At 39.4% G+C, this 56253-nt stretch overlaps 2 protein-coding genes across 2 annotated transcripts; one reads left to right on the forward strand and one right to left on the reverse strand.

The window, feature by feature from the left end:
* Window positions 1-3419: 3419 nt before the first annotated feature.
* Window positions 3420-40066, reverse strand: LOC124102269 (zinc finger ZZ-type and EF-hand domain-containing protein 1). Its single transcript, XM_046458497.2, has 11 exons — window positions 39557-40066; window positions 24786-24930; window positions 20383-20577; window positions 18545-18716; window positions 17056-17255; window positions 15483-15693; window positions 12554-12670; window positions 10987-11165; window positions 9047-9145; window positions 4674-4765; window positions 3420-3911 (listed from the first exon to the last, which is right to left on the reverse strand). The coding sequence occupies exons 1-11, from the start codon at window positions 39908-39910 to the stop codon at window positions 3759-3761; spliced, it is 1917 nt and encodes a 638-aa protein (XP_046314453.1). The 5' UTR covers window positions 39911-40066; the 3' UTR covers window positions 3420-3758.
* Window positions 40015-41712, forward strand: LOC124102270 (neuferricin-like). The gene has a single exon (XM_046458498.2). The coding sequence runs from the start codon at window positions 40474-40476 to the stop codon at window positions 40876-40878; it is 405 nt and encodes a 134-aa protein (XP_046314454.1). The 5' UTR covers window positions 40015-40473; the 3' UTR covers window positions 40879-41712.
* Window positions 41713-56253: the final 14541 nt, after the last annotated feature.

The following is a 56253-nucleotide window of genomic DNA, read 5'->3' on the forward strand; positions in this document are numbered from 1 at the left end:
GAGACCAGCCTGGGTAACACAGTGAGACCCCATCTCAAAAACAAATAAATAAATAAATATTTAAAAAATGCATATCTATTAAAAAACTGCATTTAAAAATATTTTTAATTACAGGTGGACCGAACTTTATTTATTTATTTGTTTGTTTGTTTTTATGTGGTGTTGAGGATCCAACTCAGGGCCTCACATGTGCAAGGCAAGCGCTCTACCACTGAGTCACAACCCCAGCCCTTAAAAAACTGCATTCTTTAATGATACTCCCTTTTCAGGAATTAAACAATTAAGAAGAAGAAGGTGGCTGTCTTTTCAAATAACATTCCTAAAACATTACACTATTCTGGCTGTGATACAGTTACCAAGCTAGGAACACATGACAGATATGTTCAGAATAGTTCAGGCTGCATGGATACCAGCAACAAACTCTGGGAACTATGACAAGAAGAAGAAAGACAATCCAGAGTAGATTCTGGAATAGAGGGGAAAAAAATGTTCTAGTAACATAAGCGGTTCTTGGCACAAACCTTTTGTGATACAATTAACCCTTAAAGAAACAGGTAGAATTCTCTTAGACCAAAACCACATCAATGAATTTCATCCACAGCATACATATGAAGATTTTACAATTTACTTTGGGTACTATCAAAGAAATGTCTGTGATATACAGAATATGCAGAGTGTCAGAGAAGAGAGAAGCAACCATAGTCACTAAACCATACTGCATAGTAGGCAAGAAGGGGAAACAAGAATTGAATGCTATTGTGCTTAAGCAAGCATAGCAGCCAAACAGCTGACCCTGGAGCACGGTGCCTTACCAATGCTCAAACAAAGAAAAGAAAATGTTCAAGAAGATAGATGTGGGCACATTAACATTTTAATTTCCACACTGTAAAGAAACTGTTAATATATAGGCCAACTAATCAGGATTTAAGAGTAGTTCAGGCTGGAACCAGGAACTAAAATCATTTAGGGAATAGTGAATAAGCCTGTATTTAGGTTAAAAAAAAAGGGGGGGGGGCTGGAGTTGTGGCTCAGCGGTAGTGCACTTGCCTGGCATGTGTGAGGCCCTGAGTTCAATCCTCAGTACCACATAATAAACAAGTAAATAAATAAATAATATCCATTGACAACTAAGAATATATTTAAAAAAGATATGAAAGACCTTGTTTGACAGCAGTTTTATTTAGGGGAAATAACTATTTTAATATGTCCCAAGAGTGGGATATAGAAGCTTCAAATTAGGTGTCATTTTTGGTTATTATTAAAAAACAAAGCATTTTTTAAAAAGGCATGTGTGGAGCCAGATGTGGAGGTGCACACCTGTAATCCCAGTGACTTGGGAGGCTGAGGCAAAAGGATACCAAGTTTGAGGTCAGCCTTAGCAACCTAGTGAGGCCTTAAGCAACTTAGTAAGATCTTGTCTAAAACTTAAAAAGGACTGAGGATACAGCTCTATGGTTAAGCACCCCTGGGTTCAATCCCTGGTACCAAAAAATAAGGTGTGTGGGGGTTGAGATGTGACTCAGTGATACAGTGCTTACTTAGTAAGTAGAATGCCCTGGGTTCAATTCCCAGTACTCCCCCCACCCCCAGCAACAACAACAACAACAAAAATATGTGTGCATAGCAAAGGGAGATTTCAGGAATGAGACACAATTGTTCCAATTCACTTAGAAGGCTGAAATTAAGACCACCTAATAGAAATTACAAAAGTGAACTTCAGACAATGGGTATAGTTCAGTAGTAGAGCACTAGGTGAGGTCCTGGATTGGATCCCCTAGTAATGAAGAAAAAAAGAAAAAGAAAGCTTCATATTCTAATCAATGAAGTTCCTTGATTTCCATCACTGAATACTCTGTGGAGGCAGAATGATCATTTTTCAGGGAGGCAACAAAGGAATTTCAGTGAAGAGAAGGATTTATTCTAGATCTTTGCTACTCAAAGTGTGGTATATGGATGGCTAGCATCAAGGTCACATGGGAGCTTGTTAGAAAAGAGTCTCAAGCTCTATCCAAAACTAATGAATCAGAACCTGCATTATCACAACATCTCTCAGTGGCTTGAATGCATATTAAAGTGTAAGCAGCACTGCACTTGATAATTAAAGACTTGTATTAACTCCATTCTATTTCCTGTTAAATACAAGTACACAAATGGAAACTACAGTTCTGCTCTATGAGTTCTAACTTACTCACAGCAATAAGGGAGGCAACATTGCCCAAGGGTTGCCAATGACTTCTGTGACTACATCAATAGATCTGCTTTTAGTATTTATCTTATTAATTGCTGGGTAACAGTGGACACCTCAGTCCTGCTTTCCTGCTACTTCTCTGCAGGAATTTTTCTATGTTGCCCCTTATATTCTGGTGCCACTTGTCTTGCTTATTATGATGTTCTACCTTCTCTTCTTTTCCAAGTCCACACACCCTGGAATTCCAAAGTGATCTCTTCTAGTCCCACATTTTAAACTATCGTTTCAATGACTTCCTTTTGTATCCCTTCAGCCTAAGTTTCTTTTCTGTGCTCTTAATTTGTTTGTTCAACTGGCTGCTGGACATTTCAAAGGTTTCCTAGAATGTCAAATTCTGCAGAGCCAACACTGAACTCATCATCTTATATTAACCTGTTTCTCCCTGGGCTATTTTCTATCCCAGATAAAGATGCTAACAAGATCCCCAGCTACCCAAGCCCCAATGCCCCTGCCCCCAGACCTAATGCCACTTAAGTCATCTTCTCTCTCTTGCTCCTCCATTGGTCTGTTCCCAGGAACTGCTATTTTGAAATTCCAGGAGTCTCTTTATCAGTTCACCTCACTCCATTGCTACAGGTGCTGTGGCTGCCACTCTGGTCAAGGTCACCCCAGCTCTGACTTCCTGGGCAACAGTGCCAGTCTCCTTCTATCCCACCTGCCTTTGTGATTGCTTTCCTCCATCCATGCTGCACATAACACAAGCCAAAGTAGTTCTTCTAAAACATACTATCTAATTTTTCTTCTTTGAAACTCCTCCATTACATGCTTCACTCTCCTCCCTGCTCTACTCCCCATCACCCTCTCCATAAGGGTAAATTTCCCAGTGTCCAGGTACTTTCCCCTAATTCAGGAATGTATTATTCTCCAGACATTCTGAAGATGTGTGACCCTGCTCATAAAAAGAACAGAGTAGGAAGCAGCAAACAAATTAACACACATTTCTACATATGCAGTCAATGTTATCCACTGTGGTGGGTTAGTGGTACTTTTTCTTTTTTTTTCCCCTCTACTGGTTATAAAAAAACACTTGACAGCTTTATTAATAATGCTTCAAATTATATGTAATCCAAATTTAAATGAACAGGAAGACTGATAAACAAATGGTGGTATATTCACATAATCGAATATAACCTAACAATAAAAAAGATGAATGATGACATAGATGAAAATTAAAATCACATTGAGTAAAAGAAGGCAGACATGAAAGGATATACACTCAATGATTCCATTTATATAACAGTCTAGAATAGGCAAAATAAATCTACAGTGATAGGAATCACAATGATGATTGCCTTAGATGTGGAGGGTACTTGATTGGGAAGTGACAGTGAACTTTTGGGGGATGATTGAAATGTGCTATGTCTTAACTGGATAGTGAATAAATGTATGTATAAAATTGTCAAAACCCATGAAATAGTAGTGGTACTTTTCTATAAAAACAAGAAAGCATATTTCACCAATTAGAGAATAAGTACATTTTTATCAAGTATACAGATTTTTGATCTGCTCCTTACCTGCTTTTTACAAATTGCCTGAGCTCCTGAAGCTTCCATTTGTCATATTTTTCAAACCGCTTAAAGTGTTCCTCTGCATGAAATTTATCAGAAGGTGAGTTATAGGCAAAAACCAGGCCACACTGGGCACCAATGCCGCCACGTCGAACCTGAAAACAGAGATCAGAATGGAGAACATCAAAGTGGTAAAAGTTCTACAGCTAGCTGGGTGCAGCGACACACACATGTAATCTCTTCAACCCAGGAAACTGAGGTAGGAGGATCTCAAGTTCAAGGCCAATCTCAGCAATTTAGCTCTAAGGTAACAATAAAAAATAAATAAAATAAAATGTTTATAGAAATTGTGATTTTTAATTTGAAGAGAGAAAATATCACACAACTGACCATCTTTCTGAGTCATACCTAAAACCTTGACTGATGTTTGATCAAGTCAAGCAGGTTTAGAGGCTGAGAAAGGGATTAGTTTCTAGAACACTGTGAGGAAAGACTGTAAAAGACACTGAAATGGACAAAAAGAAGCTCAGTGGTAGAATGCTCCTGGGTTCAATACACAGTACAAAAAAAAAAAAAAATTCTATGGCCGTTTCGTTTCCAATTAATATGGTTAAATTCAAACCTCTAACACAAAATCAAACCAATGAAATGATACTCAGACTTATTAAGCCATAGAAAAGTGAGAAAGCGGCATCTCAAGAAGTGTTCTTTTTCAATCCTTAAAGTCATACCATTCACAGATTTCACTAATCTATCCATCTTTGTGTCCTTACTCTCTGCTATAGGCCTGACAAAGGTCAATAATCACTATATACCCAATGAAACAGTAACAATATGGCCTTCTAAAATGTAATCCTATTACTTAAAAAAAAAAAATAAGTAGTAACATTGCTTAAAGAAGTTAGTAGGACAATTACCATGATTCTGATTTGTGTAACTTGGAAGGCAGACTCAGTTCCTGCAGAAAAAATAGTACTTGCTCTGGTTTTTCCAGTCTCTGTAAGAAAACCTGAAAGAAAAAAAAAATGTACAGTTAGGATGACTGCGCATTTTTATAACCCTAAGAACTAAGATCACAAAAACAAGGAGGTAACTAGTCTATCTGGTACCATCATAAAAATGAGTAAAGGTTTCACCTTTGGACAGATGCAACTTCCCTGACAAAGCCCTAAGTAAGCAGAGCACCAGCCAGGTACTACTCTTCCTCAGAGCACAACTCTTCAACCTTACATGTAGGCAGCTCTACTCTGAAGTAACGATTAAAAAAAAAAAAAAAAAAGGTTTATAGAGATAGTGAGTTTAATTCAGAGGCAAAAGACTGCACACTCAATCATCTTCCTAAATCATACCTAAAACCATAACTGATGTTTGACTGGGCTGATCAATGCAAGTAGGCTTAGAGGTTGAGAGAGGGATTAATTTCAGAAGACTGTGGGGGAAAGATTGTAAAAGACACTGAAATGGACAAAAAAGAATCACTGGGTGTCCTGTCTAACACGTTCTTTGGTTAAATCCATCTTTTATTGTCTCTAAGCTATTCTATAATTCTTTGGGTTGTAGGATATTGATGGCAATGCAAATGATTCCTGTTGGAAATAAAAATTGTGTTCTGTGGAAATGAAACTGATTATTCCTTATGGAACTAAGCAATTTTGAATCTAACTGTAAATTAATTTCAGTATTCTTACTGGTCTGTGTGTATTTTATGAATTCTCCATTAATAAAAAATATGTCATGTTTGTTTCCATTTGCACAGCAGTCATGATTTACCTTTGTCGCTAATTATCCTTTAACAACTCACAAAAAGGTCTTCTGCTAGACTCACAGTTACCTTTCCCTTTCAAACATCTTTATACATAAGGCAAGCATATGGTCACATCAGCATTAAATGACCATTCTTCCTGGAACCCTGACTTGTCCTCAACCATTTTCCCTGTCAAGATGAAAAGACTGAAACCAATTTCATGCTTCTTATTTCATTATACTCAATTCAGTAAAATAAAAATTTATGAGCCTGAATCTCCATAGAACAATGTGCAAAATTTGTCACCAAATTTAATGAAAATGAAATCTGAAGGAACCTGTACTAATTCATAGACAGATGCTATGATTTAGTTCTACCAAACAGTAGTTCTGTAGACAATTTTAAGAAGGCATAGTGGCAGAAATTTTTTGCATAAACTCTCCTAACAGCAATACCAAAAATTATCCTAATTATTGAATTAAAATCTTTCCCAGAGGTCTGGATGACTCTATTTGAAAGTATTTATTGCAAAAGAAAATAAATAGATAATTTTTAAAAAGGAGTCTACTGTGAAGACTAAAATACTACCTAGAAGTTAAGTGCTTAATCAGCCATTTAAGTTAGTCTCAAAGTTGTAGAAGCAATAATAATTTAAAGCAACAGAATTGGAAAGACAATATTTTTTATATAACACTGTCACCAGGTACACATTTAAACTTTGGTTTGGGTTGTTTTTTTTTTTTTTTGTCTTTTTGGCGATGCTGGGGATTGAATTCTTGACCTCATGCATATTAGGCAAGTGCTCTACCACTGAACTACACTCCAGCTCACATTTAAGTTATTTTTAAAGTGGGAGACACACCTTAAAAAATGAAACCTTGTGTTTCCTTTTCTGGGTAAAAAAACCAGCTTGGAAGTTTAGTTGTGATATTTTATATCTATGATCATTTGACACCCTACCCCTACTTGTCAAATTTACTCTCTCAAATGACAGGGAAAAAAATTAATCAACCATGGATTTAAAGGACTTAAGCTGGGCAGAGTGCATGCCTATAATCTCAGCAACTCGGGAGGCAGAAGTAGGAGGATTGTAAGTTCAGTCAGTCTCAGCAACTTAGCAAGGCTCTAAACAACTTAGCAAGACCCTGTCTCAAAATAAAGAATATAAAAAGGGCTGGGGTGTGGTCAGTATTTGAGAGCCCCTGTGTTCAATCCCCAGTACCAAATAAATAAATAAATAAAGGATTAATATCTTCCACTTCAGTTCCTACTAGCCAGTTTTCCTTTCATTTCTAAATAAACCTTTATGTTTACATTTTAAAGTTTTTATTTATTTTTTGAGGTAGGGGCCTCACTAAGTTGCTGAGGCTGCCCTGGAACTTTGGATTCTTCTGCCTCAGGCTCCCAAGAAGCTTGGTTAAATCCTGGTGTAACTGGTGTGTGTCATCATATTAGGCTCTAGTTTTTCTTTAAAATACCAGACCAAGTGGCAGTGGCTTTCAGGAGTGTTAACTTTCTGGAATGTTGGCATTCGTTCTCCGGCCTTCTTGGGTACTACAGTGGCACTTGTCCACAAATGGCACATCCCTGAAGTGGTAGAACCTGAGGTAGACCAGTGAACAGAACTTTCATCCTGTAAGGGGGAAAAAAAATCTGTTCTTCCAAACCCAGCAGTTCTGTTTGTAAGGACTTTGCTCTTGTCTCTAGAATCCTTTTCTTATAGCAGAGCAAGAGACCCACAGGTAACCTGAGTTACAACATAGGGAGTTGTAATGAGAAGCCCAGGAGGAACTGAGGGCTTCTCCCTCACCCATCCACACAGAATCACAACAAAAGTAACAAAGCTATCAGCTACAGCAAGATTTTAAAATTCACTCATCCAAGCGGGTAGAAGATAGGAAGGAGAGATAGGTCCATGTCAGACACAGAGAAAAATAACAAAGTATTAAAATCAGACACCACCAAGAGCTAGCAAATGCAACTTTCAGGTGTAGGAAAAACTAGTGTAGGTTTTTCCAACTTAAAAGTGTTAAAAATCTACACTCTGGGCTGGGAATGGTAGCATGTGCCTGTAATCAATCCTAGCTGCTTAGTAGGCAGGAGGATCCCAAGTTGGAGGCCAGCCTAGGTAACTTAGTGAGACCATATCTCAAAATATAAAAGGAAAAATACATAAATAAATGAATATAAGAGGGCTGGGAGTGTAGCTCAGTGGTAAAGTACCCCTGGGATCAATCCCCAGTAAACAACAACATCAAATCCTCAATCTGGTGTCAGATAATTTGGTTCCACATGCTCCAGAGGCAAAAATTCCAATTTTTCAGAATGAAGGAAAATGCAAAGGGTCTTTGGCAAAGAAGTCTTACATTTCCTGTGTAAGGTAGTAGAAAAGTGCAAAGAGCTGTCTCTACCTCCTCCCAACCTCATTGGCTTTAGATGGCAGGTGACTCAACAGACCTAGAAAGTGGCTGGACATGGATGCAATGAAGGAAATTTTCCTGCAGAGGTTGAACTGCTAAGGGAAAACTAGGGAAACCATCTTGTGCAAGTATAATGCTTAAGAGGAGGTACTGAGAAGAGGAGGTATAACAGGGAAGGCATGTTTTCCCAGGGGTCTGTACTTCATTGGTGCTAAGAATGAACACAGGAAACAGGAAAGAGAAGAGGCAACACTGAGAATGTATGAATGAAGACAGCAGTGCCGTGAGGAAAGCCAAAGGGAAACCAATTCAAGGCAACAAGCCATGCCTTCCTATGTTCTATACCCTTCTTTTAAAAATCAGCGAGATTCAAAAAGGTACCGTAAGTAGAAAAGTGACACATATATGGCACTGAGCTGGTGGCCACCAAGATGGATGAGGAACAGACTCACAAACACCCCCTGGATATGCAAAAGAACCACCAGCAAAATGAAATGCCCATTAGGAATCATTAAGTTGATACTAGGGATGAGTGACGCTTCCTCCTAGGTAATCAAATGCCAAATCAGCTGCATTGGGGGAAATACCCCTTTTAGCTGTGTTTTCAGCAGTGTGGTGCTACTGATCTACTGAATTTCTTAACACTGTTATAATACAACAGAAGGACAATCCAAACTAAAAAACAGAGAAAAGCAATAACTTTCTGTTGTAAGAGGAGAATTTGCTTTTCAAAACTTGAGTTTTGGGCTGGGGATGTGGCTCAAGTGGTAGCACGCTTGCCTGGCATGCGTGCAGCCTGGGTTCGATCCTCAGCACCACATACAAACAAAGATGTTCTGTCCACTGAAAACTAAAAAATAAATATTAAAAATTCTCTCTCTCTCTCTCAAAAAAAAAAAGCTATTTAAAAAAAAAAAGTTGAGTTTCGAAGAGCTCTCAGACTTTCAAATACTTGTAAATTCTTATAGGTTATTAATACCGATATAGATTACTAACACAAATAGTTCAGCAACTATTGCCAACAGGCTGAGGTAAAGACTGCATGCCTGAAAATGTCAAAGACCAGAGTATGACTTCACACAGCTGCCTTCTGAGCACAATAGCAATTGTCCCACCCACTGCTCACCATCCCTTGTCCACGGTTCCACAAGTAGGTTTTCAGGTCCTGACTTGTCTTCTTTTCCTTTGACATCACAAGCCTGAAGAGTCAACTGGAGAGGTTTACCTGCCAAACAAAAGAGAAGGCAAGCCTTAAGTTAGGTCTATGAAAAAATGTAAACTAGTGGGCATTGTGAGTGGAAATGCAGGCCTATAGTTACCCACACCATTAATAAGTTATTTATTTATTTATTTTTGCACCAGGGATTGAACCCAGGGGCACTTAACCTCTAAGCCACATCCCCAACTCTTTTTAAAATATTTTTAGTTACAGTTGGACACATTACTTTTATTTTATTTTTATGTGTGTTGAAGATGAAACCCAGTGCCCCACACATGCTAGGCAAGCACTCTATCGCTGAGCCACAACCCCAGCCCCCCAACCCTTTTTTATATTTTATTTAGAGACCAGGCCTCGCTAAGTTGCCAAGGCTGGCTTTGAACTCTCCTCCTGCCTCAGCCTCTGGAACCGCTGGAATTATAGGCATGCGCCACCACATTCAGCAAAGTTACTGATTGTAAAGCATGATATTAGGCAAAAGTGGACATTATTCCTCTGTGCTTTTCTAAAAGAAAAAAGTAGAGCTATGTCCCTGAGTGATTCTGAAGAGAGGTCTCTAAAAATAATCACTGTTTCAGAAACAAAGCATATTATAACATAGATTAATACTACAGATTCAACATACTTTGTAGGAGGTGGAGTCCTAAAATATCATTTTGAAGCTAATAATCAGTTTTACTGGTATTGTATTTTAAATATATAAACAATGTTTTAGGTTTTATTTCTTCAAAACATCTCTAGGAGATGTCTCAAAAATAAATAAACAAACAAATACAAAGGATTAGGAATGTAATTCAGTGGTGAAGTGCCCCTCTATTCATTCCCCAGTACACCCCCCAAAATATCCAGGTCAATTTTAATAAAAATCAATTTTTGTTACGGTGATCTGACTTCTTTTAGTAATATAATAAATACTTGTTAACCTCTAACACAACCCATAACTGGCTAATTATCTGCTGTTCCCCTCTCAGAACAACTAATTTGAATCATCAGCTTTCCTGAAGAACACTTCAGCTTCTAGAAACTACCTCTACCTCCTACCTAGCCATGCCTGAATCAGGACCCTACCTCTCCAAATGTAGAAGGAAATTGGATTTAAAAGACATCAATTGTATGACTTTAGAAGTTAAACATAAAATTAAATCATGAAATCATATTAAAACAGAGGTACAAATATCACAGCAATGCCTCTATTACTAAAGAGGATGGGATCTAATATCCAAAGTTTGTGAACAAAAACTTATTACTAGAGGTCAGGATGGCAAGCAAGTTGTTCCTCACATGACAGGTGCAGTCATTGGGGAACAGCTGTATGGGGTCCTATGTTAGGATGGACTGCAAATGGGCCCAGGAAGGGAAAGTTGTGGCAACTATGTACAAATATAATTCTAAGAAGCTGTGTGGGAATAAGAAGGATGCACTCTAAGCCAAGGATCCCTTTGCACCAGGTCTTGACTAGCTTCCTCCCTCCAGATGAGAAGTACTCTAACTTTTCAAATCTCTTAACCTATCCAATAAGATATTCCTGTACTTCACTAAAGATGGCTGTGTTCAAATGCCACCAGACATAGGGACTATTCTAATAAATCTTGGGAGTATAGCCCAGGATACACTTAAATGTCCTCTTCTGCCGACCCTACCATAAATAAAACAACATTCCCCCTCTCCCTACCAGCTATAGTAGAAGTCTTGTACTGGAAGGATATGCACAAGGAATCATGGTTCAACTACAAAAGACAGTCCACAAACTACCCCCAAAAGACAGGAAGATGCCAGGAGGGCCCAGATTGAGAATGCTTTTAGGATTTGTCCACTGCTGGCATTTCTATCATGCCTAGGTCATTTACCGTATTTGAGGAGCAGGTTCTGTCTGACTGATGCCATGGATGAGATGAGGGACGAGGCATCATACCCTGTGTCCAGGTGGTCAGTGATGGTACACAGAGAGCTCATCACTTTGGCAACACTTCCTCTTGCTAGTGCAAAAGCCAGAAGAGTCAGTTCCACCTCTGGGGTAGAACAGCAGCTATAAAGAACAGAAAAAACAACAACAACAAAAACAAAAAAGACCTCTTCACTTCCAAAGAATATAAAGAAACCCAGATAGCTCAAAACCATGTAATTGATCAATGAGTGAAATTAATCTGCCATATGCTTTCTTTCTTATCTCTCACTGTTTTTTTTTTTGTTTGTTTTTTTAGTACTTAGGGATTGAACCCAGGGCCATTTAATCATTGAGCCACATCGCTGACTCTTTTTTAAAACATTTTATTTTGAGACAGGGTCTGGCTAAGTTGCTTAAGACCTCACTAAGTTGCTGAAGCAGGCTTTGAACTCGAGTTCCTCCTGCCTCAGCCTCCTGAGTCACTGAGATGACAGGAATGTGCTACCATGACTGGCTGCCATATGCTTTCTATATATTCATCAGAAATACTTTATTAATATCCTTAAGATAACTTAGGGAAAAACTAAATCAACCCAGGGGAACCAGGGAATTAAATTCCCATTTCTGAAATCATACTCTATAAATACTAAATGATAATCATAAACCAAAAATAAATGAGCTGCTGCAATAAGCCTTTACTATTCAGAAACCTGTGGTAATGAGTTGGCTTGGCTAAAGAGTATGTTTCTTGAGAAGCATGAAATAATTATATTTACTCCCTTCACATTTCACTGCCCTTTTAAATACATCACACTGAAACATTTAAAACTATTTAGATATCAGGGTCTAGTTTGTCTTCTAATACAGTAATGTCCCCAGAGCTCACTGAGGCAGAGCTGAGTGTCCCTACACTAAGTGTTCCCTCAAACAACCAAGAAGCCCCTTCCCGTTCTATGTAGAATCAGGCCTAAGCCCTGTGCAAAGGTAAGCAGGCTCTGAGTGAGGGCAGTGGCCTGGGGATAACAGTGAACTGAGAGGTTTCACATTTTGAACTTTGAGACATCTCTTCCAGATGAATCTAAGGACTTTTCCTCCTGCCTGAATAATTCTAGAGGACAGGTGATACCAATAGGACTAAGGATGAACTATTATTTCACTTTCTCTTCAGCCACAAGATAGAGATCATTTTCAGTAGTAATTTTTAAAAGATTTCCTTTTTAAATTTTGAAAGACTTAGTCGAGTGTGGTGCACACACCTGTAATCCCAGCAGCTTAAAGACAGCCTTAGCAACTTAAGGAGGCTGTAAGCAACTTAGCGAGGCTATAAGCAACTTAGCGAGACCCTGTCTCAAAATAAAAGATAAACAATAAAAAGGGCTGGGGATGTGGCTCAATGGTTAAGTACCCTTGAGTTAAATCACTGGTACCAAAAAAATTTTTTTTAATAAAATAAAAAATTTGAAAGACTTAACATGCATACATGCCCTCCACCCCCCACAAAGAGTTTACCTCATCAACCTTGATTTTACCTAGTTATTCTTATGAGGAAGCTGTCCACTTCTTCCAGGACATTGGGAGACAGGAAAGTGGAGAAATCTGTAGATCCTGGTGAGAGGGAAAGTGGAGGCATGTGCTGTAGTGCCTTCCTAGAAAAGTAATAAGCCAAACATGCATTAGACAAAAACATTGTTGTTCTGATTCATCCCTTATAAAACAGTCAGTATGCCTACAGAGAACCTAAGACACAATATAAACCAGCCTTATCCCTAGGAGTCATAGTAGATTAGATTTAGCTAAGTAGTGTAATAGGGTTTCTTTCTTTTTCAAAGTATCATTTCCCTCTGGAAAAGTTTATGGGGTACTCTAGAAGCCAGCATTTATTTTAAGTAGTGTAAGCGAAAGACAAACTACAGAAAATTCAGGGGTTCTTAGGGAATCTGACCTCAGAGGCAAGTGCAGAGTGTAGTTCAATAGGAAGCCTGTTTTATACATAGGCTCTTAAGATCTATGGCATCTAAAAAGGTGTCATGAATTTTATTGTGTTCTAAACAGATCAACACCATCACGTTCTCTATTCCTGTGTGTGTGTCTTGGCCTTTCCACCTTCATGTCTCTTTTAATGTTTCTCTTTCCTCATCACCTCTGAATGTTTAGCTTTATCTTTCTGAATCCCCCAAGGACTTGTCTTCTCTGGACTATTAGCCAACTTTTCTTTTTTTTTAATTTGGGATTGAACCCAGGGGCACTCTACCACTGAGCTACATTCCCAACCCTTTTTATTTTTTATTTTGAAATGGGGCCTCACTAAGTTGCTGAGGCTAGCCTTGATCTTGTGATCCTACTGCTTTAGCCTTCTAAGTCTCTGGGACTACAGATGTGCATCAACACATCCAGCTCATCTAACAAACATATATAACAAATGATTAATGAGTCCTACCACATGTTAGAAGCTATGCTAGGTGAATATACCATGAAAAGCTTGAAGGTATACCACAAGTGGATCAAAAAACCCTCAAAATTCTAGAATTGTCATTTTATGACAATAATAATAATGAGTCCCTGAAACATTTTTATTTTTGCATTTCAAGATACAGCAAAGCTAACACTATGTCAATTTCCCCTCTGCTCTGATTTCCTTCTTGTCCACCTGATAAGCTGTGTTTGGGCTGTATGGCAGCTACACTCAGGTACAGCTCATCAATGAGATCTAAGGCATACAAGTAGCATGTGATCATTTGCTGAGTTTATTTCCACTGATAAAAGTAAACACTTATGTTCCAAATATACTTTTTCTTATTTATTTTTCCTCATTGATCTTTTTCACAATATATTTTCAATTTTAGGAAAGTTTTAGATAACTGATTTTTAAAACTGAAGGGGTGCATAAAAATGTCATTGACGATGCACTAGTAAAACTGAGCAGGATAATTCCATTCTTCAATAACCTGGCACATCTTCAAAATAATAATAATGTAGAAAGCTCTTTCTTTCCCCCTTCCTAAAAATCTAGTCTATTTGGTAGAGCTGAACAAGCTGTACAAGTGTGCCAGAGGTGGGGAGAGCCATGGTGGCCTACAGTCGGGTATCTACACAAAGGAACAGACCAATTGGAATGCAGGTACCAATGATGGCAAGAAGGGTGGCCTAATACAGGGAAGAGGGGACACACAGACTCTACAGAGGACAAGAAAGGCATCTGTGCAAAAGGTGGCCATAGCAGCAGCCCTGCTAAAGGTGTTAAGCAGGAGTAAGAAGAGAAGTGTGTCTATGCAAGGACAGGGGCAACAGGACTCTGACTATCTAGAAAGAGGTTGAAGAAGTAAGTACACATATGAAGGATGATGGCAGCCAGGTTTGTCACTATCAGAGAAGGCAGTTACAAATCCTGAAAGGGAGACAACTAGAATGAATTCTGTAGTACTGGGTTAGAACTGAAAATATCAGTGTAAACTCAGTTTTTATTTTCATAGAAAAATAATACAGATATAAATAGTTATACAATATTCCTATACAAATGTATTCTGCCTAGCTATGTCCACTGAAAGGATATGGAAGAAGTAACACCTTGACAGTAATGAATTTGTCCAAAAGCATCATTATCCACTAAAAAGGACCCTGATTCCTTAGAAAAATGTTTGATTCTAGGACTAAGGGAGGGAACACTCAAACCTGCAATGCCTTGTGCTAAAAGCAGCAGCAGGGTATAATGGTGTTCACCTGAGTCCCAGCTATTTGGGAGGCTGAGGTAGGAGTATCACTAGACCCCAAGAGTTTAAAACCAGCGTAGGCTACAGAGTAACACCCCATCTTCCCCACAACACACACACACTGACATGCATACATGCACGAGAGAGAGAGAGAGAGAGAGAGAGAGAGAGAGAGAGTCAGAGACACACAACAGTAAGGAAGTATTCTTAAAATGAGGATATTAGCTAGATTGAAGGGGTTGCCACTGGCCAAATGTGGGACAATCTAAGCACCAAACCTGTGGCTAATTATAACCCAGTTAATAAGATTCCATGAGTCTTTTGTGTATGTGTGCGTGCAAATGTTCCCCAGTAGCTAAGAAACAGGCACAGCACAAGTGACCTCCTAAGACTGAGGTACTCAGTGAGCTGATAAAGACACTGGAGTAACTGTGTAAGGAGAAACAGGAAAGTAGAATGGATGCTTCTTCAAAGTCTGTGAAGTCAGCGCTGGTGATGTAATTCAGCAGTAGAGTGCTTGCCCAGCATGCACAATGAGGCCTGGGTTCAATCCCCAGGACAGCAACAAAATAAAACAGTCTATGAAGAAAGAAGCAATGTGGAGCTGAAAGGTACAAATTGAAGACAATAGGTAACCAGGGATGAGCTATTGACTGAGCCCTGATGATGGAAGGCTGTTCAGTGACATTCCATAGAAGGGTGGAGAAGAATGAGTGCACCTTGATGGGGTGGAAAACAGAGATCGACTTACTGAGTATTGTGCAGCACTGTCTGGACAAAGGCGGGATTTGTCTCCATAGAAGCCGTTACCAGAGATGTCAGCAGAGACCAATACCATATTGCCGAAGCATCTGAGACTGAGACCCCAGACTTCTTAACTCTCTGAAAGCCAACAGCCCTCAGACCATGAATCCTAGTGTCACATCCATCGCTAAGACAACGCTTTATGTTAATCTGGACATCTGTCAAGCACAAACAACAAATTCAGTATTGGATTGACTTGTTTAGTTCAGTAAATGCTAGGCTCTCAACTAAAAGCAAAACGGTAATTGATGTTTTGAAAAGAAAATTCTGAAGACATACTTTGATGACAGAAATAAATGTGCACAATGGAACTAGTACATAATAAACCTATCACAAAACATTGATGAATCCAAGAAATTTAAAGAGTAATTTGTAAAATTAAGGGTGGCTTATCATAGAACTTCTTAGGAACTTATGAGTTCTGAAAAGTTATAATGCTTCACAAAGAGCATTATAAATCCTGACTGAACACTTGGTGAGAACTTTCCAGAACTCTTCCTAGAGTTTGAAATCTGGATTGAGTTATAAAGCAGCTGGCTCATAAGTAGTTGTGCAATCCAGTCCAAACAGAAGACACAGACATGATTCACTTTCAGGAGATGTCACAATTTCTTATTTGAGTTTGGGGGTAGGTGAGAAGTTAAAAAGGACACAAATTAGAGAAAAGAGCACCAAAGGGGGTAAGGCAGAAAGCTTCTACTCCACAAGCTTTACTACTTCTTTGCCTACAGGCAAAACACAAAGACACTACCTCCCTAGGCCTCAGTTCCTCTGAGCCAAGTAAGAACACTTCTTTTGACCCAGGAAAGCATTAGAAGAAATGAGACAAAACATGAAGTATTCCGGCTCCCTGAATGAAATAAGGCTGGAAAGAAATCACACAATTGTGATTATTTCCAAAAAGCTATGTGTGAAGCAAGGTGTAACAGTATAAAGTTAGACACATAAATGTACAAGAATAAGAGTGGGTTAAAATTGACTTATTTTTACAACATTAAATAAAGGTGTTCATGAATACATGATACAACAACACATCAAAAAATACCAAAGAACTTGAGTAGATTATTATCATTTTTGTAAAAAGATATGTATAGATAATTGTGTATGTGAATATAATGCTTTTTTTTAAAAAAAAAGTGTGTGCATGTGTGTGTGTGTGTGTTTATACATGTGCACATAAATACACAAATACACGAGAAGTTATGGAAGGATTCTCACCAAGGTAGTCATACTGACAATCCCTAGGTAGTAGGATTTGAGTACTTTTGTTTTTCCATATTTTTCTAATTTTCCAATAAAACAAAAGAATAAAATATTTTAAACTAAGAAAAGGTTCTATTGTTTTTCAATAGTTTTAAAAACACGTATGAGGTGAAATAATGATCACTTACGTGTGTGTCATGAGAAGCAAATCAAATCTCAAAAGAAAACTAGCAGCTTTTCTACTTCAAAGGTTCTACTGCTAAAAAATAAAACTTCCCTTCATCTCCTCCCCATTCCCTTAGTTTTGTTTGACTCACAGAGCTGACTGATATTGGCGTTTTCCAGCAGTGTCACATAGCCAGTGACATTGCTAGGGATGTGCACATCTCGAACTTCCTGAAGATCGCCGGCACTCCTCCCCACAGCTACTGTCACCTGCTGTGGCATATAACTCTGGTCAGTGGCAGCAACTGCAATGGACAGGTGCCTAAGCACAACATCTGGCTTCATTTTTAAGCTGGAAAACAGAAAGCAGAAATCACAGTGTTTATATGAATGCACCTTGATGGGGTGGAAATCAGAGATCAACTTACTGACTATTGTGCAGCAGTGTCTGGACAAAGGCGGGATTTGTCTCCATAGAAGCCATTACCAGAGATGTCAGCAGAGACCAATACCATATTGCCGAAGCATCCTAGACTTAACTCTCTGAAAGCAACAGCCCTCAGACCATGAATCCTAGTGTCACATTCATCGCTAAGACAACGCTTTATGTTAATATGGGTCAAAAACAAGACCCATTTCAAAGGTCTGATATTTGATATAACCAAACACTGATTTTTCCTAATAGCAACTAACTTAAATACTGGTTATGAGTTTCAAGGTCCATATGACATTCCCAAATCTCGAAAAAGCCTTTCAGGTCAAGATTAATCTTATATTTCCTTTTCAGTATTAGGATAGGCAGGAAGGGACAATATAAACAACGAACATTCTAACAAAATTCTTTTACATGCCAAGAAGCAAATTCTAAACTGCATTCCCTAAATTGAGTATATTCCCTTATCTTTAAATTAGGTAGATGGTTAAAGGTCAAAAGTGACCTACCCCTAAAAGAAAATTAGAAAATTATTTCTATTCCTGCCAATTAAAATTAGCCCATTTTCTGAAGGGAAATGTGAAAATTTAGACAGCAGTTTCAGAACTTCTAGAAATTCCACAGTTTACTGACAAGAACATCACTCCAGGATTCCTGGCCATCCCACTCTCTTCTGAACTGACCAACTCATACATGAATTTTGAAAAAGTATAGAAGTACAATTATATCTATGTAAAAAAGTTCTTGTCCTTTGTAATATTAATTTTCATGAGAACTACTGAAAAGGATCTGAAATCAGTATTATAAAATATTAGTCAAATGTTACTTCTTCCTTTTAAACATCAAATAAAGAAACTATATGTTTATGAATATGTGAACCAAGCTACATGATTTTACGATTCCTTATACTTGATTGAGGCATCTTTACAGAAATCTACTCATAAGAAAAAAATTGGGCAATTGAGTACAAAAAATTCCAAATTTTAAAAATAATAAGCCAGGCGCAGTGGCACACATCTGTAATCCCAGCAGCTCAGGAGGCTAAGGCAGGAGGAGTGGAAGTTCAAAGCCAGCCTTAGAAACTTAGCAAGATTCTGTCACTAATAAAATATAGAAAGGGTCTGGGGATGTAGCTCAGTGCTCCTGGGTCCAATTCCTGGTACCTAAATAAATAAATAAATAATAAATAAACGTGCTGTGCCACCTACCGAATCCAGTGTGAACGGGCACTGCCATCTGACTGCCAGTAGGATGATGTTTCTCCATTTGTCATCTTGTCGATGTCAGCAGGGTTGGAGGATGTTTCTATATAAGCATAGCACTTTGTTACTGATTTGAGTTTATCCATCTCTGGGCTTCTGGTAAGATCTCCAGGGCTTTCTGCAGGAAAATCAGAATTTACCACATGATATCTCTTTCACAAAGAGAAAAAATATCTAACAGAAAATGCTTGGTCACTTTGGCACCAGAAACTGTAATGTTCCTTAAAATCTCCTTCCAAAGAACCCACTGGCCAAGAATTGCCCATTATCTCATTATAGTACAATACTCAAATCACTGATACATTTACAAAAGGATGCCAAGAGAAGAAAATGGTTTCTTTTTTTTTTTTAACTCTATTTTTTTAAACCTTTACTTTATTTTTTTATTTGTTTGTTTGTTTTATGTGGTGCTGAGGCTTGAACCCAGCGCCTTGCACGTGCTAGGTGAGCGCTCTACCTCTGAGTCACAACCCCAGACCAGAAAATAGTTTCTTATACTTTGAGTTTACATTTCTTTAATTATGAGTGAGGCTTTTTAAGCCACTTATGTTTCTGAGTTCTTCCTCTTTCATTTTCTTCTGGGTCACTGGTCTATTAAGTAATGCATTTTATACATTGTATCATGTATATACACACATATAATAGCTAACATTTACTTGAGTGTTTACTGTGAGTCAGATTTTTCTGTCTGTTTTGTTTTGGTGGTTCTGGGGATTTAACCCAGGGGTACTTTACCACTGAGCCACAACCCAGCTCCTCTCTAGTACTCTTACTATTTTCTCTCCAGTTGAACTTTTTGATAAATCTGAAATCTATTTTAATGAGTGAAATGAAATAAGAATCTAGCTTTATTTTTTTCTCCAAATGGCTAAATAGTTGCCCTAACCCTATTTGTTGACAAATCATCTTTTCCATTCTAATTTGTATAGCTGATTTTATCTGGTTCTACAGTTCCACATAAACTTGGATCTATTCTGAACCCTATTATGTGCCATAGACCTGTCTATAAACACCTCAACTTCTGTTACCATCACTAAGTGAGTCTGAGGTAGTTTCTCTCATTTATTCAATATATATTCCTTAAATAAATATTCTACTATGTGACAGAGGAATCTCAGTTACAAAGGATAAGGAACCAAAAAAAAAAAAAAAAAAAGCAAAACAGAACAGCCAGGCACAATGGTGCATGTGTATAATCCCAGCTGCTTGAGAGGCTAAGGCAGGAGGATCATGAGTTCAAAGCCAGCCTCAGCAAAGGTGAGGGTCTAGGCAACTCAGTGAGGCCCTGTCTCTATATAAATTACAAAATAGGGTTTGGGATGTGGCTCAGTGGTTGAGTGCCCCTGAGTACAATCTCTGGTACAAAAAACAAACAAACAAAAAAACCCCCCACAGAACATAGGTAACAAATAATGCTAAGACTTCAAATAATCAGTGCTATGTAAGTCATTAAACCTACAAGGTAATATTAATCAGAAGGTGGAAACTGAGGAAATGGAGGCAGGGACTATTAATTAGAGTAATGAAAAAAGGTATCCCTAAAGTCATATCTAAACTGAGAGATGAACGATGAGAAACTAAAACTGGCTGTGTAGAAGGAAGGAAGGAAGGAAGGAAGGAAGGAAGGAAGGAAGGAAGGAAGGAAAGATCGATCATATAAGGCTACAAGCTGGTTTCTATTACGTTTTCAGAAATAAAGGCTGGGACAATGACTGGCTCATCTTATTAAATGCATGGTTTAGAAGAAACAATGATAGAGTCAGGAGAATCTCTTATGTACATACCCTTTTCTTTTTGTACCAGTTGATCCAGAGACTCCTTTAGAACCGAAGACCGCATGGTGCACATGTTATTGCAGTGGTCCAACATCGGGTAGGGAATTACCATGCTAGAGATCCGATTGCGATGCAGGAAGCGAAGTATCATTGATGAGTGAACACCAAGGCCTTCTTTTGACTCTGAAAATATGTCTATAAAACCTAAAGAGATAAAATACATTTTTGGTGTTTTGGGGAAGCTACTACAATAGTTTCCACACTCCCTGTCTGGTGGCCCATCTGAATTGGCTGAACTAAAAGCAGTTATTAACAGCCTTCATTGATATTTTCAGCCTTAATCATTTAAAAATCTAAATAAGTTTTAAAGAAACGAACCATTGGCAATCTCAGTTTAAGAATTATTTTCATTTTTGTTGGATAGACTTTCAGAAGATGTAGAACAATGATTATTTGTTTTAATTCAAGTGTTAAAAATGTATAAGCAAGTAAATATTAACTAGAGATTTTTTTTTTTTTTTTTTTTTTTTTGGTGGTGCTGGGGATTGAACCCAGGGCCTTGTGCATGTGAGGTAAGCATTCTACCCACTGAGCCATGTCCCCAGCCCGAGATTTTTGTTTCCTTAGGTTTTCTCAGGGCTGAGGACTGAACTCAGGGCCTTGCATGTGCTCTGTGACTAAACTAATCTCCAACCCTTAAATAGAGATTTTTAAAGATATAGGATATAGGCTAGGAATAGAATTTATTGCATTATAGAGTAAAAACACAGCTGGTTTTATATTACGTTACAATACAACTACTGCCATTACCATGACCTCTGATGATGTTTCACAACATAGAAGGTACTTGCATGCATAACCTCATTCAGTCTTCACAAGGTATAGACAGGGAAGGTAAAGGTATCCTTGGTTACAACTGACGAAATGAAGCTCAAGTAACATAACAATATGTCAACAAGAAAAGGGTAAAATAAAGTTGGGCACAGTGGTGCACACCTGTAATTCCAGCTACTTGGGAGGCTGAGGCAGGAGGACAAGTTTGAGACCAGCCTGGAAAATTTAATGAGACCCTGTCTTAAAATAAAATAAAATAAAATAAAAAGGGCTGGGTATGTAGTTCAGAGGAGGAACATTTGTGGGTTCAATCCCCAGTATCAAAAAAGAAAAAGAAAAAAGAAAGAAAAGAAAGGAACAGAATGGGGAACATTTCCTCACACTCCCTTAGATGCTCCTTCCAACATCTAGTCTTTCTCCCCAGTGTGACTCCTCTGAATTTGCCCCTCTGTTCACCCTCTGCCCTCAACACCTCCTCCTCAAATGCCCTAAACAGATGTGATAAGTGGCTCCCTGGCTGCCTCCCATGTAACATCATTCCAGGTAATCTTATAAGACACAAAACAGACCATATATACCTCTGTTTAAAATCTTTCCCTGGTTCCATAACCTATATTAACACACTTCAAACAAACTGGCTCATAACCTAGGAGTGCTAGGGTTAAGTGAAGGGAGGATAAACATGATAGTTTTTTTTCCTGGAGATCAGATATATTTGTGGATTGGGGAAGGTTTTTTTGCTTGGTTTAGTTTTGGTTTGGGGTTTTAACCTTCCAATGAATCACGTAACACACATAACAAAAAGTACAAATAATTGTATAGTTCAAGAGTTTTCACAAATTGAAAATACCCATGTAAGCAACCCCAGATCAAGAGTCCAGAGGGCTGAGGATGTAGCTCAATGGTACAGTGCTCGCCTAGCATGTCTGAGGGCCTGTGTTCAATCCCCAATACAAGGAAAAACAAAACAAAACTCCAGAAGTCTCTAGAGGAAGCTGTCTTCAATAGTATAAGAAACAGATTCATTAAAGCAGAATGAAACTCTGTATTAATTTTTAAGATGAAGCATGAAGCTGAGGATAAATTTTACACTTGAAATAGCCTAGTTCAACTATGTGCAAACTATATCCCCACTGCCTAGAGACAACTGATTTATGAAAACTCAAAAAGTCCAGCTAATCTCTCCCCACCCACAGGAGGACCCAGGCCTCATATTCATAACACTGCTGATGCTGCACTGAGTTGCTCAGAACCCACAACAAAAAACATACTGGCTGAGTGTGGTGGAGCACAACTATAGTTCCTGTAATCTGTGAGGCTGAAGCAGGAGGATCACAAGTTCAAGATCTGCCTCAGCAACTTAGTGAGATCCTGTCTCAAAATAAAAAATAAAAAGGGTTGGGATGCAGCTCAGTGATAAAACACCCTTAGGTTCAATTCCAGAATAAAACAAAACAAAACGACAACCACAAAAACATTAAAACAACCTTCCGGAATGACGGGGAAATGTGTTCAGATGTTGAAATATTAAGTAAATGAATGAATTGGTTCAATGAATTTAGTAAAACGCACCACTACAATGGGATACAAAAGGAACTAGTCTTAGTATAGGAGGATATTAGAGAGAGGAATTAGAAAACTGTGAGATGCCAGTACAGAGGTGACTTCAGCTTACAAAGGTTTGTCCTAAGATGGTGATAATGCAATTCTTTTAAGTTGAGTGTTGATGGAAATCTTTTAGTAGAAAGTCCTAAGTCATGTACCTACTGTGTAAGCATCTTGGGATCTGGACTCTGAATTTTTCTCTACCCTCTTTTGCCCCTGGCCCCAGGCATCAGCACAACAGTGCAATAGGTACTAACTATTGATAGATTCCCTGGTGCATACTCCCTTTCTCTTCTCCAGAAAAATCTTACTAAAGTATCCACATAAAGATCTTGCAAAACGATGCAAAGATGACAGTAATATGTAAATGCTAAAATATATATCAGCCAAATGCAACTCCAAGTATAATTTATTTGTTTACTTATTTTTTGGTGCTGGGAATTGCTTTGCCACTGAGCTACATACCCAGCCCTTTTCATTTTTTTAATTTTGAGACAGGATCTTGCTAAATCCCTCAGGTAACCTTGAACTTGGGATCTTCCTGCCTCAGCTTCCCGAGTCACTGGGATTATAGACACATGTGACCTCGCTTGGCTCACAGTATAATTTTAAAACTGCTACGAGACTAGAAAAAAATGCTAATATGTACAGGCTACCTATAATGCCCTATAAATATTACATAATTAAAGACAACTTTTTTTTTTTTAAGAGAGAGTGAGAGAGATAGAGGTAGAGAGAGAGAGAATTTTTTAATATTTATTTTTTAGTATTTGGCGGACACAACATCTTTGTTTGTATGTGGTGCTGAGGATCGAACCCGGGCCGCACGCATGCCAGGCGAGCGCGCTACCGCTTGAGCCACATCCCAGCCCCTAAAGACAACTTAAGGAGGAATGGAAGCATGCATTCTTCATTAAAATACAGATATCCTTCCCTAGCTCAATACATCACTCAGCAGTAAGCCAGAGGGGTCAAAAGAACTAGGTTTACATTTGTCTATCAAATCTATTTTGCCTCCACTGCTGCCCTAGCTATAGTAGGAATTCTATTTTTTTAAGAGAGAGAGAGAGAATTTTAATATTTATTTTTTAGTTCTCGGCGGACACAACATCTTTGTTTGTATGTGGTGCTGAGGATCGAACCCAGGCCGCACGCATGCCAGGCGAGCGTGCTACCGCTTGAGCCACATCCCCAGCCCGATATAGTAAGTATTCTAACACAGAGTGTACAGAGCAGGAAAAATTCTTAGATAAGATGAACTGCAACTAAAAGGAAGATGTACAATGTTTTTTTCCCCTTGAAACTCAACTGTTTTCTCTTTAGTTTTTTTTTTTTTTCTGATTCTGTCTTTACATGAGTCAGAGCTCCCAAAGAAAATCATTCAAAAATAGGCTAAGTTTTTCTGTATGTACAAGATAGAAGCAGCAATGCTTACTTTTAATTTATTTATTCTTAAATTTCAAAGTAATAGCTTTCTAAAAACACACACAAAAACAAAATGCTTACCAAGTGTAAAAAAAAAAGTCAAATGTGAGGACAGCAGAATTAAAAGAGAAGGTCCCTGTCCTCATGAAGCTCATAGTACAAGAATGAAGACAGACATTTAACAAATAATTGTGTCATTTGTTAATAAATTATAATGCTAATATGTTCCAGAAAAGAAATGCAGGAGGGATAGAGAAGTCTCTTGAAGAGTGAATAGAAGATCCACTAAGGAAGGCACTCTTCTGACAAAGGTTCACAAAAACAGTAGAACTGGGGAGTCATCATTATAATGGGGGATGAAAGAGATGGCTATGCTGAATGCTAGTTTAGATCATGTGCCCAGTGAATGCTAGTGGGGGAACTTTATTCATTGTGCCAATAAGCTTGCCCAATTTCAAGATTGTCTAATTTCAATTTAAAGCACAATAAATTAATTTTGGTTCTAAGAGAACACTTTTGAGCATTTGAAAATCCCATGAAAGTCTTACCTGGAACAAGAGAGCAGGCTTGTAGCTGTCTGATGACGTGGCTTAGCTCCCCCTGAAGATTAGCTCCACTGGAATTCTTGAGGGCCTCCAACATGTTCTCAGCATCAACAGTACCATCACCCTCAGCATCAAACTGGGCAAAGGCCTATAAAACAAGGATGCAAAAAAATCTGCACTGTTTCAATTTTTAATTTTTTTTATAATTCTCAAGACCAATGATTTTTTATTTTGTTTTATTGTTTTGGTTGCAGGGAGAAGAGTCTCTATATATCATGCAAAGAACAAATACATTCAGAATCATAACCCTCACTATGCTTTGTAGGACACATTACCAGTATACACATACATGCCATTTTTGCCATCTTATCTCATCTCATCTCTCCTCCAAGGAGATGCCCCTCCCCACCAAATAATTTGAAAAGAAAGAATCTACTGCAAAGTTTTTCAATGGCTGCATAGTGTCAAACAAAAAGCAAAACTTAGAAAAATTGGCTTAGAGTAGCACCTCAGGTTTATCTAGGATTTTTCTTTTAAACAATCTTTATACTCAGTGACTTAGGAAGCTAAGGCAGAAGGATCACAAGTTCAATGTCAGCCTCATCAATTTAGGGAGACCCTAAGTAACTTAGCAAGACCTGGTCTCAAAATAAAAAAAAAAAAAAAAAAAAAGGTCTGGGGATTTAACCCACTTTATCATTGCCTCTGGGTTCAATCCCCAGTACCAAAACAAAACAAAACTCTTTGGAGCATGGGGCAGTGACACATGCCTGTAATCCTAGAGACTTGAGAAGCTCAGGCAGGAGGATCACAAGTTTGAGGACAGCCTGAGCAACTTAGGGTGACCCTAAGCAATTCAGCAATACACTGTCTCAAAATAAAAAATACAAAGGGCTAGGGATGTGGCTCAGTGGTTAAGAGCCCTTGGATTCAATCTCCATACCAAAATAAAAATAAAAACTGTCTTTGGGCATTCTTTTTTTTTTTTTTCCCCCTTCTTTTTCAGTTTCTTGATCTGAAAAATGCAATAAAAATTGCCAAACTCACAGACAGCTACTTTCATAATGGACACGTGAACAGAATTCAATACAGTGAAAGCCATTTGCAGTACAGTGTTCCCTTCGTCCTTTCTAATAGGCAGCCTCTGGTAACCCTGACCTCATTCCCTCTCATATCCTACAAGACCTTTCTCTTGGAACAGCTACACCCTCTACCTGGATCTCAGTTCCTGCCTCATTGTGGCTTCTATCCTGTTGTGATACTTGTACTCCCAAACCTCATTACCATGAAATACTCTGGAGTTACTGGTCCAAGTAAGCCTTTTTCTTCCTTAAACCTTTTCCTTATTTCACTGCTCTATAAAATATGGAAATATCCTATTGAGGTTTCATGACACAGTAGTTCTATTTCCATCCCAACACAGATCTCTGAACAATACAATGTTTAATAGGAACAAATGCAAATTCCTGTGCTTGAGCCCAAAAACCATGAGCATGAGTGCAAGATGGGGGACAGAGAGCTTAGAAGTGATGTGCAAAATAAAGATGGCAGCATTCTTTTTGTCTCTAATCAACTTGACACAGAGTATCCAAAAAGTTAACAGGTTCAAAGACTACACTAATCAAGTTAAAATGTTCCAAAGGAGAGATCTTGTTCTCCTCTGATTAGAACTAACTGGGAAAGCTGAGTGAAGTTATATACCCAAAGAAATGAAATGAGGAGACCAGAAATTATAGCCTGTGGGGACCAGCTCCATGGAATCTTTTTTTTTTTTTTTTTTTTTTTTGATGGTGCTAGGGATTGAACCTAGGGACTTGTGCATGCCAGGCAAGCACTTTATCAACTGAGCCACATCCCCCACCCCTCCATGGAATCTTAAATATCAACATTCATTTTGTCTTCATTTTCTTTTCCTTTCTCTTTCTCTTCTTTTTCCCTGCCTTTGTACCTCTTTCTTGGTATTGCTGAGGATCAACCCAGGGCTTCACATACACTAGTCAAGCACTCTACTACTGAGTTATTTCCCTGGACCATGGACTCTTTGCAATGGAGAAGAAATAGTAGGAAGTAACAGAATCCTTCTCTTTAAATATGATGAGCTATTATGGGAAGGTGGGAAAGTAGTGGTTGAAATTAACTTCATCAAATAGAAGTTAGAGGGAAAAGCTGGACTTGTTTTTTTTCAGTATATAAAATGGATTAGGCAGCTCTAAGAAGGAATGTCCACCCCATCCCTCAGAGTTTCAGAGGAACAGCCAGCCAACCAACCATGTATTAAAAAAAGTCATACTTAACAAATATACTTAAAATAAAAAAATATTCTGTTTCCCCACAAAGTCCCATTAAGACAATATTATAAATGGATTTCCTATTTTTTGAAAGCACAAGGACAAAGAAAATAGGCGATAATGCAATAGCTACAAAATTTTGGAAGCTGAGAAATAGACAGATGGGTAATACCAAGTTGTCTGACCCAAGAAAGTGGGATCCTATACTGGGAGTGGGTAATCTGAGAAACAAACTGCTTTATACTGCAAGACTCCAGAAGCTTAAGATTTGGTAGAATAGGTACTACAGAAGATGGAAATGATTAATCAAAGCTCATTTTAAAAAGCAGTCATAGGGCTGGGGATGTGGCTCAAAAGGTAGCGCACTCGCCTGGCATGCGTCCGGCCCAGGTTTGATCCTCAGCACCACATATAAAGATGTTGTGTCTGCGAAAAACTAAAAAATAAATATTAAAATTCTCTCTCTCTCTCTCTCAAAAAAAAAAGCAGTTATAAATCCCAGCTACTCTGGAGGCTGAGGCAGGAGGATCATGGGCACCTGGGCAACTAAGTGAGACCCTCAAAATAAAATTAAAAAAGGGCTAGGAATGTTGCTCTGTGGTGGAGCATTTGCCTATGGTATATGAGACCCTGGGTCCCATTCTCAGCACCACAGAAAAAGAAAAGACTGGATACTGATCTTAAGAAGTCACTAGCTATTTTGTTTTGTTTCTGAGTGGAAAGAATGTTATTATTTTGTGGTTTTTTTTTAAAGAAGTTCTTATTTTTTGGAAATACATAATGACATTTATGGATAAAATAATATGATGTCAAGATTTGCTTCAAAATAATTTGAATGGGAGAAATTAGTAGGTGAAGTCTTCTAATCAAATAAAATTGGTCTTGAGTTGGTAAGTGCTGAAACTGGCTAATAGGTACATGGGAGCCACTCTACTCTTATTTCTACTTTATGCTTAAAATTTTCTGTTAGGAAAAAAGAAAAGGCAGATTCCTCTCCCAATCTTGTAGAAGCCTGGAGTTGATTCTGTGGAGAGCAGTCCAGAATGTGAAGCAGGAAATACAGAAATACCAGGCACAGCTGAAAGTGAGAACCCCATGCTGAAAATAAGGGAATTGATGCTCACTTGCTAAATATGTCAAAACTCAACCTCCCCTCAGGGATCTCAGAATGCTAGTACACGGTCCCATACCCTTCTCAGTAGGAGAAGGAAGAATCTTCTCTGTGGAACCTGATAAGCCCTAGGGAACAGCCCTGTAGAATCTGAAAAGGAGTTTCCCAGTGAAAGGGCCCAGCCAATTCACCTGACATCAAGGTTCACCAGTCAACAAGCCAGATATATGGAGCATCCAAATTTTAAGTTCTTAGTCCTCATTCTTTAGTGAGTGGACAATCCAGAACCAGGAGACATTTGAGAAAAGCTTTAATATGAAACACAAAGAGAGAAATGAGAAGAAAAGGAAGACTATGCAAGGAGAAGAAAACTTCAAAAGAATGATTAATGTCCTCATAAAATTGTTTTAAAAGACATTTTAATTCTACTTTCACTGAGACTAAAGACATTTTAATTCTACTTTCACAATTTACCATAAAATTCACTGTTAAAATGTATAATTCACTGGGTCTTAGTATATTCAGAGATGTGCAACCACTACCTCCAGTATTAGATAAAATTAGATATTGCAACCATGAAAGAATAGGAGACTATTACTGAAGAGAATATATTGAGAAAATTCTTTTTTTAAAAAAATTCTTTAGTTGTCAATGGGCCTTTATTTCAATTATTTGTACGTGGTGCCAAGAATCGAACCCAGTGCCTCACACATGCTACGCAAGTGCTCTACCACTGAGCCAAACCCCAGCCCCTGAGAAAATTCTTTTTTTTTTTTTAAGAGAGAGGGGAGAGGGAGAGGGAGAGGGAGAGGGAGAGGGAGAGGGAGAGAGAGAGAGAGAGAGAGAGAGAGAGAGAGAGAGAATTTTTTTAATATTTATTTTTTAGTTTTCGGCGGACAACATCTTTGTTTGTATGTGGTGCTGAGGATCGAACCCGGGCCGCACGCATGCTACCGCTTGAGCCACATCCCCAGCACCTGAGAAAATTCTTAATGCTTTTAAAAATAAAAATATCACAAAGAAATGAACACCTGGAGAAAGGCTGGAAGGTAAAGTTAACTAAAGGGCCAAAAAGTAGAGCAAAAAGACAAAAATTATAGAAACTGAGAGAGAAAAGAGAAAAAAAATCAGGGGACTGGTATAGGAAGTCCCACTTCCAAATAACATGAGTCCCAGAAAGATGGAACACAGAAAAGGAAGGGAAGGATATCACAAAAATTATGATTCCCCTATCTAAAGGGTGTGAATTTGGAGACTGAAGGGGCTGAATAATCGGCACCATGGATGAGAGTACATCACAACAAAATGTCATAACAATTAAGTGAAAGAATTCCTATTTCTGGGAAGAAGAAAGTTTCCTCACAAAAGTTCAACAACCAGAGTGGGGTGGATTTGGCAGTCACACTGGAAGCCAGAAGGCAAAGGCAGCAGTGCTTGCGACATTTTTGCCCAGTTCTAAAAACAGAAGTTAATACTCTGCCAAAATACTGTGGGAGAGTAGAATAGACATTCTTACACGTGCAGAGTTCTCAATAAATGAACTACTTAATGTTCCCTTTTCCAAAAAGCTACTAGAGGATATGCCTACCAGAATGAACATATCAAGAAAGGGAAAGAATGAATGGGATCCAACTAGAAGAAAAAAATAAATCCCTATGATGATGGAGATTCTAAGACCACAGCACGTCTGATCTAAACTAAATCAGAGCAGAAAGCTCTGGGAAATATTTCTTTGAGAAGACAAAACTGACACAATATCCATGTGTCTGAATACATTCAATATTTTTTGTTAGATGAAATTTAGACAGACAATCTGGGATTGAATTAATGATAAAATACATGAAAAATAAAAGTACCAATTCAGGGGTTGGAGGTACAGTTCTGTGGTAGAACACTTGCCTGGGGTGTGTGGGGCCATGTGTTTCATCCTTCACACCACAAAAAAGAAAAGAAAAAGAAAAAAGCACCAGTTCAATTGTTAACTCTAGAGCAAACAAAAGAATTCATAAGTAAACTATTTTCATAGTGTGACTCAGCTATGAAAAGAATTTACATAGTCATAATAACATAAACCTCAAAGGGTGATCTAAACAAAATTGGTACAATCCCAGGAGGCCAAGAGATGTGCAGGTGTGGGCATGGGAAGGTAAATGACAACTAAGTCTCGGGACTGGCGATATAGCTCAGTTGGTAGAGTGCTTACCTCGCCTCATGCACAAAGCCCTGGGTTCAATCCCCAGCAAAACACACACACACACACACACACACACACACAACTAGGTCTCATCTACGCTGGGAATAAAATGGAAAAAGCCCCATACTGAAAATTCTGTAACACAGAGATAAATATTCAAGAACCAAGCTAAAAAGTAACAGCTCTCGAGGAGGAAAACATGTTTTTTGTTTTTAGTCTCATGATCTTGAAACCATGGATAACTGGTAAAAATAAAAACTGAAATTTTAAAGTATTCATTTCAAGCATCCGATGGAATAAGTAACTTTTTAAAAAGTTTAAAGCATTATATTGGGCTGAAGGTATAGTTCACTGGTAGAGTAGTGTGCCTAGAATGCATGAGACACTGGGTTTGATCCCCAGCACTGGGTGGGGAGGGTTATAATATTTTCTCTCCTCTAAACAAAATTTTATATACAATGGATATACCACAATAAAAGGAGATTTTGGGACAACTGGATAAATTTGAATATAGACTGCACATGATGTTAAACGGAAATGTATCATTGCAAAGGTGAGGAACATTAATTGAAAAAAGTAGGTTACAAAAGAATATAGATTAAATAAAAAGCATGTAAGTACTTCCCACACTGACACAAAATATAAAAATGTATGAAAAAGCATGTGTGCATTTCCCTTATTGATACAAAATATATAAATGTGTATGCATATAAAGGGCTTACTGGTAGAACATGCACCAAGGCCCTAGGTTCAATCACTAATGTCACAAAAAAATGAGGGAAAAACCCCAGAATAATACAAATATGTTAACAATGGTAGTGTGTTTTGTATTTTCCTATTTTTGCTCATCTGTATTTTTAAAATAATTTTTAGTTGTAGATAGACACAATAACTTTATTTTTATTTATTTTATGTGGTGCTAAGGATTGAACCAGATGCCTCACACGTTCAAGGTAAGTGCTCTACTACTGAGCCACAACCCCAGCCTCCCTGCTCCTCCATATTTTTAACCTTCTGTAATCTACATATGTTGCTTTTGTAATAATAAAGAAAAATTTTAGGATTGGGGGTGGTTTACCTCCACGGTATAACATTTGCCTAACATGCACAAGGCTCTGGGTTTAATCCCCAGCAACACATATACACACACACATACCACCCCCACACACACACGAAAGAAAGAAAGAAATTTTAAGCCCAACCCAAATATAAAAAGTGGAGCCACTGAGTAAGAAGAAAGGTGTCCTGAGGCTCCACGGTGTCAATACTACAGTACTAGGTAATACCTACTTCTCAACTCTCCAGCATTATAGTATATGAGAAAATGATATTTGTATGACTCAGGGTCTGATGGGATTAGCACAGCTGTAACCCATTCAATAGGAATGACAAAGACTGGGGAACTCTAACTCATATGTTAGATACTGTTCAAAACATTTTATGTGCATAATACCAGTAATTCTTTATAATAGTAGTGATACTTACTATTAACCTTCCCATTTTGTAGCTATAAAAGAAACTTTCCCTGGTTCACATATCTGATTTTTTTTTTATTTTTTTAAAGAGAGAGAGAGAGAGAGAGAGAGAGAGAGAGAGAGAATTTTTAATATTTATTTTTCAGTTTTCGGCAGACACAACATCTTTGTTTGTATGTGGTGCTGAGGATCGAACCCGGGCTGCACGCATGCCAGGCGAGCGCACGACCGCTTGAGCCACATCCCCAGCCCCACATATCTGATATTGAATCAAAGTTCCCTGCCTCCATTCTCCATTCTTTGATCAGAAAACCTCCGAAGATTCTTGCACTTAGGAGACCACACGCTTAAAGACCTGTCTAAAGCATAGGGGAGGCTGAGGCAGGAGGATTGTGAGTTCAAAGCCAGCCTTAGCAACTTAGCAAGGCTAAGCAATTCAGTGACACCCTCACTTTAAATAAAATATTTTTAAAAATGGCTGGGGATGTGGCTCAGTGAGTGCCCATGGGTTCAATCTCTGGTAAAAAAAAAAAAAAAAAAAAAAAAAAATCTCTGAGCTCTCTCTTTTCTCCATCCAACTCTAAAGAACTTGCCTCAGCCTGCGGGCAGCATAAGATAGGGCTCAGATCCTCATCCATTCCTGTTTAACCTACTTAACCACTTAACCCACATCAGATCATACTGCATACATGAAAATGGAGAGCTAAGCCATCGCAAAACAAAACTGTGGATTTAGACCAACAGAATGCAATGAACTGACTTAAATAGGAAGGCTACATGCTGGTTCAACAAAAGAAACACACTCCATCAAAAGTCCAAAAATCTGGATCTGGTCCCTGTTCTTCCATTGGTCTACTGAGTGGGTCACCTATCCATTTACAGCCTTAGGGTGCTCATCTGTAAGACCTGTCTGACATTCCTTGACTAAGTAAAGTATTAAATGTCTGTCACACAGCAACTGGAATAAATAGCACAGCCCATTACAACATTTATGAGTATGTAGCATGGCAGGCACTATTCTAGGCACTTTACATCAACTAATTCACTTACTCCTTGCACCAATTATATAAGGCAGATACTATTATTCTGCTTACTTTACAAATGAGGCAACTGAGAAACACAGTGGTAAAGTAAGGTCATCAAGGTCACCTGGCTTAAGAATGGTAGAACTAGGATTTGGCCACAAATAGTTTGGCTCTAGGCCCAAGTTTCAAGCTCAGTCCAAAGAATAGTAGTGGTAGGGACAAATTCATAAAGTGAAAAGTGTCTGACAGCATTAACAGGCTAACTACACATCCATTCAGGATGTTATGGAAGGGTAAGGAGAGGGACAGTCTATATGTAATGACTACTAGGGTCCCAGACAGCTCAGACTCTTAACGAGGTGCCAAAGGAGTATCATTCACAAAATTTGCTCTCTTCCATCTCTATATATTTGCTGTGTCTTTTAAGAGGAATATCCCTTTCTTCCCTTGCCAGGCAAATTCTTCAGCATCTCACACCTGGTGAAGATGTTCTCAAATGTCATGCTACTAGTTAAGTGCTGCTCTGTGGTCCTTGAAAGCAGAGAGACTTAGGATGGAGCAACAGGCCATCTGAATCATGCCTCAAGCTGGCTTGGTGCTAACCAGATGATGGTGTCAAGGTGGAAAATTCTGAAGAATTAAGAGAAGTAAGGTCCACACACATGACAAGGGAGGTGTTCCATGAGTTAGCACAGGGCTTTGCAGTGGGACAGAGAGAGATGAGGCTGAAGAAGACAGGCTGGCCTGTGGGCTCCAACCATTCAGAGCAATATGTATTTGGTCCCTTAGGCAGTGGGGAGATGAGGGCTCTGAAAAGAGGGTAAGCAATGCTTATAGTCTGCTGTCACTTTGTGGTGCACATACACAGGGCAGGGAGGTACATTTGCATAATTCTATCTGCACAGTTCTTGAGCTCAAAGTCATTCTACGTTTTTTTTTTTTTTTTTTTTTTTTTTGATTAATGCTTTTGACCTGAAAATACCAAGATAGGCTTTAGGGTTTTTCTCCAAACTTTCTCTAAACCCAGAAGTAATTAAAAAACATTTTTAGTTTTTTTTAAAAAAACTATATTACACTATTTTCTCCGATGCCAATAAATACATTATTAGTAAAAGGCTACAGATAGAATATGAAATATGAAGTTGCAGTGTAATGACTGCGCCTTACTCAATTTGCTAAATCACGCTGAGGCCACTACAGGTGGAATACTTACTAAGCATTGGTTTTAAGCCAGGACTGTGCCAAGACAATGAACAAAGATGAATCGAAATGGCCCTTCCCTCAGAGCTTACAACCCGATGAATTTTACAGTATGAAAAATTAATAAGACCCGTTCATTTGAAATTCTCCCCTTTAAGTCATGTTATCGTCCTGTGCTCAGCACTTTATTCTGCCCTACAGTCTACATGATTTTCTAGAAACATACCCTATTAAGAATACAAATATCTAATCTCTAATCTCTGGTGTCAAATAAGAATTTAATTTTAATTTTCTCTTCTACATAGCAGTCTATTAAATGTTGCTCCCTGTGAGCAAACCAAAGAGTCCTTCTCCTGGACCACACCTGCCATGAGAAAAGGTGTGTTGTACTATAAAACGATAAGCTTTCAGACTTTGGTTCCTGGTACAACTCCAAGATCTTCTTTATGACATCACCTCAAGCCACTAAGGTCTCAGATATGTGAAAATAAGACAACTGGGTGGGCTTAAACAGCAATGCAAATGGAGGCAAATTAACAAGCATGATATACTTGGGAATTCTTAGCATTATCATAATAAATCATGTACACCCATGATAATTTGCTCTACTCTGTTAGCTTTTGTGTGTGTGTGTGATTGAACTCAGGGCACTTTACCACCAAGCTACATCCATCCACAGTCCCTTTTTATGTTTTGAGACAGGGTCTCATTTAGTTGGTGAGGCTGACCTCAAACTTTTGAGCCTCCTGGTTGAGTTGCTGGGATTACAGGTGTAGGCCACCATGCTCAGCCTTACGTTAGTTATTATAAAAATGAATGAAGGGGAAATCACTTGTCATTTCAGTTGTTACAACAAAGACATTTTATCATTTCACAAAACGCTTAAACTTATTTTACATTTTTGGAAATTAGGTGTAGAATTAAATGTATCATATACAGAAGTTTGTTCAAGTCTAAGGACAGAAATATTTTGAAAGCAAGTATCAAATGTATGGCCAATATTTATTTTCTTTGGCTATTTCTGATACAATTGTTGCTCATTTATGGATAGAAGAATCACTGTGAGATTATCACCACCAAGACTTTAAACCTTGGCTTTGAGTCAAAAGTGCCCTCTTCAATTAACCAATGCTAACCAGTTGGGGTCATCAAATATTAGTATCAAACCAAGCCCCAACTCCTCCCATACCAAACCTGAATATGGTAAACAAGCTTCAAGAAAAACACATGACTTTTTTTCTCAGGTTGTATTATCCCTGCCCAGCCTTCCTTGGCATGAGGGGAAAATTAAAGAGTTTATTATCTACTTTCAAGACCAAAGAAAAATGAACCCAGAGCACCAGTTCTTAAGGGGAAAAGGGCACAAATTCTGGAGTCTTTGAAAGATGGTGCCCAAACTTAGTTTCTTATCTTACATGAATCACTGATCCTTTTAAGACCTTAGTTTAGTTCTCTGTTCTTAGTTTGGTACTTGTCATCCACCTGCTCCACAGAGTTGGCCTAAGTCATCAGATACCATGTATTTGAGCTGAGGTAAAGAGGGAGATGAAATGAAAAACAACTTCCAAGCACACTGTAATCTCAGTGACTCAGGAGTCTGAGGCAGGAAAATCACAAGTTCAAAGCCAGCCTCAGCAACTTAGTAAGGACCTACACAACTTAGCAATTAAAAAGGGCTGGGGGGCTGGGGATGTGGCTCAAGCGGTGGCATGTTCGCCTGGCATGCGTGCGGCCTGGGTTCGATCCTCAGCACCACATACAAACAAAGATGTTGTGTCCGCCGAAAACTAAAAAATAAAATATTTAAAAAAAAAAAAAAAGGGCTGGGAATGTGGCTGTGTTTGGATACTTAATTATCCTATGACATAACTCCAGATTGTCCCAGGGATTTTTACAAAAATGAAATAAAAATTTCCAACATTTTATAATCACCAGTTCAAATGCTATGCTAACAACTCCTTAATGTCAATTTTTGCCACATAGATAATATAATGATCCTGGGATCCTTAATAAAATAGAACTGTTCATGTTTTCTTCCCATGTAATTTTTTAACTGCAACTGAAAGGCTTCTGATTTTGACTATGCTAAATAGTCCATGGACCACATCTGAGGGATTATCATTGAGCATAATCTATAGACACAATGTGGATATTTTTTCATAAGGCCCAATACAATCTGCAAATAGATGACTCTATACACCATGCACAGTACACACAAACTCAACAGTCTGACATCTCCACTCAGCATCTGAAACTCACATATCTAAAACATAACTCTTCCTGCTCCAGATCTTACCTTCCCTGAAATGTTTCCTTTCTCAATAAAATAGCAAAACCATCTAATTAGTCTAAACAGTAATGTAGGAATCATCTTTAATTTATTTCTCCTTCTAGTCCTCTACCCATATACAATATTTCTAAGAACTGTATATTCTACTTAAAAAGGTTATCCACTTCATGTCATTTCACTGCCACCACCCTAGCCCAAGTCACCAAATTTCTCACTTAGACTATGACAATAATCTCTTAACTTTTCTCCTTGGGTCTACTATGGTCTTTCTCTGTGGTTCTTCATCAGGCAACAGGAATCATTATGGTGATTCTTTGCCTAAAACTCCAATTTCCAAATTCCTTACCAGGCTGCAAAGGACTGGAATGTCTGGCTCCTGCCTACTGTTCACCTCATTTTCTTCCTTCTACATTCTATGATCTGGCCTTGTGTTAAAGAAATTAACTATACCTCAATATTTGCTTTCCTTTTCCTCAGCAATTAAATCTTGGGTTTTTTTTTTTTTTAAGCTTAAAATAAGGGCATGGAATAATGATCTTTCCCATCCCCACTCTCTCTCTCTTTTTTTTTTTTTTTGCTTGGAGGTGGGGGTGCGGTGGGGAGGAACCAGGGATTAAACCTAGGGGCACTTAACCACTGAGCCACATTCCCAGCTCTCTTTAATTTTTGAGACATAGTCTTGCTAAGTTATGTAGGTCCTCACTAAGTTGCTGAGGCTGGCTTTGAACTTGTGATTCTCCTGCCTCAGACTCCTGAGTCACTGAGATTACAGGCATGCACCACCAGGCCAGGCTCCCAGCCTCTCTTACAGATAAGTGTGGCCAGGTGACAATAAAGACAAAAAAGGGGGATGTGGCCATCTCCTTTCCTTTTCCTATCCTGCTTGTTGGAATGTGGAAAGTGAGAGCAGGAGAAGTCAACTGGATCATTAAGTTGAAGGTACCTGTGGAAGGCAGACAGCACAAAATGGATGAAGACAAGTCCTTGATATCTGAACCCACCATATCATCCCTGGACCTTCACATAAGAAGCTCCCCGCCACCACTGTGGTGCTGGGGATTGAACACAGGGCTTTCTGCATGTGAGGCAAGCACTCTACCAACTGAGCTAAATCCCCAGCACAAGAAGAAAACTTTTTGTTTAAAAACAAAAAATTCTTTGGGTTTCCTGTTCCCTGAAGCAGTTTTGTCTAAATTTTTATACCATAACAGACTCCAGGTTCTCCATTCTCTGGATTCTCTGGATGCAATTACCTCTACCTAAAAACACTGCTACCTTGTCCAGCTCCTTAACTGCTTTACCTTTCAAATCTAGGCTAAAATATTACTTTTTTATTTAAGTCTTGTTTGATATCTGGATGAGCTTAAATACATTTCAAATTTATTCCTAACCTTTTACTTAGAAAATATTCACCACACATTTACTTGGATTAATATTTGCCTCTTCCACCATGCTACATACTCTAAGATAAGTATCTGCTTTGTCCACTGTCATCCAAATGCTTGGCCCAACCAATATTTGCTCAATTGAACATATGACTAATGCCACGGCCCTGGAGTGATTTTTCTGGACCACACCCCATGGATTTCTTGGCCTTTTATGTTGGGACTTCTATAAACCCCCATCTATCAGTCCATTCCTGTCAGATTGTCTCACAATGTAAAGACCATTTCTCTCCATTTGGTTTTAGACAAATCTTAAAAGTGCCAACTCCTTGAGCAGATCTGCAGTTCTTTCTACCACTGCTTCATGTTCTTATAATATGTATAGGTACTAGAGTGAAAGTATTATGTGTTTTCTTGGAATTTTTTTAAATGGAGATCTTTCACTAAAAAGACCAAAAAAGACCAATATTTTTAAGAATCAGAATGTCTTAAGGCATTTTCTTCTAGGAAAACATAATACACAAGGGGGCTGGGGATATAGCTCAGTTGATAGAGTGCTTGCCTTGCACGCACAAGGCACTGGGTTCAATCCCCACCACCAAAAAGAAACATACAAGGGCTGGTGGTAAATAGCTCTGTGGTAGAACACTTGCCTAGAATGTGAAGACTCTGGGTTGGACCCCCAGCACCAAAGAAAAGAAACAAACATATAAACTACATTGCCTTAATATTCTTGTCATGTACAGGAAAAAATTCTTAAAACATTTCAAAAGTCTCTGGTCTTAAAGTAAACAGAACCTTTCAATGACATTATAAGTACCTGTTGGTTTACTGTTTTATGTACTCATCCTTCATTGACTGATGATTCTACACGGCTTATTCATTTTCAGATTAAACAACTCTGTGTGTGTGTGTGTGTGTGTGTGTGTGTGTGTGTGTGTGTGAGAGAGAGAGAGAGAAAACACTGTGGACTGAAATAGGATCTAGGAAGAAAGTAATGGGACATTTTTAAAAATCAAGAGATCTGAATGATAGTTCCAATTTTGCCAATAAAATAACTCACTGGGTAACGCTAAATCTGTCTTTTTCTAACTCTAAAATGAAGTGCTCAGTGCAGATATGAGGAGAAACTGTATATTTACAAGTACCCACGGGGATCCTAATTTTGGAGGGGTTTATAATGGCTTAAATGAGTCTACAACCTATTCTTCAAGGATCTAAAATCGAGTATGTATTTTGGAAAAGCCAGTGTTTTCGAGATGAGAATAGCCTATAGAGTGTGAATCTTCCCAGTTTATGTTATTCTCCTTCCACATTTATTGGCTGCCACACTAGATTGAGAAGGTGTTTTCAAAAAAAAAAAAAAAAACTGCGCAGGCCACTAAAACATAATGGTGTTCACTGCCACTCCCTTGATCCTTGAACATCCTTTCTCTTAAACTGATCTAGAGCCTAATAAGGAAACTCCACCGAGCAACTAATTCAGCGTCTGTCAACTGAACGAATACCTGCATTACAACATGCAAAGACATTTTGGCTAATTCAGCGCTGTAGAGCAAGGCCAGCCTAGACCCTTCTTTCTACGCCTTTAAGAAAGGTTAGAGAGAGAGGTAGCACGCGCCCAGAATGAACAGGTTACAAACACCTCAAATAAGTCCCAGCAACCCCATGCTTTGATTCTGAGAACCTGCAGATTCTGTGGATTCCTGCCTGATCTCTCCAGAGCGACTGCCCACCTCTTTACAACCCTTAGAGGCGACCGCCCTGCCCCTGCCCCCGCCCCCTTAGTACCCAGCCGGCCCTGACCTCCTCGAACTGCTCGCCGGAACAACCAGCGCCACGAGCCTCCAGAAGCTCCCGGAACTGCTCAAGGGTGACGGACTCTTCGCCGCGGCCCAGCCGCTCTTCCAACCAGCGTAGCAGCGCGCCGTGGTGCCTCGACACTAGCGACTCGTAGGGCGGTGCGGGCCGCAAAGCAGCCGCTGCCTCTCGTAGCCGGGCAGGTTCCAGCAGCGCGGCAGCGGGAGGCAGCGCGGGGGCAGCAGGGCCCAAGCCAGGGGTCGTGCTCGAGTCCGCGGCCCAGTCCTGGTGTGGGCCCCAACTCTCGCCCCCGGCGGCTGCCGCTTCGTCTTCACTGCTGTTACTCGGAGCGTTCCCCATGGGGTCTCCGTCTTGGGTGCCCGGCTCTGCCGCCGCCGCCGCCTCCCTGCCACGACCTGTCAACCTCCGACAGCACCCGGCGGGTGGGGACAGGCAGGGGACGCCGGCGGCGGCAGCGGCTTCCGACTTCCTGGCCGTCAAGTGAGGACTGTTGCAACGTCACCGTTAAGCGACTCTACCAACTCAGGACAGTTAGACAAGGACAGCTTCAGCAAAGGGTAGAACCCTGATTTCCTAGAAGACGCGTCTGTCAAGACATTACGTCATCCCGCAGCCTCCTCTACCGCCATCTTTGTTGGGGGCGGATAGCCTATAATCAGAGAGGGTCTTCCGCTGCTGTTCTACATTCTCGCCATCCCTTTACGTTCCCAAGCTATATTTTAAAAAGTATGAGAAAGAGTCGGGACCAAGTAATAAGCTTTTCGCACAAGAATTTTAAAGTGTGTGTGTGTGTGTGTGTGTGTGTGTGTCGCGCCAGTGACGTCATGGACGCGTCTCTGCCATCTTAATTGTGGTTAGAGGGGCGGCAACTTCGTAAGTGCGGTGTGGGTGCAGCTGTCTAGATGCAGAGCACCTGCGGGCGTGGACTCTTGCTGAGCCTGGCTGTGGTGGCGGCGGCAGTGTTGGCAGCACGACTAATGGGCTGGTGGGGTCCCCGTGCCGTCTTTCGCCTTTTCATACCCGAGGAGCTGGCCCGGTACCGCGGCAGGCCAGGGGATCCGGGCCTTTACTTGGCATTGCTCGGCCGCGTCTACGACGTGTCCTCTGGCCAAAGGCACTACGAGCCTGGGGCACACTATAGCGGCTTTGCAGGTATAAGCGAGGCTGCTCATTCCTTTTCTTCCTGCGGGGGGACCGGCGTCGTTCGTTCATTCATTTTTTTCAACTGTTTCTGCCCACCCCCACGTTCGTCAGACCGCGGTGGCGAACCAGCCGCTCCATCTGTTTGGTCTCTGGCGAAACTATAGCCACCTATTATCGACCTGTACCCTCCCTGTTCACCGTTGTTCGTGACTTAGGTTTGAGAAACATGTTTTATATCTCTTTGGTTACCCACTTTGGGAAACGGGGGGATACCTGCTTTGTGCCAGGTTTAATGCAGGGCGCTCAGGACACAGAGATGAATGAGATCCTCTTCCCTGCCCTCAGAAATCTATTAATTTCAGCCTCCTCTCTATGTCCCGACTCTAAGTAAGTTTTCTTGTTACCCCACGTTTTCCCTAGAAGTAGCACCTTTGGTTTGTGTCATTCTTACTTCCACTGCAGATGCACTTGTCTGCCTATCTTTAAAAAGATGAGGTTAGGGGCTGGATTGTGGCTCAGTGGTAGAGTGCTCTCCTAGTATGCATGAGGCACTGGGTTTAATCCTCAGCACCACGTAAAATAAAGATATTGTGTCCACCTAAAACTAAGAAATAAATATTAAAAAAGATACCTATTTATAAAAAAAAGATTATGGGGTTAGGTCATAGGAAAGAGGTCTGGTCACTTTAACAGTTCTTTAATACTTAGAATAAACTTCACCTCTTGAGTAATTTCGGATTGCAGGTGCACACCTTAATTCCAAATTACTCGGGAGTTGAGGATTGCAAGTTTGAAGCCATCCTGGGCAACCAGGCAGCCTGTCTTAAACAATAATAACGAGGGCAATGACAAAACCTTGTAATAAAGCTGTGCATGTTAGGCTCCTAAGAATCTTGTTAAGTTTTTCCTGCTGTCACTATTTTACATCTGAGGAGATTGAAGAAGATTTGCCAAACAGCCCTCACAAATAAACACTGACAGAACGTGAGTCAGGTCAACCAGCCTAGTGTTTTTTGTTTGTTTTTTAATAATTTTTTACACTTTATTTTTTAAAAATATTTTATTGTAGTTGTTGGTGGCCTTTTTTAAATTTTTTCATATGGTGCTGAGAATCAAACTCAGTGCATCACACATGCTAGGCAAGTGCTCTACCATTGAGCCACAACCCCAGCCCTATACTTTATTTTATTTATCTTTATGTGGTGCTGAGGATCGAACCCAGGGCCTCGAATGTGAGGCCTTTGAGCCACAATCCCAGCCCTGCAGCCTAGTGTTTTGGAGGGTATTTCTTAACTAGACCCAGGGACAGTTCACCTGCCAAAATTTAAAAGGAAAAATAAAATACAAAGGAAAACGTAGGGAAAGCCTAAGACAAGTAACTATACTGATATTATTTTTTTTTTCAGGTTTTTAAAATAATTTTTATTTTTTAAAAGTAAATTGTAGATTACAGGAAAAAAAACACACACACACACACAAGCAAAGAACAAAGTCATCCAGTCACAAGAAGCTTAGTTGGACGTGTCCCTCTAGGTTGTATGCATATATACACAATATCCCATTTTGTGTGATTGAGATTGTGGTGTGTGCTTTTCCACACATCATGAATATTCACCAATTCAAAATCCCGAAGCTACATGAGTATTTTTTGATAACCAAGAATACACTACACCAACTCAATCTGTTATCCTTTCTTGGGGACAAAAATTTCACTGAAGACAGAAATGGCAACAGGCCTCTAGATAGACATATTGGCAGAGTTACAACTAAAACAATTCATTCCCTTAATGCTCAATTTAAAATGAAACAGCAACAGAATACACCAAGCTTGTTTCATTAACAGATTTCTACTACTAAAATATTAGCAATAATGCATGTTCCCAGTGAATTAAAATATTCCTATAGTACAGCCATAAGATGCACACACACCAGTGGCTTACATCAAAATGTAAATCTTTGAGCACTTGCTTCCATCTTTCTGTGTTTCCCTGTGCCCCTCTGCTGCCAGCCTAATGAACAAGTCCTGATACACAATGCCCACAGATAAAACAATTCCATGTCCAAGATGCATCTTTTCTATCAATTATAACAAAAAGATATTTAGAAGTTGGCTAATTCACTAGCACTACTTTTTATGATTCACTGTCACCTCAAGCATCTAGAAAGCTTAGATATTGTGAAATGAAGTATGAACTTTGTGCACAAAAACACAATTTACCAAAAATGTACATATAGATATATGGTTATAATCTAAACCTGTCTTCCAAATATGGAGACTTTAGCAAAGAGCACTTCCCCTCCCCCTTCCTCTTCTCCCTCTTCACCACTCCAGTGACTAAATTCAGGACTATCCCTAGCTCCAAGAGCTGGATTAACAAGGGTCACTCTCAGAAGATGCCGCAGTCTGGCTGGGCACACAATCACGAGCCACCACACAGCTTGTAGATTCAAACAGCAACTCTTTATTCCCGAACTCACACCAGCCGTCTACAATCACGTTCTGGGGAAATCCACGTTCTCTTCCCAAATCCTCCTTCTCTCCCAAATTCACCTCCACTGGGCTTCTATCTCCAAAATATGCTGTCTGAATCCCGTGAGAACTCAAGGGGAACTCAGGCAGCAGGATACGCCCTATTCCCAGCAGGAATAATCTTAAACCTTAAACCTGGAACCTAAACTGGGAACGCCCTAAACAAGATTATCTTAAAACCGGGAACACCCTAATCTGCCTTGGTCCTTGAGCAAGGTTAAGTACATTCAATGTCACTGCAACATGGGGTACGCTGGCAAGGAAATTGTCATACTTACTTGGCTAATGGCTCCCAGCATCTCCCCCCTTCTGATTAATTAAACAACAAGCAATGCGGCTTAAGGACCGTGCCTGGTAGGTTGTCCAATTCAACATATGGTTCTTACCCGTCATCGGAAAACTGACCTTTAGGCGTCAGCCTCCTGTCTTAGGTTGATACCACTGCAATTGAATCATACCCGTCACTGACTACCGGTCCAGCATACAGCCATACTTGTGGATAGGTCTATGCACCAGTGGGGGGGTGAGGTTCTTTGCCTCACCTCTGTTGGCCCCCAAATTTGGCCTTGGTGCCAGTGGGGGAGTGAGGTTAATGTGGCTTATGGACCGTGCCTGGTAGGTTGTCCAATTCAACATATGGTTCTTACCCGTCATCGGAAAACTGACCTTTAGGCGTCAGCCTCCTGTCTTAGGTTGATACCACTGCAATTGGATCATACCCGTCACTGACTACCGGTCCAGCATAAGCCATTGGCCCCCAAATTTTAGACCATCACTAGCAGAAGGGAGGAGGATACAGAAATGCCACGACACCAAGCCAATTGACGGCTCCTTGGGAAAAATTGCATCACTGGTGACACCATCAGCAAAGATATGCCAGCATTACCACAATTCGCTGCACCAAACGATAGTTACATAGTCCAGGCAAGTTCTGCAAGCAGTTCAAAGCGGAGGAATCTATCAATATGTCCATTTCCTCCCAAAATCCGTTTCCTCCCAAAGTAAGTTAACTCCTTGATTGAGCATTACTTGTTGAGTTCTTCACTGGCACTGGGATGGAGATAGGAATTCTGGCAATGATGCTAAAGAGACATTATCCTGAAAAGAATTATTAAATATAATGAAAAGGAAAGGTGAAAGTAAACAAACAGATCTGTTAACCTACTTTAAAAACAATCCTTAACAGCCTTTTACCTAATTTAAACTAGTAAACAAACAGATCTGTTAACCACCTTTAAAAACAATCCTTAACAGCTGTTTACATAATTTAAATTAAACCATTTAAATCACGTGAATAAAAAAAAATAATAATTCGGATCCATTTTTTCATGAGCGCTCCTCATATAAGAAATATGGGCATACGCACATACAGACATACAACACAAAACACAAGAGTGTACACAAACGTACAACACATAAGAAAATAGTAAAGGCCTTGTAGCTTTACCTAGGTGAAATCTCCATTGCAATGTTTAAAAACTCCACAGTCAAAAAATAAAACTGATCAGAAAAACATTAACCTAGGTTTGTATGAGCTCAAAAAATAAAAATAGAACCTTATGATGTGGAAAAATGCAATAATAAAATAGATCCTGGTTAATCACTGTCGCAGATGTAAGAATGGCCAAGCTGGAGTTCTGGATATCTTTTTGATGACAAAAATGGGAGTATTATGGGGAGATATGGAAGGTTGTATATGTCCTTCCGTTAATTGTTGTTTGACCAGATCATGGGCTACTTGTATCTTTTCTTTAGTCAGGGGCCACTGAGGAACCCACACTGGTCTTTCTGATTTCCAAGTAATTTTGATTGTCTCAGTGGCCCTTTCTGAAAATCCAACCCATGTCTGTCTGTTCCTTGATCTATTTGTACTGGTGCTGCTATACCTTGCCCTTGTTTTCCTAATCTTTTTTCTTTCCTAAAGCCTTGTCTAGCTCTAGTAGTGGGCACATTAGGATTGATATTATTTGTTAACGTCAAACCTAATTGATCTAGGACATCTCGTCCCCATAAATTTATAGGAAGATGATCCAATACATATGGCTGTATAGTTCCTTCACATCCTTCAGGATCCTTCCAATCTAATATCATAGAACTTCTATGGGGATTAGTCGCCACTCCTAGGCCTCGAAGCGTTTGAGTGGCTTGTTGTAATGGCCAATGTTTTGGCCATTCTTGACGAGATATGATGCTAAGGTCAGCTCCTGTGTCCAGTAGCCCATTAAACTCATGACCTTGAATATTTAGTTTTAGCATTGGGCGAGAATCTAAATTTAAAGACAACATAGCCCAATCTACACCTGTGGAGCCTAATCCCCTGGAACCTCTTTCTACACTATGACTAGGAAATTTATTATGTAGGCTGGGTATTATTAACAACTGTGCTATTCTATCTCCAGGTGAAATTACTGATATACCTCTTGGAGAACTAGCTATAATTTTTATTTCACCTACATAATCGGGATCAATTACCCCAGGACTTATCATAAGTCCTTTTAATGTAGATGAACTACGTCCCAATAATAAGCCTACTGTTCCTTGGGGAAGAGGTCCTTTTACTCCTGTGGGAATGATTTGAACTCCCATCTCTGGAGTTAATACTGCTCTGGCAGAGGCACAGATGTCCAACCCTGCGCTCCCTCGGGTTTGTCTGATGAGGGATTTAATGGACAATGTGTCCTGGGCACTACCCTGATGGTGTTGCTGGGATCCTCCACTGCCCCGTATATTTGTGGTTGTGGGCCCCGGAGCATTGGGCCCCCCTGTCCGTTTTTTGGCAATGGAGCCTGATGCCTTTCTCCACGATATCTTGGATAAATACCTGGTCTTTGTCCGTTTTTTGATAAGGGAGTACCTTCTATGGTGGTTTGAGAACGGCATTCATTAGCCCAATGTCTCCCTCTACGGCATCGTGGGCAAATACCTGGTATTCTATTCCTTTGATACCTACTTTTGTTAAACCCTCCTCCTATGGGGCAATTCCTTTTAAAATGTCCTGTTTGTTCACAATCATAGCATGTTTTTGGCCTGGCATCTAAAGCCTGTTGTACTGCAGCTGCCAAGACTTGCCCTTGTTCATTAATATCTCTACATAATTTAATATATGTGTTTAAATCTTCATGTCTCCATGGTCTAATAACCTCTCTGCAGCAACGATTTGCTTGGTCATAAGCCAGTTGTTTTATTAATGGCATTGCTTGTTCTGTATCCCCAAAAATTTTGGCAGCCGTTTGAATTAGCCTATCTACAAAGTCAGCGTAAGGTTCATTAGCTCTCTGTATTACCTTAGATAGCTGACCTTGTAAATCTCCATGTCCTTGTAAAGTCTTCCATGCCCTAACTGCGTCTGCAGCAATTTGTGCATATATAGCAGGATCATATTCAATTTGTTGCCGTTGACCCTCATAAGGTCCTTTTCCTAACAACATATCTAGATTTCTTTGAGGGTAACCGGCTGCTGCATTTCGCCTAGCTGTCTCCGTGCAAAATTCCTCATTGGCAACCTTCCATAACAAATATTGTCCTCCATTTAGTACAGATTTACACATGCTAGCCCAATCTGCTGGCGTCATGTCCAAGTTAGTAATGGACTCAACCATGCTTACCGTGAAGGGAGCTTGGGGACCATAGGTTGTTACAGCCTCCTTTAACTGCTTCACTGTTTTAAAATCTAAAGCACGGTGAATTCGCTGCCCTCCTGCCTGTTCAAGTACAGGGCATGCTAATCTTTGAGGTCCTGTCTCAGGATCCCATTTATCAACTACGGGGTTTGAGGGCCACTCAGCTGTCTCCATCGGTGGGGCTGTTGGTTGAATTACGCCCTCTTGTGATAAAATGGAGTTAGTAACAGCCTCCTGTTGTGGCCTTTTTCCTAACAACCCCTTTTCCTTTAAATTTTCTTCCTCTGTCTGACTAGCTCGAGAGACCTTCTCTTTTGCTTGATCTAAAATGTCTTTCTCCATGGTCTGAACCTCTAACAATTTACTTAACATCTTTTCGGTTTGTTTTTTACTAATTTCTAATCTACTATAAAGATAACGCAACCCAATAAGATAGCACAAAACAAAGCCGAAACTGAATGAAACAAAAACGGAATAAAAAATCGTTGTATCAATTTTCTCTTCCTCAGGGCCGACAAACTTCAAACCTTTAGTCAACCATTTTTTCCAGTTTGCCTGAGAAATTTCTAGGGATAGGCAGCTTGAAACAAAAACAAGATAAATCAAAACAATAACACATTGTTTTTTGAGTTGGTCACCCATTCTTTCGCTCTTCCTCAGGGGCAAGCAATTTCACTTACCTCCAAGCTTCAGAAGTTCCCCGCACGGGCCGCCAAATGCCGCAGTCTGGCTGGGCACACAATCACGAGCCACCACACAGCTTGTAGATTCAAACAGCAACTCTTTATTCCCGAACTCACACCAGCCGTCTACAATCACGTTCTGGGGAAATCCACGTTCTCTTCCCAAATCCTCCTTCTCTCCCAAATTCACCTCCACTGGGCTTCTATCTCCAAAATATGCTGTCTGAATCCCGTGAGAACTCAAGGGGAACTCAGGCAGCAGGATACGCCCTATTCCCAGCAGGAATAATCTTAAACCTTAAACCTGGAACCTAAACTGGGAACGCCCTAAACAAGATTATCTTAAAACCGGGAACACCCTAATCTGCCTTGGTCCTTGAGCAAGGTTAAGTACATTCAATGTCACTGCAACATGGGGTACGCTGGCAAGGAAATTGTCATACTTACTTGGCTAATGGCTCCCAGCAAGAAGACAGTTCTTTCTAAAAACTAACAAAAGGACATTTATATAGGGATTATTTTGCTATTGTTAACAAACTTTGGGCATTAGGACTTATCCTTTAATACCCAGCAATATTAACTAAAATTCCATTCCCCTAAATGGCAACCATTCCTAAGTAGCAACAAAACATACTTAAAGGGCATTACTTTAGCTCTCTACTTTTCCCATGTGTTGTGCACTTTTCAACATCTAGAAACACTAGATGTTCCCAACAAGGACTTAAGTTTCCAACTCTACATACAGTAGCACTGAACAAACTGCAACACTTACTTAACAAAGGCTATACTTTCAAGCAAAACTCCCCCCCACCCCTTTTTTTAAAGGCTAAAATTTGAAAGTGTCTTCCAAACAGTAACATTCTGGCCTAGAACCCTTCCCCTTCTAGTCTTATCAACCAATGGGTCAGTATATGCATCTGTAATGCTTAGAGATGACTTTTAACAAATTTCACTTTCTAACTGGTTTTAATTATAGTCTTTCCTATGAATATAACAACATGTACTCGGTGTGTTTACTAACTCTACTTTTGTCATACACTGGCAACCTCTTTAGCATCTAGATAGACTAGATGTAAATTAGGACTCATTTGTCCTTTATATACACTATTTACACAGAATAGTAAAACAAAACCCACAAATATAAGGGACAATGGTCAATTCTGCTTCACAGAAAATACACTGGTATAAAGCCCTTTATATTTTCTTTTCCTTCTTCCTCCCTGAACCAGCACAGATATAATATGTACTGTTCAGAGAAGTGTTTTGATCATTCCATTTCCAAAAGACAGTTATTTCCTCATGAATTTTAAAAAAAGATATATAACAAAATGTTTTATTTACTACCTCTACTTTTAACATACTTTGTGCACTTCTAAACATCTAGAAAGACTAGATGTTTCAAATAAGGACTTAAGTTTGTCCACTATGTACATAGTAGTGTTAAATAAACTACACACATGTAACAATGGTTATATCCGAAAGTGTCTTCTAAGTAGGATCATTCTGGCCTAGAATCCTTCATTTCTTCTACTTCTTTCTCCTTTTGTCACATATGTCACATCTGAGTGTCACATGATATGATGTTACAATTTCATTTCCAAAAGTCCTTTTCAGAAGACTGCCTTTCTATGAATTTTAACACAAAGTGTGTGAGTTTACTAACTCTACTTTTGTCATACATTGGCAACCTCTTTAATATCTAGAGACTAGATATTATAAAATTAGGACTCCTTTGTCCAATATATATACAATATATACAGTACAGCAAAGTTAAATGAAATGCACGGTACAAGGCAATGGGTAAGCTGAAGTTTTCTAGCACACTCTAACAATGTTAAACACCTTTTGCAACTTCTTCCCTCCCACCTCCCTCAACCCAATCAACAAGTACAACAGACAGTATTCTGTTAAGAGGTGGTTTAACAATTCCAAACACAAAATTTCTCATCAGTTTTTAAAAGCTATTTACAAAAAGTTTCAATTCTACTACTTTTACTTTTAAATATATCAAGCACTTCTAAATATATAGAAGGACTAGATATTCCACATAAGACCCTGTCCACTATTCACACAGCACTGGTAAATAAAATTGCACGCGTAGCAATGGTTAAATATGAGGTATCTTCTAATATGACCATTTTGTCCTTGAACCTCTCCCTCCTCATTTCCTTCTATTTTCAGTCCAGTGGACAAGTACAGGCATATATAACACTTAGAGATGGTCGAACAAATCCATATCCAAAAGTCTTTTTACAGAGGACAAGCTTTCCTATGAATTTCAACAAAAAAATGTACAAAATGTTCTAATTTTACTAACTACTTGGTCATACACTGGCAACCTCTTTAACATCTAGAGACTAGATGTTACAAAATTGGGACTTATTTGTCCATTATATACACTATATACACAGCAAAAACAAAATGCACAAAACATAGAAAACTGATGTCTGAAAATGTCCAAATATGAACACACTAACCTTTTGCAATTGCTTCCCTCCCACCTCCTCCACATCACTGAGCAAATACAGACAGTAGTATACCGCTCACAGAGGTGGTTTAATAGTTCCATTCCCAAAAGACTATTTCATATGAATTTTAGCAAAAAGATATTTACAAAGTGATATTTTACTACCTCTACGTTTAACATACATCGGGCACTTCTAAACATCTAGACAAGACTAGATGTTTCAAGTAAGGACTCAATTTGTCCACTATGTACATGACAGTCTTGAATACACTGCACACATGTAACAATAGTTCTAATTTGAAAATGTCTTCAAAATATGAGCATTCTGGCCCTTCACCGACCCAGTGGGCTATAATGCTCAAAATTTTCAGAAGACAATCTTTCCTAGGAATTTTAACACAAAATATTCAAAACTGGTTTACTAATTCTACTTTTGTCATACACTGGCAACCTCTTTAACATCTAGAAAGGCTAGATGTAGATTAGGAGGACTCATTTGTCCTTTATATACACTATGTACACAGCAAAGTAAAACAAAACCCAGACAACTCTTGGCTCTCGGTAAGCACACTGGCACGGTGCTCCCCAGGACCAGCACACAACTGTACTATTCAACAGGGGTTTGGCTATTGCACCCCCCCCCCAAAAGAAACCATTTCATAAGAATTTTAACAAAATAAATTTACAAAATGTGTCATATATTTTACCACTTCTACTTTTAACATATATCAGGCACTTTAGAACATCTAGAAAACCTAGATATTTAAAAAAAAATATTTAGCATTTTCAACTATATATACACTAATGAGTAATAAAATGCACACGCAAAACAATGGTTATTATATGAAAAATGTTTTTTACGTAAAACCAGTCTGGCACAGGACCTCCTTCTCACGGTCAGTCTTCTCCATGTCCAACAACCCACTGAACAAACGTGGACAAGTGTCGCTCCTAGAGGTGGTCTAACAAATTCATTTCAAAGTCACTTCCAGAAAACATTTCTGATTTTTTCAAACAAACGGACATTTACAAGACGTTATTTTCTAACTCTATCATGCGTCAGGCATCCTCTTTACATTTAGAATGTCCAGATGCAGCACAAGTTTTAAAAGGTTGGGGGGCAAGTTCAGAGCAGCTTTTTCATATTATATACACAGGCCTTTTACAAAGGGCCAGGAAATCTCCCCAAAGGGTGGCGGGCGTTTCCAACTGGGTAGATGCGGCTTGTGACTACCGTTTCTCTCTTTGGTAGAACGAACACCAACCGCCCGAGGCCGCTAACCGTTCCACCCATCGTCGTCTTCCGGGGCTTCGCTCACCTTCCAGGACGGTTCCGGTCTTTGTTGGCCGAGACAAGGTGCGGTCTCGAGGAGCCGGCACTGAGCGCTCACGGAGAGCCCTGGTCTGTGCGGCTCCGCTGTCCAATGGGTGGTCGAGCTTTCAGGCGTCCATCCTCCTTCTTGGGACCTTGAAGCCCCTGCCGGCCTCTGCGGCGTTTGGGCGGCCGCCATTCTTCTCGCCATGCCACGCCCGCCGCCACCCAAAGGCGCCACGTCCCAGGTGGCGGCTTCAGCTGGGACGGGCACGATTGAGCCAGAAGACCCGGCAGCCCTCGGGGTCCGGGGCCCGACAGGTCGCCGCCGCCATCAGGTCATCCATCTGGGTGGCAGGTTCACCGGTCCTTCACAGCCAGGGCCAGCCAGTGGGCACTCGCAGCAGGAGCTCCGGGGATCTGCAGGAGAGGCCGCGTCCTGTCCTCGGGCCCCCCAGCGCACCCGCCGGCCTGGGGCCGGGGGGTCCCAGAGGGCCCGGGGGAGCAGGCCGCACTCCCGTTTCTCACCACGCTCTCTGCCGGAACTCTACACTGATATTAAATTAGCATCTTCCACTTGTCATTATCTTAGAGGAACTGGGAAGCTGCCTCTGGCCCTTACATACAAATCACTTCCTTCTCTCCAAGCTCAGCACACATTCCAGCAAGGGGCGCATCTTATCCAGGGGCTACCTAGCAGAGCTGTTTTTTATTTTTATTTATTTATTTATTTTTTTGAGAATTTTTAGTATTTATTTTTTAGTTTTCGGGGACACAACATCTTTGTTTGTATGTGGTGCTGAGGATCGAACCGGGGCTGCACACACGCCAGGCGAGCGCGCTACCGCTTGAGCCACATCCCCAGCCCCGCTGTTTTTTATTTTGTACTTGCCAGTTGAGAGCACTTTTTGGTACACTGTCCTGCTACATGCTAATTCACTTGTTATGGATGTCTGCATAAGTATGGGCAAAAAACCCTTTCATTTCTGAGGTGATTTTTTTCTTTTGCACTGAGCTCTACTGAGTTCCTGTTTGCCTGATATTCATTAAATATCCATCTATTGACTGCTACCATGTTTTCTACCTTACAGTAGATCCTGAGGATTAAGAAATTAGATGCCCACATAGTCTAGTAGGGAATGAGACATATTCATTTATTCATTATTGTTTATTTACTATATTTTTATTGATATGATCCACAGAAAATATGTCCCTTTCAGTGGGGGTTTTTTAAGTTAGAAACTCGTGCAAACATCACTAATTCCAGAACATTTTTACCACCCAAAAAGAAAATCCATATCCATTAGCAGTCATACTCTGTTCCCTCCTGCCCCCACTCCTGGCAACCCCTACCTACTTACTAACTTACTTCAGAGAATTCTAACACATTATGGGAAAAAAAAATTAAGACATGATGATTTGGGCAAAATCAAAGTTTCAGCATCAGGAAGTCTAATATTGGCCAGTTTTTAAAAAGTTTTCGAGAAGTTCCTTATAACCATCCTATATTAAAACAACTTTTGTTCATAAAATTCCACAATCCATCAACACCATGAAGTGTCAGCAAGAATATTTCAACAAAAGCAATAATTGAAGGAATAATTACATATAGAGGGAGGAAACCTAAGGTCCCCCAGAGTATTTTGAAACAGGAAACATTGTTGACCTATTTTCAAATGAGACACAAATCCTTCAGTGTCATCTGAGCAGGAGATCTTCACAAACAGTGACCCAGAGATCTGAGCAAGCAGACTGCATAATATGACAGGTTTCTCTGGATATCACTAACCCTTTCTTGCCTGTGCATGGAGAATCTGAGTGCTGTAGAAGACTGAGTACTCAAGAGCTGTCAAATAACTTGGAAGAATCTGAAGAACCAGTTTTTACTGGTTCACCCAGGATAATGGAATTTTCCCCATTTTGAAAGTCCAAAGGAAATCTGATTGTACTATTCTCTTTTACCTAGTTCTCTACTACTATTCTCTTTCACTAGTTCTAATTTGTCTTCTAGATAAGCAAATAATCACTTTATCCGAGTTTCACAACATAGCAATGAGTAACTTTAGGGTCAAGATGATAGATTTTGGAGAGTTTCCATAGGAAAAAAAACAGACATTTTAAAAATACATTCAAAAATATAGATAATACAAGAAATTATATTCTTTGCAATTAATATAGCATCAGACAGACTTACATTTTTTTAAAATGGCTATTGACCCCTGTTATTCATAAAAATCAATTTCAGATGAATAGCAAATGTAAATATGAAAATTAAAACAACAAAGCTTCCGGAAACAAAAATGAAAAAATCATTTCAGGATCTTGCAAAAAGCAAAGTTTGGGTGTCTAATCCCAAGGAGGAAAAGAAGATACCCCTGAAGAGAGGAGCACTGAGGTCAGAGGTTAGATCCCTAATAGGGTGAGCAAGTGATCCTGCATGGAACTGGCTGGGGCATGATGACATCAGCACCCAAGGAGGATGGGGGGATCTTCACAAACAGGAGACCCAGCCAAGAAGTGAGGACAGTGTCAAAGTAGAAGAGAAGCTCAATGGAGTGCTGAGCCCAGGTACAGCAGCAGGAGGAGAGGGCACAACACACAGGAAGTAGGACTTTGCTCAGAGAAGTGACTCCATAATGGATAATGGATGTTGTGATTCTCATTGTTGGTAAAGGAAATTATAAATTTGGAAAGAAAAACCTAGAAAGAGTACTGTGGTGTTGGACTGGAATTGGAGGTGTCATGAACTTATGATCCCCGTTATATAGAGATCCAGAGAGTAAATGTGTTTGTGTGCAAATGTATGAATGCATGTTTGCACTTCTGTACAAATACAGAGCTTCCCAAGATGGCCTGTGAGCAGTTACACTGCAACAGCAAATGCACCCTCAGCACCATATCCATTCTCCTCTTAAACTGAGGAGAAATGGCTGACCACAGGGCCAGGGCAAGGAGAATATAACTGAGCCTGGGATGTCTGGTTGTGTCAAGAAAATTAAAAAAAAAAAAAAAAAAAAAAAAAAAACTTCGGCAATGAAGGAAACATGCCAAAAGTACATAGAAGTCTACTACACAAAAACAGTCCTTGGCCAAATTAGGGAAATTTGAACAATTTATTTTAAAACTTGCTTCACAAGGAGCAGCCAAAGATAGACAGCTTTTTTGTTTCCTCCAGTCATTCACCTTTTATTCATCGTGAAATCATTCCATTCCCACTTCAGACTTGTTCCAAAATTGAACTGCCTTACTGAGCAGAAATGTCCTGTTTTTCTCATATTTAAAAATGCAAATTGTTTGTTAAATCCTTTTTCCTCTATGAAACTGAACATAGGAAAAATATTTAAAACGGAGCATTTCTCCCTGTAAATATGAGTGTGTATGAATTCTTTTCCATCAGATACCTAAAATATATATTTAACATTTTGCTTGAAAATAATATCTTGACATTGCTTTCTATTTTAACTTTTGATTTTAAAACATGTTTGTTTTATTGTATCTGTGACTTTGCATCTCTGTCAACATTGTTTGACTGGTCCTGAGACCCACTGTATCCCGTTTGCACCCATATCTGTACTATTGTCCTTATACTAAAATTGTTGTAATGGAAGTAGGTGGATTGCCTTGTGAAAAAGATTTCTGGAGATGCTGGTAGTAATCCTCATTTTATTTTATTATTTTAAGATACCATCTAGTCATTTTACTGATAAAGCAATTGAAATTCAAAAAATAGAAGAAACTTTCTACAAATCACACAGCAGTCCAGACCCCAGTCATCTGACTTGCAGTCCCAAACACTTCCTGGTGAAATTCTTCTATCTGGAGTCAATTAAAGCCATCAGGAAGAGTCTTGCAAAGGATGTGGGTCCAAGAGGGGCTTTTGTAGTCAACTGTTAACTCGCTTTGTTACTACAGGTACATCATTTTGTTTTCTTAAATGTCTGTTTCTTTATTAGGCATCTGTAAAATGTAGGTAATAATTCTCAGGAAGAGAGAACATTTTAATAATGCTCTCAGTAGGATTTGATGGGAATTTTAGACAGACTTTTGTTCTACTTTAGAAAAACTATTCAGTAAATGGAAAGCAAGACTTTATTTTATTTTATTTATTTTTTTTTTTTTTTTGGTAATTACTGCCAAGTTAAGAGGCACTTCAGCATTCACAGGTGATATAGGAACAAAGTGAAAAAGGGACGGATACAGTGAGAAGAGCAATCCCACACCCTTCCTAAATCTGGTGTTACAGCATGAATCCAACTTACCTGTTAAATTGCCTCCACGGGTCTAATTTAAATCATTCTCACATGGTGCCTTTGAAGCCAAGATATTCTTGCTTTCTATTTTTACAGGAAGTTAGCATTTAGCTTTTCTTTCATACTGTCCAGGAAGTTTATATTTTTGGCTTATGTATCTCAGCTGTATCTAGTTTAAAAATCTTAATCTTCCAAGAATTTTTCTCTCAGTAATTTAGATAGCTACCATATCTACTTTTTGTACCAAATTCATGTTCATCACTATGTGTGTATACATTTTATTGATATTCTTGTAGTTGATTTTGATTCTTTACATGATTATCTAGGAGGCCATGAAGTCTGGAAATATTATACTATATAAAGTAATAATCTCTATGGCTCCAGTCTTGATTGCTACCCTGTGTCTTTCGTAGGGAGAAAGGTCACATCTCATTCATCATATCAAACCGTACCCACACTATGTGCATAGCATATTAGTATTAATATTGGAAATCTTCATGTACCAACTAATTAATACTTTTCATTTGTGTTCTTTATCAGTTATTAAGCAAGGAGAATTAATGATGTGGTTCCGTCTGAATTGCCCATGTGAAAATACAGCTAGTGCCATTCTTTGCGTAGACCTGAAAAATTAGAGGAAGCAGGAACTTTCTAGGATTTTACTATACCCCAAATAT

This window comes from Marmota monax, unplaced genomic scaffold (genome assembly GCF_021218885.2).
Source record: "Marmota monax isolate L192 unplaced genomic scaffold, Marmota_monax_Labrador192_F-V1.1 WCK01_AAM20220418_F8-fsc01140, whole genome shotgun sequence".
Taxonomy (NCBI): domain Eukaryota; kingdom Metazoa; phylum Chordata; class Mammalia; order Rodentia; family Sciuridae; genus Marmota; species Marmota monax.

What these genes read in the sequence shown, in the direction of transcription:
- LOC124102269 (XM_046458497.2), bottom strand. Translation starts at nt 39,910, where the DNA reads ATGGGGAACGCTCCGAGTAACAGCAGTGAAGACGAAGCGGCAGCCGCC. An exon ending in ACTGGTACAAAAAGAAAAGG is followed by an intron (nt 18,717 to 20,382) that starts GTATGTACATAA and finishes ATTTTCCTGCAG; the next exon opens with AAAGCCCTGGAGATCTTACC. An exon ending in GCCCGTTCACACTGGATTCG is followed by an intron (nt 17,256 to 18,544) that starts GTAGGTGGCACA and finishes TCTGTTTTCCAG; the next exon opens with CTTAAAAATGAAGCCAGATG.
- LOC124102270 (XM_046458498.2), top strand. Translation starts at nt 40,474, where the DNA reads ATGCAGAGCACCTGCGGGCGTGGACTCTTGCTGAGCCTGGCTGTGGTG.